At 53.8% G+C, this 70,213-nt stretch overlaps 3 protein-coding genes across 16 annotated transcripts; 1 reads left to right on the top strand and 2 right to left on the bottom strand.

The window, feature by feature from the left end:
- Positions 1 to 9,945: 9,945 nt before the first annotated feature.
- On the bottom strand, positions 9,946 to 29,328 carry fdps (farnesyl diphosphate synthase). 7 transcript variants are annotated; one of them, XM_031890430.1, is made up of 11 exons: positions 16,524 to 16,654; positions 16,474 to 16,493; positions 15,257 to 15,394; positions 15,041 to 15,181; positions 14,878 to 14,958; positions 14,430 to 14,552; positions 14,252 to 14,340; positions 14,051 to 14,123; positions 11,461 to 11,538; positions 11,244 to 11,378; positions 10,621 to 11,123 (listed from the first exon to the last, which is right to left on the bottom strand). In XM_031890430.1, exons 1-11 carry the CDS (start codon positions 16,612 to 16,614, stop codon positions 10,923 to 10,925), a joined length of 1,170 nt encoding a protein of 389 aa, XP_031746290.1. In that variant the 5' UTR covers positions 16,615 to 16,654; the 3' UTR covers positions 10,621 to 10,922.
- pklr (pyruvate kinase L/R) lies at positions 29,282 to 40,895 on the top strand. 7 transcript variants are annotated; one of them, XM_031891140.1, is made up of 11 exons: positions 29,282 to 29,330; positions 34,439 to 34,612; positions 35,461 to 35,552; positions 35,877 to 36,008; positions 37,153 to 37,339; positions 38,676 to 38,946; positions 39,143 to 39,293; positions 39,456 to 39,608; positions 40,146 to 40,312; positions 40,394 to 40,575; positions 40,666 to 40,895. In XM_031891140.1, the coding sequence occupies exons 1-11, from the start codon at positions 29,297 to 29,299 to the stop codon at positions 40,770 to 40,772; spliced, it is 1,650 nt and encodes a 549-aa protein (XP_031747000.1). In that variant the 5' UTR covers positions 29,282 to 29,296; the 3' UTR covers positions 40,773 to 40,895. The 7 variants fall into 7 exon arrangements, with proteins under 7 accessions (XP_031747000.1, XP_031747005.1, XP_031747001.1 ...); XM_031891145.1 differs by having other exon boundaries at positions 29,295 to 29,317; XM_031891141.1 differs by lacking the exon at positions 29,282 to 29,330 and adding an exon at positions 29,381 to 29,414.
- Positions 40,896 to 43,405: 2,510 nt separating this feature from the next.
- hcn4 (hyperpolarization activated cyclic nucleotide gated potassium channel 4) lies at positions 43,406 to 67,600 on the bottom strand. Of its 2 annotated transcripts, XM_031891418.1 has the most exons (9): positions 65,131 to 67,599; positions 63,518 to 64,839; positions 59,945 to 60,374; positions 56,435 to 56,596; positions 50,717 to 50,935; positions 48,042 to 48,188; positions 47,682 to 47,922; positions 47,292 to 47,456; positions 43,406 to 47,091 (listed from the first exon to the last, which is right to left on the bottom strand). In XM_031891418.1, the coding sequence occupies exons 1-9, from the start codon at positions 67,237 to 67,239 to the stop codon at positions 45,992 to 45,994; spliced, it is 5,895 nt and encodes a 1,964-aa protein (XP_031747278.1). In that variant the 5' UTR covers positions 67,240 to 67,599; the 3' UTR covers positions 43,406 to 45,991. The 2 variants fall into 2 exon arrangements, with proteins under 2 accessions (XP_031747278.1, XP_002944030.2); XM_002943984.3 differs by having other exon boundaries at positions 63,518 to 67,600.
- Between the last annotated feature and the right edge of the window lie 2,613 nt (positions 67,601 to 70,213).

The following is a 70,213-nucleotide window of genomic DNA, read 5'->3' as shown; positions in this document are numbered from 1 at the left end:
GCCGATTCCATGTATAATACCCCAGAACCCACAGCAGATAAATACAGTGCCAATTCGATGTATAATACCCCAGAACCACAGCAGGATAAATACAGTGCCAATTCCATGTATAATACCCCAGAACCACAGCAGGATAAATACAGTGCCAATTCCATGTATAATACCCCAGAACCCCACAGCAGATAAATACAGTACCAATTCCATGTATAATACCCCAGAACCCACAGCAGATAAATACAGTACCAATTCCATGTATAATACCCCAGAACCCACAGCAGGATAAATACAGTGCCAATTCCATGTATAATACCCCAGAACCCACAGCAGATAAATACAGTGCCAATTCGATGTATAATACCCCAGAACCCACAGCGGGATAAATACAGTGCCAATTCCATGTATAATACCCCAGAACCCACAGCGGGATAGATACAGTGCCAATTCCATGTATAATACCCAGAACCCACAGCGGGATAAATACAGTGCCAATTCCATGTATAATACCCCAGAACCCACAGCAGATAAATACAGTGCCAATTCCATGTATAATACCCCAGAACCCACAGCAGATAAATACAGTGCCAATTCCATGTATAATACCCCAGAACCCACAGCAGATAAATACAGTGCCAATTCCATGTATAATACCCCAGAACCCACAGCGGGATAAATACAGTGCCAATTCCATGTATAATACCCCAGAACCCACAGCAGGATAAATACAGTGCCAATTCCATGCATAATACTCCAGAACCCACAGCGGATAAATACAGTGCCAATTCCATGTATAATACCCCAGAACCCACAGCAGGATAAATACAGTGCCAATTCCATGTATAATACCCCAGAACCCACAGCAGATAAATACAGTGCCAATTCCATGTATAATACCCCAGAACCCACAGCGGATAAATACAGTGCCAATTCCATGTATAATACCCAGAACCCAAGCGGGATAAATACAGTGCCATTCCATGTAAATACCCCAGAACCCACAGCAGATAAATACAGTGCCAATTCCATGTATAATACCCCAGAACCCACAGCAGATAAATACAGTGCCAATTCCATGTATAATACCCCAGAACCCACAGCAGATAAATACAGTGCCAATTCCATGTATAATACCCAGAACCCACAGCAGGATAAATACAGTGCCCATCCATGTATAATACCCCAGAACCCACAGCAGATAAATACAGCGCCAATTCCATGTATAATACCCCAGAACCCACAGCAGGTTAAATACAGTTGCCAATTCCATGTATAATACCCAGAACCCACAGCAGATAAATACAGTGCCAATTCCATGTATAATACCCCAGAACCCACAGCGGATAAATACAGTGCCAATTCCATGTATAATACCCCAGAACCCACAGGCAGGATAAATACAGTACCAATTCCATGTATAATACCCCAGAACCCACAGCAGGATAAATACAGTGCCGGATTCCATGTATATACCCAGAACCCACAGCAGGATAAAATACAGTGCCGATTCCATGTATAATACCCCAGAACCCACAGCAGATAAATACAGTGCCAATTCGATGTATAATACCCCAGAACCCACAGCAGGATAAATACAGTGCCAATTCCATGTATAATACCCCAGAACCCACAGCAGGATAAATACAGTGCCAATTCCATGTATAATTACCCCAGAACCCACAGCAGATAAATACAGTACCAATTCCATGTATAATACCCCAGAACCCACAGCAGGATAAATACAGTGCCAATTCCATGTATAATACCCCAGAACCCACAGCAGATAAAATACAGTGCCAATTCCATGTATAATACCCCAGAACCACAGCAGATAAATACAGTGCCAATTCGATGTATAATACCCCAGAACCCACAGCGGGATAAATACAGTGCCAATTCCATGTATAATACCCCAGAACCCACAGCGGGATAGATACAGTGCCAATTCCATGTATAATACCCCAGAACCCACAGCGGGATAAATACAGTGCCAATTCCATGTATAATACCCCAGAACCCACAGCAGGATAAATACAGTGCCAATTCCATGTATAATACCCCAGAACCCACAGCAGATAAATACAGTGCCAATTCCATGTATAATACCCCAGAACCCACAGCGGGATAAATACAGTGCCAATTCCATGTATAATACCCCAGAACCCACAGCGGGATAAATACAGTGCCAATTCCATGTATAATACCCCAGAACCCACAGCAGGATAAATACAGTGCCAATTCCATGTATAATACCCCAGAACCCACAGTAGATAAATACAGTGCCAATTCCATGTATAATACCCCAGAACCCACAGCGGGATAAATACAGTGCCAATTCCATGTATAATACCCCAGAACCCACAGCAGGATAAATACAGTGCCAATTCCATGTATAATACCCCAGAACCCACAGCGGGATAAATACAGTGCCAATTCCATGTATAATACCCAGAACCCACAGCGGGATAAATTACAGTGCCAATTCCATGTATAATACCCAGAACCCACAGCAGATAAATACAGTGTCAATTCCATGTATAATACCCCAGAACCCACAGCAGATAAATACAGTGCCAATTCCATGTATAATACCCCAGAACCCACAGCAGATAAATACAGTGCCAATTCCATGTATAATACCCCAGAACCCACAGCAGGATAAATACAGTGCCAATTCCATGTATAATACCCCAGAACCCACAGCGGGATAAATACAGTGCCAATTCCATGTATAATACCCCAGAACCCACAGCGGGATAAATACAGTGCCAATTCCATGTATAATACCCCAGAACCCACAGCGGGATAAATACAGTGCCAATTCCATGTATAATACCCCAGAACCCACAGCGGGATAAATACAGTGCCAATTCCATGTATAATACCCCAGAACCCACAGCGGGATAAATACAGTGCCAATTCCATGTATAATACCCCAGAACCCACAGCGGGATAAATACAGTGCCAATTCCATGTATAATACCCCAGAACCCACAGCGGGATAAATACAGTGCCAATTCCATGTATAATACCCCAGAAACCCACAGCAGGATAAATACAGTGCCAATTCCATGTATAATACCCCAGAACCCACAGCAGGATAAATACAGTGCCAATTCCATGTATAATACCCCAGAACCCACAGCAGATAAATACAGTGCCAATTCCATGTATAATACCCCAGAACCCACAGCAGATAAATACAGTGCCAATTCCATGTATAATACCCCAGAACCCACAGCAGGATAAATACAGTGCCAATTCCATGTATAATACCCCAGAACCCACAGCAGATAAATACAGGGCCAATTCCATGTATAATACCCCAGAACCCACAGCAGGATAAATACAGTGCCAATTCCATGTATAATACCCCAGAACCCACAGCAGATAAATACAGTGCCAATTCCATGTATAATACCCTAGAACCCACAGCGGGATAAATACAGTGCCAATTCCATGTATAATACCCCAGAACCCACAGCGGGATAAATACAGTGCCAATTCCATGTATAATACCCCAGAACCCACAGCGGGATAAATACAGTGCCAATTCCATGTATAATACCCAGAACCCACAGCGGGATAAATACAGTGCCAATTCCATGTATAATACCCCAGAACCCACAGCAGATAAATACAGTGCCAATTGCATGTATAATACCCCAGAACCCACAGCGGGATAAATACAGTGCCAATTCCATGTATAATACCCTAGAACCCACAGCGGGATAAATACAGTGCCAATTCCATGTATAATACCCCAGAACCCACAGCAGATAAATACAGTGCCAATTCCATGTATAATACCCTAGAACCCACAGCGGGATAAATACAGTGCCAATTCCATGTATAATACCCCAGAACCCACAGCAGATAAATACAGTGCCAATTCCCTGTATAATACCCCAGAACCCACAGCAGGATAAATACAGTGCCAATTCCATGTATAATACCCCAGAACCCACAGCGGGATAAATACAGTGCCAATTCCATGTATAATACCCCAGAACCCACAGCAGGATAAATACAGTGCCAATTCCATGTATAATACCCCAGAACCCACAGCGGGATAAATACAGTGCCAATTCCATGTATAATACCCCAGAACCCACAGCGGGATAAATACAGTGCCAATTCCATGTATAATACCCCAGAACCCACAGCGGGATAAATACAGTGCCAATTCCATGTATAATACCCCAGAACCCACAGCGGGATAAATACAGTGCCAATTCCATGTATAATACCCCAGAACCCACAGCAGATAAATACAGTGCCAATTCCCTGTATAATACCCCAGAACCCACAGCAGGATAAATACAGTGCCAATTCCATGTATAATACCCCAGAACCCACAGCGGGATAAATACAGTGCCAATTCCATGTATAATACCCCAGAACCCACAGCAGGATAAATACAGTGCCAATTCCATGTATAATACCCCAGAACCCACAGCAGATAAATACAGTGCCAATTCCATGTATAATACCCCAGAACCCACAGCAGGATAAATACAGTGCCAATTCCATGTATAATACCCCAGAACCCACAGCAGGTAAATACAGTGCCAATTCCATGTATAATACCCAGAACCCACAGCAGGGATAAATACAGTGCCAATTCCATGTATAATACCCCAGAACCCACAGCAGGATAAATACAGTGCCAATTCCATGTATAATACCCCAGAACCCACAGCAGGATAAATACAGTGCCAATTCCATGTATAATACCCCAGAACCCACAGCAGGATAAATACAGTGCCAATTCCATGTATAATACCCCAGAACCCACAGCGGGATAAATACAGTGCCAATTCCATGTATAATACCCCAGAACCCACAGCAGGATAAATACAGTGCCAATTCCATGTTTAATACCCCAGAACCCACAGCAGGATAAATACAGTGCCAATTCCATGTATAATACCCCAGAACCCACAGCAGGATAAATACAGTGCCAATTCCATGTATAATACCCCAGAACCCACAGCAGGATAAATACAGTGCCAATTCCATGTTTAATACCCCAGAACCCACAGCGGGATAGTAACACAGTGAGGGACACGGGGTAGTAGTGATACCACCCAGGTGGCACAGGATATGGTACGAGACTACCCACTAGATGCCCCTACTCCATGGCTACTGCCTCCACAGGGATAATAGGGAAACTGCACTCAAAATCATTTTATTGTCCGCGGATAAGAATTTGGGTCGGGATTCAAGGTAAGTTCTCAGAGCCCCAAATAGGTTTCACCGCTGGGGCAATTAAATGGTTGACCCCCATGGTATTAACAGTGGCAGTCAGACCCCCAGCTGCTTGAGTTAGTCTGTAACAAACACATTTACTCCCATGGGGAGACCCTTGTTGGGGGGGCATCTGCCAATTACTGTTCCTCAGATGGTGATTTACTTAGTACATCTCTCCCACATCTCAGGGCGTAAGACTGAATTACATTTCAGGGCGGCCTGGCAGACTGGACACATGGAATACATGCGGGTCAGAACCATCCCTATAAGAGAATTGGACCCAATCCCTAGGGAAAAAAGCACCATCTTTCTGGTGGGTATATTACTATAAGCCCATTCCTGCGGCAGAGAATCCATGCCATGCTGATGCCCTCCTTAGCTGCCCCATCACTTTCATGCATTGCCTGCGGGGGGGCACTAACATTATACTGCAGAACAGACCCCCCACATCTTTTACACAGGAAATGACATGCCCTGAGGGTAACTGGGGCCCAAGCACCCTCACCAGTCTCACCACCAGTTAGAAATTTCCCATCACCACACACCAAACCCCCCCAGAGTCCTTCCCATAATTCCCTCCCAGGAAACAGATGCCGGCAAAGTCCTTCCTTTGTCCATGAAAAGATCATTCCCTCCCCAACCACCACCTTTATACAGTATACCCGGCCACAAAGTCCAAAGTTTGGCTTTCCAATTGGGCCATCACACCACCCCCTACCTCTCCCTGAACCCCAAACGTTTCAATCTGCCACCCAGAAATGGTTGGAATATGGAGCTGAAGGAACTTGGCAAGCTGATTGGCTGATAAGCTCCAACTGGTGGTGGCATTGTGTTGGTCGCTTCCCCATAGAACATGGTTCCCTTGACTGATCTTAAGAAGTAAAAAGAAAACAGGATCAGGAAACCCAAATCGGCCACCACAGACTTCACTATAAGGTCAATAGCCTCTTGGCCAAGAGATCTCCTACAGCGGGACTGCCATAGGTGGTACCTGATCACTGATATTATCATGTACACCGTTCCTCTATCCAGGGGGTGTGGGACCGACAAAACGCCATAAGCCGCATCTGCATAGGAAAGTCGCTTGATACACGGCACTTTGAGGGCCTCTTCCAGCTGACACTGCACAGTTTTTGCTACGGGACAATCCACCGAAAAATGTTCCTGGGTCTCATCACCAGGTCAGCCCCAAAGGCAATTCCTGTCCATAGTATTCAAGTAACGCAGATTGCCCCGGACAAAAAGCTTTCCCTGAAGGGCGAGCCAGTTTAGATCAAAGTACCTGGAAGGCACCATTCTGTCATTGAGCCACCAGAGGCTCTGGGAAAGAATGTCCCCCACGCAGTCCTTCAAGACCAAAGGGACAATGAAATAGGTTCCCAGGATCCTCTGATAGATCTGTTTCCTCGGGACAGAACCCAGTTCCCCAATTCTACCATCCCACTTCCTCAGGAGGAAAAATCTTCCTGGAGCCTCCTTTTTAGCAAGGCAATCAATGGCAGCTCTGACCTTGTCCTCCGTGGCTCAAAGTCCACATTGGTTACATCAGGCCCTGGGGTTGCCTCCAGGAAGGGTGAAATGCTCCCCTTTATCCAAAGCCTTAGCCCTAGGGTTGCTTCCAGGAAGGATGAAGTCCTCCCCTTATCCAAAGCCTTGGCCCTGGGGTTGCCTCCAGGAAGGATAAAGTCCTCCCCTTATCCAAAGCCTTGGCTCTGGGGTTGCCTCCAGGAAGGATGAAGTCCTCCCCTTTATCCAAAGCCTTAGCCCTGGGGTTGCTTCCAGGAAGGATGAAGTCCTCCCCTTTATCCAAAGCCTTAGCCCTGGGGTTGCCTCCAGGAAGGATGAAGTCCTCCCCTTATCCAAAGCCTTAGCTCTTGGGTTGCCTTCAGGAAGGATGAAGTCCTCCCTTATCCAAAGCCTTGGCCCTGGGGTTGCCTCCAGGAAGGATAAAGCCCTCCCCTTATCCAAAGCCTTGGCCCTGGGGTTGCCTCCAGGAAGGATAAAGCCCTCCCCTTATCCAAAGCCTTAGCCCTGGGGTTGCCTCCGGGAAGGATGAAGTCCTCCCCTTTATCCAAAGCCTTAGCCTGGGGTTGCTTCCAGGAAGGATTAAGTCCTCCCCTTTATCCAAAGCCTTAGCCCTGAGGGTTGCCTCCAGGAAGAATGAAGTCCTCCCCTTTATCCAAAGCCTTAGCCCTGGGGTTGCCTCCAGGAAGGATAAAGCCCTCCCCTTATCCAAAGCCTTGGCCCTGGGGTCGCTTCCAGGAAGGATGAAGCCCTCCCCTTTATCCAAAGCCTTAGCCCTGGGGTTGCTTCCAGGAAGGATGAAGTCCTCCCCTTTATCCAAAGCCTTAGCCCTGGGGTTGCCTCCAGGAAGGATGAAGTCCTCCCCTTATCCAAAGCCTTAGCTCTTGGGTTGCCTTCAGGAAGGATGAAGTCCTCCCCTTATCCAAAGCCTTGGCCCTGGGGTTGCCTCCAGGAAGGATGAAGTCCTCCCCTTATCCAAAGCCTTGGCCCTGGGGTTGCCTCCAGGAAGGATGAAGTCCTCCCCTTATCCAAAGCCTTGGCCCTGGGGTTGCCTCCAGGAAGGATGAAGCCCTCCCCTTATCCAAAGCCTTGGCCCTGGGGTTGCCTCCAGAAAGGATGAAGTCCTCCCCTTTATCCAAAGCCTTAGCCCTGGGGTTGCTTCCAGGAAGGATGAAGTCCTCCCTTTATCCAAAGCCTTAGCTCTGGGGTTGCCTCCAGGAAGGATGAAGTCCTCCCCTTATCCAAAGCCTTGGCTCTTGGGTTGTCTCCAGGAAGGATGAAGTCCTCCCCTTATCCAAAGCCTTGGCCCTGGGGTCGCTTCCAGGAAGGATGAAGCCCTCCCCTTATCCAAAGCCTTGGCCCTGGGGTCGCTTCCAGGAAGGATCAAGCCCTCCCCTTTATCCAAAGCCTTAGCCCTGGGGTTGCTTCCAGGAAGGATGAAGTCCTCCCCTTATCCAAAGCCTTGGCCCTGAGGTTGCTTCCAGGAAGGATGAAGTCCTCCCCTTATCCAAAGCCTTGGCCCAGAACAGAGAAGCGTAGAAGTCCCTCACAACCTCAAGGATGTCCTCCTTGGATGTCTATAACTTACCCTTGGGATCGATCAGACCGGGGATAAGCTGCCGCCCAACATTCTCTCTGCAAGAGGGGTCCGGAGAGTGAAAACTCCCATAATCCCTTTCCTGCACCAGAGATTTGTAGCGGCTGTACTGACATTCTCTGATCTGGGCTTTCAGCCGGGTGATTTTTGACCCTTCCACCCCACCCGAAATAGAGGACTCCAGCTTCTTTAAGAGAGTCAGGTAGTCCTTATATCTTCTGATCTTCTGGTCTAAGAACCTGGTTGAGATCCCCGGCCAGGATAACCGGGAGGGCCATAGACTGTGGCCGTAAGAGACATCGGCCTACTTGGATCTCCAGGAGACAGTTCACTCTAATATTGAGACCACCCCTAAAAAGTATCGCTACTCCCCCACATGGCTCCTCTGCTATGGCCCAGAAGGAAGGCCCATGTGGCCAGTCAGCCCTTTATCCGCCAGGGTAGTGAGTCACACTGTTTGCTTTCCCATCCTCCCCTCCTACCTGAAAAGACTCTACCTCAACACTTTACTGCACCTGATCTGATTGGCTCTCTGTATTACCACCTTGCTCCCCCTGTAACTCCGCCTCCTGACTCACAGACTCCTCCCCTGTGTTCTGCTGTCCAGGCTGCTGAGCCTCACTCACTCTTGCTTTTGTCTGCTCAGCCTCACTCACTTCTGCCTGCTCAGCCTCACTCACCCTCTCCTCCGCCTGCTCGGCCTCACTCACTCTCACTTCTGCCTGCTCAGCCTCACTCACCCTCTCCTCCGCCTGCTCGGCCTCACTTACTCTCACTTCTGCCTGCTCAGCCTCACTCACCCTCTCCTCCACCTGCTCAGCCTCACTCACCCTCTCCTCCGCCTGCTCGGCCTCACTCACTCTCACTTCTGCCTGCTCTGCCTCACTCACTCTCTCCTCCGCCTGCTCGGCCTCACTCACTTCTGCCTGCTCAGCCTCACTCACCCTCTCCTCCGCCTGCTCGGCCTCACTCACTTCTGCCTGCTCAGCCTCACTCACCCTCACTTCTGCCCCCGCCTCCCATACCCCGTCGGTACAGGTGCCCTTCGTGCCCCACTAACTGTATTGGGAATAGTGTTTATTTACCCAGTGTCATTGTTACAGGATTGGTCGATAAGTAGAAGCACTAATTATTAGTAGCTAACGAGGTAACGATTATTGGTTTAGCCCCACGGGGGTCGCACTTACCGGACTTTCCCATTGGGATCCCGGGGGTGTTGTGATTCCTTTGCATTGTACTGATTAGTGAATAAGCTAACTCTGTACCTATATAGGGTCTCACACTGGATTGGTCAGTATGTCTGAGGGATCCGCCCCCCCCCCCCCCCCAAACGTTGCTCCACTAGCAATAAACACATGGGGGTTAAGGCCCCTCCCATTGTTCCTGTTGTGCCGGCCCTCTGGGTCGTTACAATAAGGGGTACAGGGGTTGGACCCCCCTACATCAATCACAAGCGCCAGGAAGGCATCGGGTACAAACGGGTCCCCCACCCTCAAGGGCCCTAAATCCCCGCAGGGCTTGGCCAACAGGTCTCCCACACAAACACCACACGATGCTCATCCCCCATACGGGGGCAATTGGGGCAGATTGACATTTATTTCTGTGGGAGGGGCAATGCCAGGGCTCCAGTCTGTACTTAGCTCTGTCCAAAGTAATAAAAGTCTGATGCAGATAAAACACATGCCCCTCCCGGTGCCAGCGGGCCCAGAACCCCCTCCCGGTGCCAGCGGGCCCAGAACCCCCTCCCGGTGCCAGCGGGCCCAGAACCCCCTCCCGGTGCCAGCGGGCCCAGAACCCCCTCCCAGAGGGCCCCAGAACCCCCCTCCCAGCGGGGCCCAGAACCCCCCTCCCAGCGGGGCCCAGAACCCCCCTCCCAGCGGGGCCCAGAACCCCCTCCCAGCGGGGCCCAGAACCCCCCTCCCAGCGGGGCCCAGAACCCCCCTCCCAGCGGGGCCCAGAACCCCCCTCCCAGCGGGGCCCAGAACCCCCCTCTCAGCGGGGCCCAGAACCCCCTCCCAGCGGGGCCCAGAACCCCCCTCTCAGCGGGGCCCAGAACCCCCTCCCAGCGGGGCCCAGAACCCCCTCCCAGCGGGGCCCAGAACCCCCCTCCCGGTGCCAGCGGGTCCAGAACCCCCCTCCCGGTGCCAGCGGGCCCAGAACCCCCCTCCCGGTGCCAGCGGGCCCAGAACCCCCTCCCAGAAGGCCCCAGAACCCCCTCCCGGTGCCAGCGGGCCCAGAACCCCCTCCCGGTGCCAGCATGGGCCCAGAACCCCCTCCCGGTGCCAGCGGGGCCTAGAACCCCCTCCCGGTGCCAGCGTGGGCCCAGAACCCCCTCCCGGTGCCAGCGGGGCCCAGAACCCCCTCCCAGAGGGCCCCAGAACCCCCTCCCGGTGCCAGCGAGGCCCAGAACCCCCTCCCAGAGGGCCCCAGAACCCCCTCCCAGAAGGCCCAAGAACCCCCTCCAGGTGCCAGTGGGTCCAGTCACTTTGTCTCTTTCACACAGGGCCTAGGGAAATTGCCCCAGGGAGGGCATTAGGCGGTATCCCAGCATCCTTCACTTCTGCCTCTTGTAGATCTTGCGTGCCAGGGCGAGGAAGATTTCGCGGGACAGGCTGTGGGCATGCTGGGAAATGAGCAGCTGTAGGCGCTGGTAACTCTCCTCCTCGTGCCGCGCGTATACGGCCGCCATGTCCAGCTCCTCGTACAACTGCTTCACCCGCTGCACTCGCTCCGGCTCCTCCCGCCCGTAGTTCTCCTGCAACGAGACCGGGGGGGGTTACAGCACCGACCAACCAGCATTGGGAATATGGGGGAGGGGTGTCTCGGGCAGAGGATGCTGGGAGCTGTAGTTCTCCCCAGACAGCAGGGCCATTACCTGTAGGAGGCGCCGCTGCTCAGGGCTGACTCTCTTTAGCGCCTCCACCACCAGCCAACCGCACTTATTGTCCTGAATGTCGGTGCCAATCTTGCCCGTCACACTGGGGTCCCCGTAACAGTCCAGATAATCATCCTGTAGGGGGCGACACAGAGTAACGTGGCACTAACTGCTGCTCCAGTCTGGCACCCCCCCACCCCAAAACCAACCCACCCACCTGAATCTGGAAGAACTCGCCCATCTCCAGCAGGATGGTCCTGGCATTCGTATGCTCCGCCTCCCCGGCTATTCCAGCCTATCAGAGAGAGAAAGGACTCAGCTCTGCCCATTCCCTGAGGAACCCACGGGGCTTCAGCACCCCATTCTCCCGGGGATCCCGCCCAACGGTACCAGGCCCCCCCCCAATTCCCCGCCCAACAGTACCGGCGCCCAATTAACCGGGGATCCCGCCCACCAATTCCCCGCCCAACAGTACCGGCCCCCAATTAACCGGGGATCCCGCCCAACAGTACCGGCCCCCAATTAACCGGGGATCCCGCCCACCAATTCCCCGCCCAACAGTACCGGCCCCCAATTAACCGCCCGCGCCCAACAGTACCGGCCCCAATTAACCGGGGATCCCGCCCAACAGTACCGGCGCCCAATTAACCGGGGATCCCGCCCAACAGTACCGGCGCCCAATTAACCGGGGATCCCGCCCAACAGTACCGGCGCCCAATTAACCGGGGATCCCGCCAATACCGGCGCCAACAGTACCGGCGCCCAATTAACCGGGATCCGCCCACCAAATCCCCGCCCAACAGTACCGGCGCCCAATTAACCGGGGATCCCGCCCAACAGTACCGGCGCCCAATTAACCGGGGATCCCGCCCACCAAATCCCCGCCCAACAGTACCGGCGCCCAATTAACCGGGGCCCAACAGTACCGGCGCCCAATTAACACAGTAATTAACCGGGGATCCGCGTTTAATCAAAATCCCCGCCCAACAGTACCGGCGCCCAATTAACCGGGGATCCCGCCCAACAGTACCGGCGCCCAATTAACCGGGGATCCCGCCCACCAAATCCCCGCCCAACAGTACCGGCGCCCAATTAACCGGGGATCCCGCCCACCAAATCCCCGCCCAACAGTACCGGCGCCCAATTAACCGGGGATCCCGCCCAACAGTACCGGCGCCCAATTAACCGGGGATCCCGCCCACCAAATCCCCGCCCAACAGTACCGGCGCCCGCCCAACAGTACCGGCGCCCAATTAACCGGGGATCCCGCCCAGCAGTACCGGCGCCCAATTAACCGGGGATCCCGCCCAACAGTACCGGCGCCCAATTAACCGGGGATCCCGCCCAACAGTACCGGCGCCCAACAGTACCGGCGCCCAATAACCGGAGATCCCGCCCAACAGTACCGGTGCCCAATTAACCGGGGATCCCGCCCAACAGTACCGGCGCCAAATAAACGGGGATCCCCAGCCCACTGCCCAATTAACCGGGGACCCGCCCTGCAGTACCGGCGCCCAATTAACCGGGGATCCCGCCCAACAGTACCGGCGCCCAATTAACCGGGGATCCCGCCCACTCAATTCCCCGCCCAACAGTACGGCGCCCATTAACCGGGGATCCCGCCCAACAGTACGGCGCCCAATTAACCGGGATCCCGCCCCAATTCCCCGCCCAACAGTACCGGCGCCCATTACCGGGGATCCCGCCCAACAGTACCGGCGCCCAATTAACCGGGGATCCCGCCCAGCAGTACCGGGCCCCAATTAACCGGGGGTCCCGCCCAACAGTACCGCGCCCAATAACCGGGGAATCCCGCCCAACAGTACCGGTGCCCAATTAACCGGGGATCCCGCCCAACAGTACCGGCGCCAAATAAACCGGGGATCCCGCCCAACAGTACCGGCGCCCAATTAACCGGGGATCCCGCCCTGCAGTACCGGCGCCCAATTAACCGGGGATCCCGCCCAACAGTACCGGCGCCCAATTAACCGGGGATCCCGCCCAACAGTACCGGCGCCCAATTAACCGGGGATCCCGCCCACCAATTCCCCGCCCAACAGTACCGGCGCCCAATTAACCGGGGATCCCGCCCAACAGTACCGGCGCCCAATTAACCGGGGATCCCGCCCAGCAGTACCGGCGCCCAATTAACCAGGGGTCCCGCCCAACAGTACCGGCGCCCAATTAACCGGGGATCCCGCCCAACAGTACCGGCGCCCAATTAACCGGAGATCCCGCCCAACAGTACCGGTGCCCAATTAACCGGGGATCCCGCCTAACAGTACCGGTGCCCAATTAACCGGAGATCCCGCCTAACAGTACCGGCGCCAAATAAACCGGGGATCCCGCCCAACAGTACCGGCGCCCAATTAACCGGGGATCCCGCCCAACAGTACCGGCGCCCAATTAATCGGGGATCCCGCCCAGCAGTACCGGCGCCCAATTAACCGGGGGTCCCGCCCAACAGTACCGGCGCCCAATTAACCGGGGATCCCGCCCAACAGTACCGGTGCCCAATTAACCGGGGATCCCGCCCAACAGTACCGGCGCCAAATAAACCGGGGATCCCGCCCTGCAGTACCAGGCCCCCCAATTCCCCGCCCAACAGTACCGGCGCCCAATTAACCGGGGATCCCGCCCTGCAGTACCAGGCCCCCCAATTCCCCGCCCAACAGTACCGGCGCCCGATTCCCCACCGGGCGGTACCGGCCAAAATTTCCCAGGGATCCCCCCCACGGTACCGGCCCCCAATTAACCGGGGATCCCGCCCAACAGTACCGGCGCCCAATGCCCTGTAAGGCACTCACCATGTACATGGCGGCAGCGACGGGGAGGTAGAAGGAATAGAACGCCGTCTTGTACTTGACAATTGCTTTATACCTGCAAGATAGGGGGGCACCATGGGGGGCACCATGGGGGGCACAGGTCATTACAGCAATCAGGCAGCCCCTAGTATAATAATTACCCCCCCTCAGGGTTATTCCAAGAGAATGACCCTCCTGTATCACCTCTTCTCTGTGTATCTGTTTAAATCCACCTTCCCCGGCTGCGCGGTGATGAGATCGAGGGCCTGCCCCAGCTCCGTCTGATAGGAGGTCTGCAAGGGGGAGGAGACAGTGAGCAAGATGGCCGCTCCCTGCGACACCACTTGGCAGCCGCCATATTGGGGTACCTGTACGGACTCACCTCCAGGAAGAGCTCGAGCAGGCTGAGGTAGTAGGGCTTGCCCCGGCAGTACTTGCGCAGGATCCGGTAGATGCTCGCCTCCAACAGGAAGGAGTCATTCACGGCATCCAATCCGACGCCCTCCTGCGGGAAGGCACAGAAAGATAAGCCCCTCCCAACAGGGCAAAACCAACATATTACCCATGATCCACTGCTGATGAAGAGAATGACAATGTAGTACCTGCCCAAAGGGGTCACTCCCACCGAGCTTCATTAATTATGTGCAGGGTAACAGGGCCCAATAGGAGCCTACGCACAGTGAGTTGCCCTCTCCCATTGGCTGGAGATACCAGATACCCTGGCAAGGGCCAATATCTATGGGAGTTTTATCTCTTCTCTGGTGATTGGCCCAGTGTTCCCCCTGTGGCCAACTTACCCTTGCCCCACCCCTAGACTCTGGCACACCCACCTTTCTGTACCAACATGGCTGCCCCCGACGTGTCACCGAGTTATCCATGATGTCATCGGCCACCAGAAAGAAGGCTTGTAGCTAAGGGGCACAGAGAGGGTTATAGTGAGACTGATTGGCCCCTGTGGCCCCCATGCCCCCCCCCAGGTACCCCCAGACCTACCAGCTCCACACACCAGCCCACGGCCAGCGCCCTCTGTAGGTTCCCATCCTTGTGCAGCTCGGGGCCCACCAACTCCTTGTATGAGGCCAACACCGTGACCCCCCGATTGCACTTGCCCCCGGGGGTGTTGTACTCCAGTACCTGCCAGGGCAAAGGAGAAGAATGAGCTCCCAGAAGGTTTGGGGCAATAGGGCAGATCCCAGGGCCCCCCCTTACCTCCTTCAGCCGCGTGATGGCATCTCCCACCTCAGGGTGCCCCGAGTCCTCGGCCGTCAGATCCTGAACAATCTGCTCAAAGTAGGAGCTGAATTCCTGCCGCTCGCTGCCAGCGTGGGAGTTCATGGTGGGGCAAACCTGCGGGCACAGGGGCAATTACACTATTAACCACATGGTCTCGCCCACCCCATTACCAGTAACTCACAAGCCCCGCCTCCATAACCCCCTCATAACCCAGCCCCCTTAATTCCTAGGTCACCTCCCCTTACTGGGACTCCTCCCACACCTGCCTCCTAATGAACACGCCCCTCTCAAAACCCTACAGTATTGCACTGCCCCTCCCCTAGGGCTCCTGTCCCCCCCAGTCCTGTCCCTACTTATACACCTGCCCCAAACCTTCTGCCCCTCCCCCATACTGGGACTCACATGCCCCTCCCCCTGCCCTTACTCATACACCAGCCCCTCCCCCCCTGCCCTTACTCATACACCTGCCCCAAACCTTCCTGCCCCTCCCCCCATACTGGGACTCACACCCCCCCCCCTCCCCCCATACTGGGACTCACCCCCCCCTTCCCCCATACTGGGACTCACCCCCCCCCCTCCCCCCATACTGGGACTCACCCCCCCCCTCCCCCATACTGGGACTCACCCCCCCCTCCCAACTGGGACTCACCCCCCCCTCCCCCCATACTGGGACTCACCCCCCCCCTCCCCCCCATACTGGGACTCACCCCCCCCCCCCTCCCCCATACTGGGACTCACCCCCCCCCCTCCCCCCATACTGGGACTCACCCCCCCCCCTACTGGGACTCACCCCCCCTCTCCCCCATACTGGGACTCACCCCCCCCCCTCCCCCATACTGGACTCACCCCCCCCCCCCCCCATACTGGACTCACCCCCCCCTCCCCCATACTGGGACTCACCCCCCCCCCCCCCCCCCATACTGGGACTCACCCCCCCCCCCCCCCCATACTGGGACTCACCCCCCCCTCCCCCCATACTGGGACTCACCCCCCCCCGCTCCCCCATACTGGGACTTCACCCCCCCCCCCTACTGGGACTCACCCCCCCCCTCTCCCCCCATACTGGGACTCACCCCCCCCTCCCCCATACTGGGACTCACCCCCCCTCTCCCCCATACTGGGACTCACCCCCCCTCCCCCCATACTGGGACTCACCCCCCCTCCCCCATACTGGGACTCACACCCGGACCCACCCGCAGGTTTCTCACAGACCATTGGGTCCGGCGGTTCCGCCCATGGGGCCCGGGTGCGGAGTTAGCGGGGCCAATAGAGACAGTGAAGCCCCGGTGGGGGCGGAGCTTGCAGACCGCGGCCCTGAGTTGGCGGAGCCACATCCTTCCCTCCAGCCCCGCCCCCTGTCTGCCGCCACTGAGCCCGGAAACGGCGTGAGGAGATTCCTATTGGGCAACTGAGTCACATGATAACAACATCCGCCTCAGGTCCCGCCCCCTCAGCTCTGTATCTGCCCCCGGCACCCCTACCTGCCCCCCCCACCGCACCCCTACCTGCCCCCCCCCCCGGCACCCCTACCTGCCCCCCAGTCTGTACCCCCCGCACCCCTACCTGCCCCCCCGGCACCCCTACCTGCCCCCCCGGCACCCCTACCTGCCCCCCAGTCTGTACCCCCGGCACCCCTACCTGCCCCCCCGGCACCCCTACCTGCCCCCCGGCACCCCTACCTGCCCCCCAGTCTGTACCCCCGGCACCCCTACCTGCCCCCCTACCTGTACCCCCGGCACCCCTACCTGCCCCCCGGCACCCCTACCTGCCCCCAGTCTGTACCCCGGCACCCTACCTGCCCCCCCGGCACCCCTACCTGCCCCCAGTCTGTACCCCGGCACCCCTACCTGCCCCCCCGGCACCCCTACCTGCCCCCCGTCTCGGCACCCCTACCTGCCCCCTCCGCAGTCTGTACCCCCGGCACCCCCTACCCCCCACCCCTAGCCCCACCCCGGCACCCCTACCTGCCCCCCAGTCTGTACTCCCCGGCACCCCTACCTGCCCCCCCCGGTCACCCCTACCTGCCCCCCAGTCTGTACCCGGCACCCCTACCTGCCCCCCCCCACCCCTACTGCCCCCCAGTCTGCCCCCCGGCACCCCTACTGCCCCCCCGGCACCCCTACCTTGCCCCCAGTCTGTAGGCAACCCCTACCTGTCTCCCCACCCCTACCTGCCCCCAGTCACCCCATGCACCTCCTTTCTCCCGGCACCCCTACCTGCCCCCCAGTCTGCCCCCGGCACCCCTACCTGCCCCCCCCCGGCACCCTCACCTACCCGTCTGCCCCCAGTCTGTAACCCCGGCACCCCTACCTGCCCCCCCGGCACCCCTACCTGCCCCCCAGTCTGTACTACCCGGCACCCCTACCTGCCCCCCAGTCTGTACCCCCCGGCACCCCTACCTGCCCCCGTACCCCGGCAACCCCTACCTGCCCCCCAGTCTGTACTCCCGGCACCCCTACCTGCCCCCAGTCTGTAACCCGCCCCCACCCGCCCCCTCAGTCTGTACTCCCGGCACCCCTACCTGCCCCCCCCGGCCCCCTACCTGCCCCCAGTCTGTACTCCCGCACCCCTACCTGCCCCCCAGTCTGTACCCCCGGCACCCCTACCTGCCCCCAGTCTGTACCCCCGGCACCCCTACCTGCCCCCAGTCCACCCCTACCTGCCCCCCAGTCTGTACCCCCGGCACCCTACTGCCCCCAGTCTGCCCCCCCGCACCCCTACCTGCCCCCCAGTCTGTACTCCCGGCACCCCTACCTGCCCCCAGTCTGTACCCCCGGCACCCCTACCTGCCCCCCAGTCTGTACCCGGCACCCCTACCTGCCCCCCGGCACCCCTACCTTGCCCCCAGTCTGTACCCCCGGCACCCTACCTGCCCCCCCGCCACCCTACCTGCCCCCCGCCCCCCGGCACCCTACCTGCCCCCCCCGGCACCCCTACCTGCCCCCCAGTCTGTACTCCCGGCACCCCTACCTGCCCCCCCGCACCCCTACCTGCCCCCAGTCTGTACCCCCGGCACCCCTACCTGCCCCCCCCGGCACCCCTACCTGCCCCCAGTCTGTACTCCCGGCACCCCTACCTGCCCCCAGTCTGTACCCCGGCACCCCTACCTGCCCCCCAGTCTGTACTCCCGGCACCCCTACCTGCCCCCCAGTCTGTACTCCCGGCACCCCTACCTGCCCCCCAGTCTGTACCCCGGCACTCCCCCCTACCTGCCCCCGCCCCTACCCCGGCACCCCTACCTGCCCCCAGTCTGTACTCCCGGCACCCCTACCTGCCCCTAGTCAAACCCCCCCCCGGCACCCCTACCTGCCCCCAGTCTGTACCCCCGGCACCCCTACCTGCCCCCCGGCACCCACTACCTGCCCCCGGCACCCCTACCTGCCCCCCAGGTCTGTACCCCGGCACCCCTACCTGCCCCCCGGCACCCCTACCTGCCCCCCAGTCTGCCCCGCACCCCTACCCCCGGCACCCCTACCTGCCCGTCTGTACCCCCGGCACCCCTACCTGCCCCCCAGTCTGTCACCTACCTGCCCCCCACCCCTACCTGCCCCCCAGTCTGTACCCCCGGCACCCCTACCTGCCCCCCCGGCACCCCTCTGCCCCCCAGTCTGTACTCCCGGCACCCCTACCTGCCCCCCAGTCTGTACCCCCGCACCCCTACCTGCCCCCCAGTCTGTACCCTCACCGCACCCCTACCTGCCCCCCAGTCTGTACTCCCGGCACCCCTACCTGCCCCCCAGTCTGTACTCCCGGCACCCCTACCTGCCCATCTGTACCCCGGGCACCCCTACCTGCCCCCCCCGGCACCCCTACCTGCCCCCCGTCTGTACTCCCGGCACCCCTACCTGCCCCCCAGTCTGTACCCCCGGCACCCCTACCTGCCCCCCAGTCTGTACTCCCGGCACCCCTACCTGCCCCCCAGCTGTACTCCCGGCACCCCTACCTCCCCCAGGTCTGTACTCCCGGCACCCCTACCTGCCCCCAGTCTGTACTTCCCGGCACCCTTACCCGCCCTCCAGTCTGTACTCCCGGCCTACCTGGCCCCCCCCCCCCCCCCGGCACCCCTACCTGGCCCCCCAGTCTGTACTCCCGGCACCCCTACCTGCCCCCCAGTCTGTACCCCCGGCACCCCTACCTGCCCCCAGTCTGTACCCCCGGCACCCCTACCTGCCCCCCGGCACCCCTACCTGCCCCCCAGTCTGTACCCCCGGCACCCCTACCTGCCCCCCCGGCACCCTACCTGCCCCCCAGTCTGCCCCCCCGGCACCCCTACCTGCCCCCCCCGGCACCCCTACCTGCCCCCCAGTCTGTACTCCCGGCACCCCTACCTGCCCCCCATCTGTACTCCCGGCACCCCTACCTGCCCCCCCGGCACCCTACTGCCCCCCCGCACCCCACCTGCCCCCCCAGTCTGTACCCCCGGCACCCTACCTGCCCCCCCGGCACCCCTACCTGGCCCCCCAGTCTGTACTCCCGGCACCCCTACCTGCCCCCCAGTCTGTACCCCCGGCACCCCTACCTGCCCCCCAGTCTGTACTCCCGGCACCCCTACCTGCCCCCCAGTCTGTACTCCCGGCACCCCTACCTGCCCCCGTCTGTACTCCCGGCACCCCTACCCGCCCCCCAGTCTGTACTCCCGGCACCCCTACCTGCCCCCCCCCCCCCCCCCCGGACCCTACCTGCCCCCCAGTCTGTATCCGGCACCCCTACCTGCCCCCCAGTCTGCTACCCCCGGCACCCCTACCTGCCCCCCAGTCTGTACCCCGGGCACCCCTACCTGCCCCCCCGGCACCCTACCTGCCCCCAGTCTGTACCCCCGGGCACCCTACCTGCCCCCCGGCACCCCTACCTGCCCCCAGTCTGCCCCCCGGCACCCCTACCTTGCCCCCCCGGCACCCCTACCTGCCCCCCAGTCTGTACTCCCGGCACCCCTACCTGCCCCCCAGTCTGTACTCCCGGCACCCCTACCTGCCCCCCGGGCAACCCCTACCTGCCCCCCAGTCTGTTACCCCGGCACCCCTACCTGCCCCCCGGCACCCCTACCTGCCCCCAGTCTGTACTCCCGGCACCCCTCCTCCCCCAGTCTGTACCCCCGGCACCCCTACCTGCCCCAGTCTGTACTCCGGCACCCCTACCTGCCCCCCAGTCTGTACTCCCGGCACCCACCTGCCCCCCAGTCTGTACTCCCGGCACCCCTACCCGCCCCCCCCAGTCTGTACTCCCGGCACCCCTACCTGTCCCCCCCCCCCCCCCCGGCCCCCCTACCTGCCCCCCAGTCTGTACCCCCGGCACCCCTACCTTGCCCCCCCAGTCTGTACTCCCGGCACCCCTACCCGCCCCCAGTCTGTACTCCCGGCACCCCTACCCGCCCCCGTTCTGTACCCCGGCCACCCCTACCTGCCCCCCCCCCGGCACCCCTACCTGCCCCCCAGTCTGTACCCCCGCACCCCTACCTGCCCCCCAGTCTGTACTCCCGGCACCCCTACCTGGCCCCCCCGGCACCCCTACCTGCCCCCCCGGCACCCCTACTGCCCCCCAGTCTGTACCCCGGCACCCCTACCTGCCCCCAGTCGTACCCGGCACCCCTACCTGCCCCCCCCCCCCCCGGCACCCCTACCTGCCCCAGTCTGTACCCCCGCCACCCTACCTGCCCCCAGTCTGTACCCCGGCACCCCTACCCTTGTCCCCCCCCCCCCCCCCGGCACCCCTACCTGCCCCCCAGTCTGTACCCCGGCACCCTACCTGCCCCAGTCTGTACCCCGGCACCCCTACTGGCCCCCCAGTCTGTACCCCCGCACCCCTACCTGCCCCCCAGTCTGTACCCCCGGCACCCCTACCTGCCCCCCAGTCTGTACCCCCGCACCCCTACCTGCCCCCAGTCTGTACCCCCGGCACCCCTACCTTGCCCCCCCCCCCCCGGCACCCTACCTGCCCCCCAGTCTGTACCCGGCACCCCTACCTGCCCCCCCCGGCACCCCTACCTGCCCCCATCTTGTACCCCGCACCCCTACCTGCCCCCCCGGCACCCCTACCTGGCCCCCCAGTCTGTACCCCGGCACCCCTACCTTGCCCCCCGGCACCCCTACCTGCCCCCCAGTCTGTACTCCCGGCACCCCTACCTGCCCCCCCCGGCACCCCTACCGCCCCCCCGGCACCCTACCCGCCCCCCAGTTCGTACCCCCGGCACCCCTACCCGCCCCCCAGTCTGTACCCCGCGCACCCCTACCTGCAGCCCGGTACAGACTATTGCCCCCCAGCCCGCGTTAAACTATTGCCCCGCAGCCCCGGTTACAGACTATTGCCCCCAGCCCCGGTACAGACTATTGCCCCCAGCCCCGGTACAGACTATTGCCCCCCAGCCCCGGTACAGACTATTGCCCCGCAGCCCCCGGTACAGACTATTGCCCCGCAGCCCCGGTACAGACTATGCCCCCCAGCCCCGGTACAGACTATTGCCCCCAGCCCCGGTACAGACTATGCCCCAGCCCCGGTACAGACTATTGCCCCCCAGCCCCGGTACAGACTATTGCCCCCAGCCCCGGTACAGACTATTGCCCCGCAGCCCCGGTACAGACTATTGCCCCCAGCCCCGGTACAGACTATTGCCCCCCAGGCCCCGGGTACAGACTATTGCCCCCAGCCCCGGTACAGACTATTGCCCCCCAGCCCCGGTACAGACTATTGCCCCGCAGCCCCGGTACAGACTATTGCCCCCCAGCCCGGTACAGACTATTGCCCCCCAGCCCCGGTACAGACTATTGCCCCGCAGCCCCGGTACAGACTATTGCCCCCAGCCCCGGTTACAGACTATTGCCCCGCAGCCCCGGTACAGACTATTGCCCCGCAGCCCCGGTACAGACTATGCCCCCAGCCCCGGTACAGATATTTGCCCCCAGCCCCGGTACAGACTATTAGCCCCCAGCCCGGTACAGACTATTGCCCCAGCCCCGGTACAGGACTATTGCCCCCAGCCCCGGTACAGACTATTGCCCCCCAGCCCCGGTACAGACTATTGCCCCCCAGCCCCGGTACAGACTATTGCCCCGCAGCCCCGGTACAGACTATTGCCCCCAGCCGGTACTTACACTGATTCGGTCCCTGACACAAGAGGCGATGCTGTTGGGAACCAGCCCTCCAGGCTTAAGACTTTAAACCGGTGTGTGTCGCGGTGCCGTGTGGGAAATGTAGTTTATTAACGCATTGATCTTATACAGTGAGGGGAGCCGAGACACTGCTATCCCAAGAGCCTTTGCGCCATAAGCAATGACAGATCCCGGGCCATGTGAAGTTCGGCGAGCTGATTGGGCACCACCATCGTATGAGGATGGGCTCCGGTTACCAGAGCCAATCACATGGTAGCGTGCCATTCTGTCTGCCCGCCCACTGCCACCCATTATGCGCTGAATCACAGCAGGGCTGGTCTGTGTTAATACAATGTGCCCCATGACCTGCAGCTTCCAATCCCTGTCTGCTGTGTAGCGTCAGCTCTGTGGCCTAGGGGCTTTCTTATCATTGGCTTTTGTATTATGGTGGGATACAGTCCCCGCCCCCTTGTGTCCCCCATAAACAACTGTAATACTGTCACTTGCCTGTGCCCCCTTACAGTAAGGAACCCCTTCCTATGCTGATGGTGAGATCCCCTTTCCTCCCCACCCCCAATGTATCACTCATTCCCCCTCTCTGGGTAGGGAATCCCATAACCTGACTGCCCGTACAGTAAGGAACCCCTTCCTATGCTGATGGTGAGATCCCCTTTCCTCCCCACCCCAATGTATCACTCTTCCCCTCTCTGGTAGGGAATCCTAACCTGACTGCCCTTACAGTAAGGAACTCCTTCCTATGCTGATGGTGAGATCCCCTTTCCTCCCCACCCCCAATGTATCACTCATTCCCCCTCTCTGGGTAGGGAAACCCATAACCTGACTGCCCTTACAGTAAGGAACCCCTTCCTATGCTGATGGTGAGATCCTTTCCCCCCCACCCCCAATGTATCACTCATTCCCCTCTCTGGGTAGGGAACCCCATAACTGACTGCTCTTACAGTAAGGAACCCCTTCCTATACTGATGGTGAGATCCCCTTTCCTCCCCACCCCCAATGTATCACTCATTCCCCCTCCCTGGGTAGGGAACCCATAACCTGACTGCCCTTTAACAGTAAGGAACCCCTTCCTATGCTGATTGTTGAGATCCCCTTTCCCCCCCACCCCCAATGTATCACTCATTCCCCCTCTCTGGGTAGGGAACCCCATAACCTGACTGCCCTTACAGTAAGGAACCCTTCCTATGCTGATGGTGAGATTCCCCTTTCCTCCCCACCCCCAATGAATCACTCATTTCCCCCTCTCTGGGTAGGGAATCCCATAACCTGACTGCCCTTACAGTAAGGAACCCCTTCCTATGCTGATGGTGAGATCCCCTTTCCTCCCCACCCCCAATGTATCACACATTCCCCCTCTCTTGGTAGGGAACACCATAACCTGACTGCCCTTACAGTAAGGAACCCCTTCCTATGCTGATGGTGAGATCCCCTTCCCTCCCCACCCCCAATGTATCACTCATTCCCCCTCTCTGGGTAGGGAACCCCATAACCTGACTGCCCTTACAGTTAAGGGTGAACCCCTTCCTATGCTGATGGTGAGATCCCCTTTCCCCCCAACCCCCAAGTATCACTCATCCCCCTCTACTGGTAGGAATCCCCATAACCTGACTGCCCTTACAGTAAGGAACCCCTTCCTATGCTGATGGTTGAACTTTTCCACATTTTGTCACATTACAGCCACAAACATGAATCCATTTTATTGGAATTCCACGGGAAAGCCCAATACAAAGTGGGGTACACGGGAGAGCCCAATACAAAGTGGGGTACACGGGAAAGCCCAATACAAAGTGGGGTACATGGGAGAGACCAATACAAAGTGGGGTACATGGGAGAGACCAATACAAAGTGGGGTACACGGGAGAGACCAATACAAAGTGGGGTACACGGGAAAGCCCAATACAAAGTGGGGTACACGGGAAAAGCCAATACAAAGTGGGGTACACGGGAGAGACCAATACAAAGTGGGGTACACGGGAAAGCCCAATACAAAGTGGCAGGTACACGGGAAAGCCCAATACAAGTGGGGTACACGGGAAAGCCCAATACAAAGTGGGGTACACGGGAGAGACCAATACAAAGTGGGGTACACGGGAAAGCCCAATACAAAGTGGGGTACACGGGAGAGACCAATACAAAGTGGGGTACACGGGAAAGCCCAATACAAAGTGGGGTACATGGGAAAGCCCAATACAAAGTGGGGTACACGGGAAAGCCCAATACAAAGTGGGGTACACGGGAAAGCCCAACAAAGTGGGGTACACGTGAAAGACCAATACAAAGTGGGGTACACGGGAAAGCCCAATACAAAGTGGTACACGGGAGAGACCAATACAAAGTGGGGACCGGAAAGCCCAATACAAAGTGGGGTACACGGGAAAGCCCAATACAAAGTGGGGTACACGGGAAAGCCCAATACAAAGTGGGGTGTGCGTAATTATTCAGCCCCCTTGGGTCTGAGTGCAGTCAGTTGCCCATAGACATTGCCTGATGAGTGCTAATGACTAAATAGAGTGCCCCTGTGTGTAATCTAATGTCAGTACAAATACAGCTGCTCTGTGACGGCCTCAGAGGTTGCTAAGGGAATATTGGGAGCAACAACACCATGAAGCCCAAAGAACCCACCATCCCCACTGTCACATATGGGGGGCAGCATCATGCTCTGGGGGGGCTTCAGCAGGGACAGGGAAGCTGCTCAGAGTTGATGGGAAGATGGATGGAGCCAAATACAGGGCAATCTTGGAAGAAAACCTCTTGGAGTCTGCAAAAGACTTGAGACTGGGGCGGAGGTTCCCCTTCCAGCAGGGCAACGACCCTAAACATAAAGCCAGGGCAACAATGGGTTAAACTGGGGCGTACCCAGTTGGGGAGGGACAAAGATTTGGGGTTCCCCTGGGTCGGTACCGGTTGGGGAGGGATTTGGGGTTCCCCTGGGTCGGTACCAGTTGGGGTGGGGTTGGGTCCCCGGGTCCCGGTACCGGTTGGGGAGGGATTTGGGGTTCCCCTGGCGTCTCGGGGTACGGTTGGGAGGGTTTGGGGTTCCCCATGGGTCGGTACCGGTTGGGGAGGGGTTTGGGGTTCCCCTGGGTCGGGTACGTTGGGAGGGATTTTGGGGTCCCCTGGTCGGTACCGGTTGGGGGAGGCGGATTTGGGGTTCCCCTGGGTCGGGGTACCGGTTGGGGAGGGGTTTGGGGTTCCCTGGGTCCGTACCGTTGGGTGGGGTTTGGGTGACATCAAGGGTTCCCCCTGGGTCGGTACCGGTGGGGAGGGGTTTGAGTATCCCCTGTCGAAAGGTCCGGTGGGGGAAGGGGTTGTGGGTTCCCCTGGTCGTACCGGTTGGGGGAGGGTTTGGGTTCCCCTGGTCGGTACCGGTTGGGGAGGGGTTTGGGGTTCCCCCTGGGTCGGTACCGGTTGGGAGGGTTTGGGGGTCCCCTGGGTCAGGTACGGTGGAGGGGTTGTGGTTTCCCCTGGGTCGGTACCGGTTGGGAGGGGTTTGGGGTTCCCCTGGTCGGTACCGGTTGGGGAGGGGTGGGGGTCCCCTGGGTCGGTTACCGGTTGGGAGGATTTGGGGTTCCCTTGGGTCTGGTTACCGGTTGGGGGGGTTTGGGGTTCCCCTGGTCGGTACCGGTTTGGGGAGGGGTTTGGGGTCCCCTGGTCGCGTACCGGTTGGGGAGGGATTTTGGTTCCCCTGGGTCGGGTACGGTTGGGAGGGTTTGGGGTTCCCCTGGTGTCGATGAGGTACCGGTTGGGGAGCGGATTTGGGGTTTCCCCTGGGTCGTACCGCGTTGGGGAGGATTTGGGGTTTCCCCTGGGTCACTAGGTACCGGTTGAGGGAGGGATTTGGGGTTCCCCTGGGTTCTGGCAATCGGGCGCAGTACGTGATACCGGTTGGGGAGGGGTTCCCCTGGGTCTAGTACGGTCGGGGAGGATTTGGGGTTCCCCTGTGGGTCGGTACCGGTAGGGGAGCGGTTTGGGTTCCCTGGGTCTTGGTACCGGTCGGGGAGGGGTTTGGGGTCACCCTGGGTCGACGCGTCGGGGAGGGTTTGGGGTTCCCTGGCGTCTGGTACCGTCGGGGAGGGGTTGGGGTCTCCCCTGTGGTCGGTACCGCGTCGGGAGGGGTTCCCTGGGTCGGTACCAAGTCGGGAGGGTTTGGGTTTCCCCTGGGTCGGGACCGGTCGGGAGGGGTTCCCCTGGTCGTACCGGTCGGGGAGGGGTGGGGTTCCCTGGGTCGGGTACCGTCGGGAGGGGTTTGGGTTTCCCCTGGGCTTCGGTACCGGTCGGGAGGGTTTGGTGTTCCCCGGGTCGGTACCGGTCGGGAGGGTTTGGGGTTCCCTGGGTCGGGTTACCGGTCGGGGAGGTGTGGGGTTCCCCTGGGTCGGTAACCGGTCGGGATGAGGGGTTTGGGGTTTCCCCTGGGTCAAAGGTACCGGTCGGAGGGTTTGGGGTTCCCTGGGTCGGTACCGGTCGGAGGGGTTGGGGTTCCCCCCTGGGTCGGTACCGGCGGGGAGGGGTTGGGGTTCCCTGGGCGGTACCGGTCGGGGAGGGGTTTGGGGTTCCCCTGGGTCGGTACCGGTCGGGGAGGGGTTTGGGGTTCCCCTGGGTCGGTACCGGTTGGGGAGGGGTTTGGGGTTCCCCTGGGTCGGTACCGGTTGGGGAGGGGTTTGGGGTTCCCCTGGGTCGGTACCGGTCGGGGAGGGGTTGGGTTCCCCTGGGTCAGTACCGTCGGTGAGGTTTGGGTTCCCCTGGGTCGCTGTTACCGGTCGAGGGGTTTGGTTCCCTGGCGTCAGGGTACCGGTCGGGGAGGGTTTGGGGTTCCCTGGGTCGGTAACCGGTCGCGGTGGGGTTTGGGGTTCCCCTGGGTCGGTTACCGGTCGGGTCGGGGGGGTTTGGGGTTCCCCTGGGTCGGTACCGGTTGGGGAGGGGTTTGGGGTTCCCCTGGGTCGGTACCGGTTGGGGAGGGGTTTGGGGTTCCCCTGGGTCGGTACCGGTTGGGGAGGGGTTTGGGGTTCCCCTGGGTCGGTACCGGTTGGGGAGGGGTTTGGGGTTCCCCTGGGTCGGTACCGGTTGGGGAGGGATTTGGGGTTCCCCTGGGTCGGTACCGGTTGAGGAGGGATTTGGGGTTCCCTGGGTCGCGGTCCGGTTGGGGCAGGACAGATTTGGTCGCGGTACCGGTTGGGGAGGGATTTGGGGTTCCCCTGGTCGGTTACCGGTTGGGAGGGGTTGGGGTCCCTGGGTCATGGGTACCGGTTCCCCTGGGTCGGTACCGGTGGGGAGGGGTTTGGGGTTCCCCTGGGTCGCCGGTACCGGTTGGGAGGGATTGGGGTTCCCCTGGGTCGGTGTACCGGTTGAGAGGGATTTGGGGTTCCCCTGGTCCGGTACCGGTTGGGGAGGGACAGGATTTTGGCGCTGGGTACCGGTTGGGGAGGGGTTTGGGGTTCCCCTGGGTCGGTACCGGTTGGCGGAGGGTTTGGGGTTCCCCTGGGTCACGGTCCCTGGTCGGTTACCGGTTGGGGAGGGGTTTGGGGTTCCCCTGGGTCGGTACCGGTTGGGGAGGGGTTTGGGGTTCCCCTGGGTCGGTACCGGTTGGGGAGGGGTTTGGGGTTCCCCTGGGTCGGTACCGGTCGGGGAGGGGTTCCCCTGGTCGTACCGGTCGGGAGGGGTTTGGGGTTCCCCTGGTCGGATACCGGTCGGGGAGGGGTTTGGGGTTCCCCTGGGGTCCGGTACGGTCGGGGAGGGTTTTGGGGTTCCCTGGTCAGGTACCGGTCGGGTGGGGGTTTGGGGTCCCCTGGGTCGGTTACCGGTCGGGAGGGGTTTGGGTTCCCCTGGGTCGGTACCGTTCGGGAGGGGTTTGGGGTTCCCCTGGGTCGGTACCGGTTGGGAGGCGGTTTGGGGTCCCTGGGTCGGGTACCGGTTGGGAGGGGTTTGGGGTTCCCCTGGGTCGGTACCGGTTGGGGAGGGGTTTGGGGTTCCCTGGGTCAGGGTACGGTTGGGAGGATTTTGGGGTTCCCCTGGGTCAGGGTACCGGTTGGGAGGGATTTGGGGTTCCCCTGGGTCGGAAGGGTACGTTTGAGGGATTTGGGGTTCCCCTGGGTCGTACCCGGTTGGGAGGGACAGGATTTGGGTCGGTACCGGTTGGGGGAGGGATTTGGGTTCCCCTGGGTCGGTACGGTTGGGGAGGGGTTGGGGGTTCCCCTGGGTCGGTACCGGTTGGGGAGGGGTTTGGGTTCCCCTGGTCGGTACGGTTGGGAGGGGTTTGGGGTTCCCCTGGGTCGGTACCGCGTTGGGAGGGATTTGGGTTCCCTGGGTAAGCGGGGTACCGGTTGAGGAGGGATTTGGGGTTCCCCTGGGTCGGTACCGGTTGGGGAGGGACAGGGATTTGGGTCGGTACCGGTTGGGGAGGGGTTTGGGGTTCCCCTGGGTCGGTACCGGTTGGGGAGGGGTTTGGGGTTCCCCTGGGTCGGTACCGGTTGGGGAGGGATTTGGGGTTAATAAGAAATGACAGCAGACTATAGTGCCAGGGGCGGGGCCTAAAGCTTGTCCATTCATTGGTTCCATACTGTCATTTAAGAAAACTTTAACCAATCAGAATGTACTGAGATTGTTGCATTCAGTCTCGCATTTCCCATCAGCCCCAGCTAGCGCTTCCGGTTAGGGATTACTTTACTACTTTACCGGGCAGAACCCCAGTTTCCTTCAGGGGAGTCTCTAAACACACAAATTACTTACCAAAAATCCCGCCTCCAGCCAATCACCGTCCTGCCTCATTAGCCCCACCCCCTGTATCTGGGGCACAGGAGCGAATGGGAACTGACGGCGTGAAACACGTGATTGGGGCAGGGGCGGGACTGCGGTAGGCCTTCCGATGTGAACGGGTCGAAATTTACGCTGATTGGCTGAATTGATGGGTGCGGCCAGGCCTATGGTGACGTCATACATAGAGGTGCGGCCTAAGAGTAAGAAATACCAGAGTTGGGCGGGACAATATGAAGGACTGGCGGCTCCGTGGGATGTGACAGAAATGTGGGAGGGGCCGAAAGGTGAGGGAACAAAATACGTGTGATAAAGTGGGCGGGGCATTTTGTAGAAAGGAAGGGTGGGGGGGAAGTGGCGCCATTAGGGCGTGGCTAGGCGATACTCAGGTAACGGGTTCGGTGTTCCCTTGCGTGTCCTGCTGGGAGGGGCCCTCGCAATGCATTCTGGGGCTACTGTATAGGCGGGACTGTTCTGTCAGGTACCGGGGGCATCTCTGTGTATGTATAACTTTATTTATAAAGCGCCACAAGGGGACACAGCGCTGTACAAACCTACAATATACACAGTTACACACAGGGAGTAAGTGCCATGGGGTATGGGGTACAGTGGGAGGTCCCTGCCCCTAGAGCTTACAGTCTGAGTGGGTAACATACAGGCACAAACTGCAAGGAAAGAGGCACCGGCATTTGCCCGACCCCCCAGATTGCCCGACCCCCCCAGATTGCCGTAACTCCCAGATTGCCCTTACCCCCAGATTGCCCTTACCCCCAGATTGCCCGACCCCCCCGATTGCCCCGACCCCCCCGATTGCCCGACCCCCCCAGATTGCCCTTACCCCCCCCAGATTGGCCCGACCCCCCCCAGATTGCCCGACCCCCCAGATTGCCAGAACCCTCCGATTGCCCTTACCATATCTGGTTACTTTATGGCCTGTAGGAGATCAGATTCTATAGACTGGAAGCTTTGAAGCCATTTTTCAAAAAATTCACAAATTGTGATAAAACCCAATAAGTTTAGGAAAGCATTGCGACTTGGTAGTTTGGAGCAGACAGACAGTTCTACCTATTCTGGATTCCCCACAATCTGTTCTTTCCAAAAATGTATCATTTTCTGGGATAAACTTTCTGTTAGTGGGAGTTTTGGCCTTGAAATCTAAAGTCTGCAGCTTTCTGGCCGGGAGTTTGTGGCCTATACACGTGGCCTATACACGTGGGAATTCCCCATAAACCTATATGTGTTTGGTATTGGCACCATCAGCAGGGATAGGACTTATCCAATCAGTTGGATTTTTGTTTCTAGTACAGGTATAGGACCCGTTATCCACAATGCTTGGGGCCAAGGGTATTCCGGATAAGGGGTCTTTCTGTAATTTGGCTCTCCATACCTTAAGTCTACTAAAATATCTATAAAACATGAAATAAACCCAATAGGGCTGTTCTGCCCCAATAAGGGGTAATTATATCTTAGTTGGGATCAAGTACAGGTACTGTTTTATTATTACAGAGAAAAGGGAATCATTTAACCATTAAATAAACCCAATAGGGCTGTTCTGCCCCCAATAAGGGGCAATTATATCTTAGTTGGGATCAAGTACAGGTACTGTTTTATTATTACAGAGAAAAGGGAAATCCATTTTAAAATTCTGAATTATTTGATTAAAATTGAGTGTATGGGAGATGGGCATTCCATAATTCGGAGCTTTCTGGATAACAGGTTTCCGGATAAGGGATCCCATACCTGTATATGTGTTTATATTATGGAAATTTAGATTTTTTTTTTTTAATGTTTAGACATTTAGAAGCCTATATCTTGTTACAGAATTGGAATTACAGAAAAATTCTACCATATTATGAAAGCTTAGGTTGTCCTGAAAAAAACAATGTATAGTTTTCCTGGGTAAACTAAAAGTCCCCCCCCAAGGAAAGGCCCCTAAATGGAAAGAGCGCAAAATGTTCACAAACTGTCTGGCAATACACGTTCCGCTTTGACCAAAATGGCTGGCAGTAACAGGGTTAAACAGCCCCCCTAGTTATATAGGGCTTGGGGCAAGCAGCAGGCTGTACCCCTGAGTGTTTCAGTTCAGTCGGTAGATACACCAACCGCCAATATGTAGAAGACAAGATTACGAAAAAACATACTACAAGTGGGAGGAGGAAGGATAGCGCATCGGTAAGGTGCCTGCCTCACACCGATGGGCCCCACCGATGGGCCCTGAGTTCGATTGCCGCCTGGGAGCCTTGCTTCCATCAAATTGCACCAATGAGTCTCAGTGCTGATACCTACCCACTGGGCCCCCTTACCTTGTGACCCTGGACAGAGTCACTTAACCTCATAATGTCCCGGCAATGATGGCGTCTAGAAATGGCAAAACATTGCTGTCCTTTTAATTACTGGCTACATTCACATTTCCCCACAAATCCTCTTTTTTTTGCATTTCAAGGGCGGCTCATGATTTATGATGCCGGCTATTAAATTGTCCCTGTCACAGTGTCTATGGCAGCTGGAAGCAAACAGCCCCCCCCCAGCCCAATAAATAGTGACTGTCTGTGGCACCTTACAGCCCCCCTGGCATTCCCAGTACCCAGAGGCACAAACAGCCCCCCCCCCCAGCCCAATAAATAGTGACTGTCTGTGCACCTTACAGCCCCCCCGGCATTCCCAGTACCAGAGGCACAAACAGCCCCCCCCCCAGCCCAATAAATAGTGACTGTCTGTGGCACCTTACAGCCCCCCCCTGGCATTCCAGTACCCAGAGGCACAAACAGCCCCCCCCCAGCCCAATAAATAGTGACTGTCTGTGGCACCTTACAGCCCCCCCGGCATTCCCAGTACCCAGAGGCACAAACAGCCCCCCAGCCCAATAAATAGTGACTGTCTGTGGCACCTTACAGCCCCCCTGCATTCCCAGTACCCAGAGGCACAAAACAGCCCCCCCCAGCCCAATAAATAGTGACTGTCTGTGGCACCTTACAGCCCCCCTGGCATTCCCAGTACCCAGAGGCACAAACAGCCCCCCCAGCCCAATAAATAGTGGACTGTCTGTGGCACCTTACAGCCCCCCTGGCATTCCCAGTACCCAGAGGCACAAACAGCCCCCCCCCCCAGCCCAATAAAATAGTGACTGTCTGTGGCACCTTACAGCCCCCCCTGGCATTCCCAGTACCCAGAGGCACAAAACAGCCCCCCCAGCCCAATAAATAGTGACTGTCTGTGGCACCTTACAGCCCCCCCCTCCCAGTGCCCTGAGTGCCTCAGTGTTACCCATGGTGAATTCTCATTCTCCCCCCTCCCATGTATAGTGAGCAGCTCGTGGCCCTCCTCCCCTCAGCTTGTCACTGTTTAACCAGGCCAGGAACTGTCCTACACAGCAGTCCGTCACGTACAGTCACACCCAGCAGCACCATGGAGGCACCGGCAGGTACTAGGGAACTGGGACAGGCTCCGCCAGGGCCTGTTTGGATCTAATCATTGGGAACCAATGGCTGCACAATATCAGGACAGGCTCAGGCAGGGGTGGGTTTGGATCTAATGATGGGGAACCAATGGCTGCACAGTATCAGGGACAGGCTCAGGCAGGGGGGGTTGTACCTAATGATGGGGAACCAATGGCTGCACAGTATCAGGGACAGGCTCAGGCAGGGGGGGTTGTACCTAATGATGGGGAACCAATGGCTGCACAGTATCAGGACAGGCTTCAGGCAGGGGGGGGGGGGGTTGTACCCAATGTAGGGGAACCAATGGCTGCACAGTATCAGGGACAGGCTCAGGCAGGGGGGTTTTGTACCTAATGTAGGGGAACCAATGGCTGCACAGTATCAGGGACAGGCTCAGGCAGGGGGGGGTTTGTACCTTATGTAGGGGAAGCAATGGCTGCACAGTATCAGGGGCAGGCTCAGGCAGGGGGGGTTTGTACCTTATGTAGGGAAGCAATGGCTGCACAGTATCAGGGGGCAGGCTCAGGCAGGGGGGGGTCTGTACCTAATGTAGGGGAACAGATGGCTGCACAGTATCAGGGGCAGGCTCAGCAGGGCGGGTTGTACTAAATGTAGGGGAAGCAATGCTGCACAGTATCAGGGACAGGCTCAGGCAGGGGGGGGGGTTGTACCTAATGTAGGGAACCAATGGCTGCACAGTATCAGGGACAGGCTCAGGCAGGGCGGGGTTTGTACCTAATGTAGGGGAACCAATGGCTTGCACAGTATCAGGAACAGGCTCAGGCAGGGCGGGGTTGTACCTAATGTAGGGGAAGCAATGGGCTGCACAGTATCAGGACAGGCTCAGGCAGGGGGGGGTTGTACCTAATGTAGGGGAAGCAATGGCTGCACAGTATCAGGACAGGCTCAGGCAGGGCGGGGTTTGTACCTAATGTAGGGGAACCAATGGCTGCACAGTATCAGGGACAGGCTCAGGCAGGGGGTGGTCTGTACCTAATGTAGGGGAACCAATGGCTGCACAGTATCAGGGGACAGGCTCAGGCAGGGGGTGGTCTGTACCCTAATGTAGGGGAAACCAATGGCTGCACAGTATCAGGGGGCAGGCTCAGGCAGGGGGTGGTCTGTACCTTAATGTAGGGGAACCAATGGCTGCACAGTATCAGGGGCAGGCTCAGGCAGGGGGGGTCTGTACTAATGTAGGGGAACCAATGGGCTGCACAGTATTCAGGGACAGGCTCAGGCAGGGCTGGGTCTGTACCTAATGTAGGGGAACCAATGGCTGCACAGTATCAGGACAGGCTCAGGCAGGGGGGTTTGTACCTAATGTAGGGGAACCAATGGCTGCACAGTATCAGGGACAGGCTCAGGCAGGGCTGGGTCTGTACCTAATGTAGGGGAACCAATGGGCTGCACAGTATCAGGGACAGGCTCAGGCAGGGGGGGTTTGTACCTAATGTAGGGGAACCAATGGCTGCACAGTATCAGGGACAGGCTCAGGCAGGGGTGGGTCTGTACCTAATGTAGGGGAACCAATGGCTGCACAGTATCAGGGACAGGCTCAGGCAGGGGGGGGTTTGTACCTAATGTTGGGGAAGCAATGGCTGCACAGTATCAGGGACAGGCTCAGGCAGGGGGGGGTTTGTACCTAATGTTGGGGAAGCAATGGCTGCACAGTATCAGGGACAGGCTCAGGCAGGGGGGGGGTTGTACCTAATGTAGGGGAACCAATGGCTGCACAGTATCAGGGACAGGCTCAGGCAGGGGGGTTTGTACCTAATGTAGGGGAAGCAATGGCTGCACAGTATCAGGACAGGCTCGGGCAGGGGGGGTTTGTATCTTGTGATGGGAACCAATGAGCTGTGCCCTACACACAGTGAGACGCCCATCAGCCAACATGGCGCAGCTGGCACAAGACCTGGGACCGGCCTTCTTCCAGCGGCAGCAGCTGAACGCTTCAATGGCCGACACCTTCCTGGAACATATGTGCCTGTTGGACATCGACTCCGAGCCCATAACGGCCAGGAACACCAGCATTGTCTGCACCATAGGTAAGCGGCCCGCTGGGGGCTCATCATGGGGCCCTTGGGGGGGCTGCACTGTTTGATATATCCGGTCATGTGACGGATGGGTACTGTTCAGGCTTGATCTATCTTGGCGATCTGCTGCCATCTTGCCCTACTCTCCCTACTTTATGCTATCTCCATTTGCCCCTCCTGCCACCATTTTGTCTTTCGCTCACCATCTTGGTCATCTGCTGCCATCTTGCCCTACTCTCCCTACTTTGTGCTATCTCCATTTGCCCCTCCTGTCACCATTTTGTCTTTCGCTCACCATCTTGGTCATCTGCTGCCATCTTGCCCTACTCTCCCTACTTTATGCTATCTCCATTTGCCCCTCCTGCCACCATTTTGTCTTTCTCTCACCATCTTGGTCATCTGCTGCCATCTTGCCCTACTCTCCCTACTTTATGCTATCTCCATTTGCCCCTCCTGCCACCATTTTGTCTTTCTCTCACCATCTTGGTCATCTGCTGCCATCTTGCCCTACTCTCCCTACTTTGTGCTATCTCCATTTGCCCCTTCTGCCACCATTTTGTCTTTCGCTCACCATCTTGGTCATCTGCTGCCATCTTGCCCTACTCTCCCTACTTTATGCTATCTCCATTTGCCCCTCCTGCCACCCTTTTGTCTTTCTCTCACCATCTTGGCCAGTTGGTGCCATCTTGCCTTATGCTCCATCTTGGTGTTACTGTTGCCCTTTAAACATGCTATAATGACAACCCCCCAGCTCTCCAACCCTTACATACAACCTCTGCTCTGTGTGATGTCTCTGTGATCTGGGCCTTGGGCAGTTGGCGTATGTGCGCCCCCTACAGACCACTTTGTGTGTAACCCAGGCCCTGCCTCGCGCTCTGTGGAGATGCTGAAGGAGATGATAAAGGCTGGAATGAACATCGCTCGGCTGAACTTCTCTCACGGGAGCCACGAGGTGAATCCTGGAAGAAAAAAGGGCAATAGGGAGGGCTCTTGGGGGCTGTATTTGCAGTAGGAAGGAGTTTCGGGGGTTGATTATCAATATGGCCGGGGATTATTAGTGGTCTCCGTGGTAGCTGGGAGGTATGCTAGAGGGTTATGTGGGGATTATGGAATGCTGGAGGCTTACTTGAGGGACCTGTAATGGAAAGGAAGGGTTTCGATGGAGGCAAGGGCATCTTGGGCCGGGAACCTAAGGATGGGGCTGGGGGGCAGACTTTGTAGGAAAGAATTGTATTTAAGTTGGGCATGTAACCCTGGCCCTCTGTCCCTTCCACAGTACCACGCTGGGTCTATTCAGAATATCCGGGATGCCACCGAGAGCTTTGCCTCTAATCCCACGCACTACCGGCCTGTGGCTATCGCTCTAGACACCAAGGGGCCAGAAATCCGCACTGGGGTCATCAAGACGGTGAGTGTGGGGGGGTCTAAATGCCGAACAGAAGGAAAGGCTAATCCATGAGTGATGTGGTGGAAATATGCTGTTTGCTTTAAAGGGTAACCCACCCTGCCATTCCTGCATGAGGTTTCCCTTTCTCTACTGTGGTGTTATGCTGGAGGAACATGGTGGGATCATGTAACCCCCCAACACCTCACTGTGCAGTTGGCCTAGACCTTGTTTAGCACAGGAACTAATACAGCTTGGGCCTGTCAACAGCCAAAAGGAAGAGTTGGCATTTTTGGTTATGGTTCAAAAAGGGGAAGGGTTGTTAGTGTTTGAAAGTGTATGGATAGACCTGTTTTGGTGGGTTTTGGAGAAGATGAAGGGTTGGGCCTAAATGTATGGGATTCTGAGAAGATAATGGGCCATACTTTGGTGGGGTTTGGAGAAAGTAAACGGTTGGGCATGTTTGGATGGGATTCTGAGAAGTTGATGGGCTGTACTTTGGTGGGGTTTGGAGAAAGTAAACGGTTGGGCATGTTTGGATGGGGTTCTGAGAAGTTGATGGGCTATGCTTTGGTGGGGTGTGGAGAAAGTAAAGGGTTAGGCATGTTTGGATGGGGTTCCGAGAAGCTGATGGGCTATACTTTGTATGGTTTGGCTATACTTTTGGACAGGGTTGAGCATGCTTGGATGGGGTTCCGAGAAGATGATGGGCCATACTTTGGTGGGGTTTAGAGAAGTTGAAGGGATGGGTGTATTTTTGTAGGGTGCATAGATCCAGAAGGGTTGCACATACTTGTGCGGTATCTGTAGAAGCTTAAGGGTCGGACATGCTTGTGTGACTGTTAGAGAAGTGAAAGGTTTGGGTAGAGCAGAAGGTAGTAGTGTTTAGAAAAGGTGAATAGTTAGCAATAACTAATTATAACCATGGTTAGAATGTAGAAACCCCAGAATCCTTGTGGCTAGCAGTCAGGGCTAATGAGCAAGTTGTATTAGTCCTTTTGCTAACTAGTCTAAGGGGTCCTAACTAACCCAAAAAGAATTCTGTGCATCAGAATGTCACCCATAACCTGAATGTATAGGGTCAGGGCCACCCTAAACCCTTCTTCCCCCAGTGTATTCTCTCACTTCCCAGAATTCTATGAGCTTCTGTTTCTTCTCTGTCTCTCAGGGAGAGAATGCAGAGGTGGAGTTGGCTAAAGGCTCAGTCGTGAAAGTGACTACTGATGAGTCCTTCAAGGATAAGTGTGATGAGCAGACCCTGTGGGTGGACTATAAGAACATCAGTAAAGTTGTGAAGGTCGGGGGCAGGATTTTTGTGGACGATGGACTGATTTCTCTGCTGGTCAAAGAGATTGGTGAGTCTGGAGGGAAAGGCATTGGGATTTGGAGATGATGATTTGGATTCCAAGAAGAAGATGATGGGCTGTACTTGTGTGGTATTTAGCCAAGATGTAGTCGGAAGCAATTTTGGGTACCTTGGAGTCAGTCGACTCCAACTCCGGATACATTTACATTGTAATGAAAAAATATGTTCCAGTGTCCTCTTTCCCAAATAATGAAGTGCCTCTCTGCTGTAAGGTTAAAGCCCGGTGTGTAGTTGTGTCACTAGTGTCCAACAGAGCTGTCGGAACCCAAACTTGAGCAGTGTCCTCAGTCGTGACTATGAGGGTTTTCATTCATCCAGGTCATGGTGTTTGTAGTAGAAGTAAATCTAGAGCAACTGGACTTGCTGAGAAATCACTGAGACGTTTCTCTCCTCATCCGAGCAGCTTCTTCAGTTCAGTACGGGAAGTCCTCTCCATATAAACTCTTCCACCCATCCAGTCACAGTGGGGCAATGTCACTATGCAAGGAGGTGACAACTGACTGGTACGGGAAGTCCTCTCCATATAAACTCTTCCACCCATCCAGTCACAGTGGGACAATGTCACTATGCAGGGAGGTGACAACTGACTGGTATCGGAAGTCCTCTCCGTATAAACGTTTATATGCCAAGGACTTCCCATACCAGTTGGTTGAAATGAAGAAGCTGCTCGGATGAGGAGCAAAACGTCTTCAGTGATTACTCTGCAAGTCCAGTTGCTCTAGATTTACTTCTTTCATATTGGCAGCGCCAGGCTTGGGTGGCCAATAGGGTAGCGCGCCTGATTCCTAGGCAAGTAGTTCTTTGGTTTGTTCCCAAAAGCACCAAACACTTTATATAGCATTTAATATTGCTGGGCTTTGGTGGAATTATAAGATGATGGTGGGCAATAATTAGGTAGTGCTTGGGGGAGATTTAGGGTTGGGCATAGTGTTGGTAGGGTTTGGAGGGGTTGCATAGACAAGCATGTGTTGGGTGGGGTTACAAGAAGATGAGGGAGGGCAATAATTACATAGTGCTTGGGGGAGTTTTAGGGTTGGGCATAGTGTTGGTAGGGTTTGGATAAATTGAAGGGATGGTTGTTTTGGATGATATTCCAAGAAGAAGATGGTGGGTCAGTACTCGGAGCAGATAAATACTTGGCCGTTTGCAGACAGGGTTTAGCAACAATGAAGGGTTGGCCATGGACGTTTTTTCCATTTTGAACAGTTGGGAGGGATCTGGAATGGATTTTGAAGGATGATGTAGGAATGTGTGGGCGGGACTTAGAGAGGTTGAGTATCTAGGTCTCTCTAGAAATGATAGCAACCATTTTATTTCATGAGCAGGGCCTGACTACTGCATGACTGAAGTGGAGAATGGGGGTAACCTGTGCAGTAAGAAAGGGGTGAACTTGCCCGGGGCCCAGGTGGACCTTCCTGCCCTGTCGGAGAGGGATTGCCTGGACTTGCAGTTTGGCATTGAGCAGGGCGTAGACATGGTGTTTGCCTCGTTCATTCGCAAGGCGCAGGACGTACACGCCATTCGCCAGAAACTGGGAGAGAAGGGTGGCAATATTCGCATCATCAGCAAGATAGAGAATCATGAGGGGGTCAAGAGGTAACGGCCTCCATGCTCTTTTCTGCGGCCTACTGACTAGACTCCACTTTGGCCTGGGCTCCCTGCAAGGTTTCTATCTTCTGGGTGGTGCTCTTCCATGCCCCTCCCTCTGGCTATTCCTTTGCTTGTGCGTCGCTCTCTCTCGCTACCCCTCGCCCCTTCCTCCCTTGGTTCCTCACATGACCTCCCTCTGCAGGTTCGATGAGATTCTGGAGGCCAGTGATGGCATCATGGTGGCCCGGGGGGACCTTGGCATCGAAATCCCAGCAGAGAAAGTTTTCTTGGCCCAGAAAATGATGATTGGTCGTTGCAACAGAGCAGGGAAGCCAGTCATCTGTGCCACACAGGTGACTCCTCCTCCATTTTTACTTCTGCTCCCAACATGCATCACTTATTCTCTGTACCCGACTCATCTCAGACTTGCCCCATATCTGGGGTTACACCCTCACCCCCTGTTCACTACACAAGCCTCCAGTGTGCATGACCCTTGTGTTCAATTACTGCTGTAGATGTTGGAGAGTATGATCAAGAAGCCCCGCCCCACCCGTGCCGAGAGCAGTGACGTAGCCAACGCTGTGCTGGATGGAGCCGACTGTATCATGTTGTCTGGAGAGACCGCCAAGGGCCTGTACCCGCTGGAGTCTGTACACATGCAGCACGCGGTGAGGGGGCCCAACTGGTTTGACTGGTCTGGGCTATGGGGATCTGGCCTCTCGTTTCCCAGCATTGCAGTGGGACACTGTTCCTTTAAATTGGGCTCTGGCCTGCGTGGCCCTTGCCTTTTGGCTCTAGTCTCGTGCCCTGCTCCATCGGGGCAAATCTCATTGCTGAATGCTATCCCAATGCTAGACCACGCCATAGGACCTTTATTGGCCATAGGACCTTTATTGGCCATAGGACCTTTATTGGCCATAGGACCTTTATTGGCCATAGGACCTTTATTGGCCATAGGACCTTTATTGGCCATAGGACCTTTGTGGCCATTGTGAGAGTGGTGCCAAAAGACAAGGGCCACACAGGCTAGAGCCATTCTAAAGGAACAGTGTGCAACACTCTCTGCCTCTGTAACCTAGGAGCACCCTAAATGCCCTAGTGCATTAAGCCAGTATGGGGGTGCTGGAAGAGTAGGGAGTTGTTCTAGGAATGAGCCCTGGGGCATTTAGGTAAGAGCCGTGGGGTGACAGTCTGTCTCCTTGCAGATTGCCCGAGAAGCCGAGGCGGCTATCTACAACCAGCAGCTGTTTGAGGAGCTGCGACGGGTGACCCCGCTGACCCAGGACCCCACGGAGGTGACTGCCATCGGGGCTGTAGAGGCCTCGTTTAAATGCTGTGCCGGAGCCATCATCGTCCTGACCACATCTGGCCGGTAAGTGTCCCTCAGGGCATTGCCATCTTGCCCCGTTGGTACTTCTGAGATTAACCCCTCCCTCTTTTTTTTCTCTGTAAGGTCGGCTCAGCACCTTTCTCGTTACCGCCCTCGCGCTCCCATCATTGCGGTGACGCGTAACGCCCAGGTGGCGCGCCAGGCTCATCTCAACCGTGGGGTCTTTCCCGTCCTGTACCGCGAGGCGCAGCAGGAAGCCTGGGCCGACGACGTGGATCGCAGGGTGCAGTTTGGCATTTCAATCGGTGAGTGTAGTAGCCCGAGGGCCGCCCTTGTGGAGCTGCCAGTTGCCCCTGCCTTCATTTATGCGCATGTTTTGGCTCCTCCCCCTGCAGGGAAAGTCCGCGGGTTCCTGAGCAAAGATGACATTGTGATCATTGTGACCGGCTGGAGGCCCGGCTCTGGCTTCACCAATATCATGCAGGTGGTGAGAGTGCCGTAGGGGTCATAGCCCACCTACCCATGGGGGGGTATTCCCTGTACGAGGGGGGGCTTCCCTGCCCCCCATACCCAGAATTCCCTTTCTCTGCTTCACATTCCATATTAAACATCTGCCAAAGCTTCATTCCGTCTCCTCCGCTTTCCTGGGGGGCCCTTGGGGTGCTGCCTTGGGGTGGGGAGCACAGTTTTAATAGAGGGGGGGCTCCCTATCTGTGTTGCTAGGTGTCTGATCTCTGTGCCCCCCCCAGCCCACTTTCCCCCTTTGCCTGCAGACAGAGCCGGCTTAGCAGGGAAATGAGGAGTTGATTACATTGGATTTAGAGAAGAGATTAATCAGATTATTGGCCAATCAGCTTCCCCCCCCCCCCCCCCCGTGTATGGGGGCAGTTTTAGGGGAAGGGTGCAGCCGAACATTTCAAACATTCCCTCTTAAACCTACCTGGAGGGCAATTCCTGATGGGAGGGGTGTCGGGGTATTTAGGAAGCCGGGGGGGTTGGGGTTGAAGCTGCCCCCATGTGTGGCTTTGCTCCTGACCTTGCACAAAGGTTTAATAGGGAGGAGCAGCTGTGAACATCGCACCGTGCCAAGCGCCCACTGAGATTAAGGGTAATCCCCCCCCCCCCGTCTTACTGCCCCCTGAACAGCTGCTCACTGGCTCTATCCTAATATCCCCCCCCCCCAGCATGGGAAAGGGATCACACGCTGGGTCTCGGCCCCGGCAGCCTTTAGTAAGGAGATAGCCGAGTGCAATGTTACTGGGTCTCACCTGGGCATGTTCTTCTGCCCAACCCTATTGTCATTCTCCCCCCCCCCCATAAACTCTAACTGCCCAACACTGGGTCTCTGAAGGTGGCCATACCCGATAAGATCCGCCAAGGCCTCCCCATATGAGCAGATGTTCTCCTGATATGCCCACCTAAGGGCAATATGGGGCTACTTCCGTTGTTTGGTCCTAAGGCATTGTCAGACCACAGCAACAATCCGATGCGGCCCCTGATCCAACATAAAATGAAATCTGCCAAATCAATATGTGGCCAACTTTATGCCAATTGTCAGTCATGTAGACCAGTTGGGGGTGCCCATACACGGGCAGATAAGCTGCCGAATCAGTCTGAAGGGCTCAAGTTGGGCGTTAAAATCTTCCAGTGTATGGGCACCTTAACTGCCTCTTCCCATCCCTCCTCTCTGCCCCCCCAATAAGCACTTTCCTGTCTCCTACCCTCCCATACCCCTCTCTCCCCTCCCTTCCTCTCCCCTCACCCCCAATAAGCACTTTCCTGTCTCCCTACCCTCCCATACCCCTCTCTCCCTCCCTTCCTCTCCCCTCACCCCCAATAAGCACTTTCCTGTCTCCTACCCTCCCATACCCCTCTCTCCCCTCCCTTCCTCTCCCCTCACCCCCAATAAGCACTTTCCTGTCTCCTACCCTCCCATACCCCTCCCTTCCTCTCCCCTCACCCCCAATAAGCACTCTCCTGTCTCCTACCCTCCCATACCCCTCCCTTCCTCTCCCCTCACCCCCAATAAGCACTCTCCCTGTCTCCTACCCTCCCATACCCCTCCCTTCCTCTCCCCTCACCCCCAATAAGCACTCTCCTGTCTCCTACCCTCCCATACCCCTCTCTCCCCTCCCTTCCTCTCCCCTCACCCCCAATAAGCACTTGCCTGTCTCCTACCCTCCCATACCCCTCTCTCCCCTCCCTTCCTCTCCCCTCACCCCCAATAAGCACTCTCCTGTCTCCTACCCTTCCCATACCCCTCTCTCCCCTCCCTTCCTCTCCCCTCACCCCCAATAAGCACTTGCCTGTCTCCTACCCTCCCATACCCCTCTCTCTCCTCCCTTCTTCTACCCTCACCCCCAATAAGCACTCGCCCGTCTCCTACCCTCCCATACCCCTCTCTCTCCCTCCCTTCTTCTACCCTCACCCCCAATAAGCACTCTCCTGTCTCCTACCCTCCCATACCCCTCTCTCCTCTCCCCTCCCTTCCTCTCCCCTCACCCCAATAAGCACTCTCCTGTCTCCTACCCTCCCATACCCCTCTCTCCCCTCCCTTCCTCTCCCCTCACCCCCAATAAGCACTTGCCTGTCTCCTACCCTCCTGTACCCCTCTCTCTCCTCCCTTCTTCTACCCTCACCCCAATAAGCACTCGCCCGTCTCCTACCCTCCTGTACCCCTCTCTCTCCTCCCTTCTTCTACCCTCACCCCCAATAAGCACTCGCCCGTCTCCTACCCTCCTGTACCCCTCTCTCTCCTCCCTTCTTCTACCCTCACCCCCAATAAGCACTCGCCCGTCTCCTACCCTCCTGTACCCCTCTCTCTCCTCCCTTCTTCTACCCTCACCCCCAATAAGCACTCTCCTGTCTCCTACCCTCCCATACCCCTCCCTTCCTCTCCCCTCACCCCCAATAAGCACTCTCCTGTCTCCTACCCTCCCATACCCCTCTCTCTCCTCCCTTCTACCCTCACCCCCAATAAGCACTTGCCTGTCTCCTACCCTCCCATACCCCTCTCTCTCCTCCCTTCTTCTACCCTCACCCCCAATAAGCACTCGCCCGTCTCCTACCCCCCCCATGCCCCAGTGCAACCCATTCCGGCCGCGCAGGGAGATACTCGGCACCATCACACACAGACACTGTTCAACTTCTCTTTATTTACACATTTAGGCTCAGACTAATTATATTTACATCACAAGTTATAAAAAGAAAAGTTGATGTTCCTGCAATTTGTCTACTTTCTCTCTACCCTACAGAGTACACTGCCAGCCCTGCACCCCCCTATGTATAACTCGCTGCCTCCCCTGCAGCATTCTGTTACCCCCTTCCTCCCATTCCCACAATATGGAGCCCTGGAGCTTTTGCTCTAATGCTAGTGGGAGCTCCCAAGCTCTCTGTTATGTTAGTGCGGGATGTCAGCTCTCTGGCTCAGTACCAGGAGGCGCTGTGTTCTGTGGTACCACCAGTAACTGGACCAGACTGTACCTATCGGAGAATGGCACCATTTGGGTTAAACTGGGCAGTATGACTAGGGGGTCTTTATAATGTGCAAAGTGGGTTTCATGTTGCTGGTTTGATGGGGTGCAGTTTAGTAGTCAGTCTGGGGGGGGGTATATAGTAAAGCAGTTAAGGAATAATGCCCCTGGGGAGTCACCCCGGGTATGTGAGACTAGCACTCTAGGGTTATATCCACCCCCTGTGTCATAATACTGATAAATACTATAGCATTTACCTAATGAGAAGGTGGGGTTCTCATTTCCATAGTAACAGCTACGACCAATGTGGAAGCTACTATTACAGATCCCCCCCCCCCCCTCTGTGCAGATTCCATTCCCGTGCTGACTTTGTGCCTTGCTCCCAGTATGGATTCTCAGCTTGGGACGTTCTTTATCCAACCGTCCATATGTTGGCTCTGAGTATAGGGAGAGGGGCTTGGGTTTAGAGGGGTTTAATGACGCCTAGTCAAGGAGAGGTTTATGTTGCCACCATAGAAGGTCTCTGGTAGGCTGAATGTTTGATGGAGTGAGGAGAGGCCGCCTCGTCTGGAAGCTGACTATATTCTGATGCGCTTTCATGGAGTGTGGCTCCAGGCATGGCGAGACCTGCAATTGTAAGAATGGAAGGACTCATGAAAAACCAACGACTCTCTGGCCCACAAGGCCAACATGAAGAGAGTCCAGCCAGGAAAGCTCAAGGAGAACCTGGAAGCGAACATAGAGGCATAGGCGGGAATGGTGTAAGCTGGGTAGGAGTTGGGAGACCCAAGACAATGTTGTCATCAAGGAAAAAGGAACTGAAAGTTCATGGGGAGACCAAGCAGAGTCTGGGGGTGCAAAGAAAGCCAACGTAGGATTCCTGGTGGAACCTCTAGAGGAATAGGAGTTTGACTGAAGAACATTTTGATTCAAATGCTCCTTTTGGAAATCAAGACGCTTAGGACAGAGAACTCAACACAGGAAAGCCAGAAAGCTCCCCCAGATTGTGTGTACTGTGGGGCGGGGACTTGGTGATGAGAAGGACGGTGTGGGCAAGAGCAGGGGGTACAGAGGGGGCCTATGGGTAGGGGACCTGCACAGGGGGCAAATCTGGGAGTGGATAGTGCTTGGCGGGGAGTTACAGGTGAGAGGGCCAGCCTATCCCAATCCTTCCTTGGAAATAGGAGCCCCAGGAAGACATCACAAGAGCCGTTTGGACTGTATGATATGGAGAGGTTGGGTTGGGTTGGGTGTCTTCGCTACTTGTTGCTCATTCTCTATCTGTTTGTTTATTGCACAAAATGATCAAGGAAAATCACTAATCAGAACAATTAATTTATAACAGAAATATCTCCGCTATCAGAGGAATACCGGCTGCACCCAAGGAAGGCTCGGTGGTGGATAGGGTAAGGGTACACTATTGGGAATATCCATCTCATCCGACTTGGTATTATAAATCCATCTTGGCACAAATTACTTTTAGTAGCTCAGCCCTTGCCCCTCCCCTCTTCTGGCTAATGGTTCTCCCAACCACTTCTGCAAGATGACTCTACCAGCGTGCTTGATAGACGGCCACAGTGGCCAATAGAGTGGTGGTTCTACAGCCATTTGTGATTGTTTTGCTTACGTCTCCCAGGCTACGGCTCTTACAGCCTCTCTATAGTGCTGGTACTGCCAGCCATTCATGACTAATGGTTCCTCCACTGATTGCGTGATGGTACTGGCGGCCAATCCTGGATCTTCCTTTCCGCACCCTCTCCTGGGGTTCCAACCTTATCATTTATTGGACAGAAGGTCTTTTTGCTACTAGACATAATGGTGTAATTAACGTACATTGGTTTGATCTCATCCCTTGGGAAACCTCTCCATTCCAAAGAGCTTTATCTTTGCTGGTTGTCTTATACTCGGTGCCTCCCAGCTAGTGCTCCTTTGTGCTGTGGTTGGGTTAGAAGACATTGTAGGCCATCTTTGGTTACTCTTCCATTGGAATTTCAACCTCCAGAAACACAACGGACATCAGATTATAATAAGATGCACTCCTGAACCTGCAGAACTAGACCCAATGGGTTTGCTTGGGGTGGACACCATGGTGCCATTCCCATAAGCACCTATAGTATGAAACCACGACCCACGCCACCTCTGGTTGTGTCCGTATGTAGAATTTCCTGCTTCGAGATAGGGAATGTTTAGGTTAGGTCCTACACGGGAATACACCTGATTTTATTTCCTGCCTGGTTCGGGTCTCATCTCACATATTGGATGGTAATTTTGGTTTATTGACTTCCACATCTGAGCTAAACACGACAGAGCCCTTGCGTGATTGCCCAGCCGGCCTTGGGGCAGATACAGGGGACTGTGGAGTAGCTGAGCCACTGACTGGTCGTCCAGAAAAGACCAGGGGCCCTGAAGGCTGCTGCTGTGGGTGAGCTGAGGGCGATGGCAAGGATGGCCTGACTAACATTGCCGATACAGTGGGGGAGGATTTATTACTGGCAATCTGGAGCATAGAACCATCCTGCTGGTGGGTGACCTTGTTGGGCAAAGAAGGCTGAGAAGCTGACATGAGTCGGACATCTTGTGAAAGTCTTCCAATAGGAAGTCCCTGTATGCTCCTGTATTTCACCAACTGCTGGGGGGAACTGGCTGCCTGCTGCATCAGCAGGGAAATGTGGGAGCCGCTGGCTCTAGATAAGCTGTAGTGCAGAGTCCTACCAGAAAGTGATCCTGGGACCACAGGGGAGCCGGCGGGCCCCATGCCCTGCTGCAGAACCGAGGTGGATGCCGACGTTCCCCGTGAACGAGACAACTGCACCTGCGATGGGAGAATAGGTGGCTTGGCCGCAGTTTGGGGTTCCCCTCTCTGTGATTGGCTCAGCCGTATGGGAATTTGAGGACACTGACCATTGATGCTCTGTTTCTGGACCCCAGAAGGGGAAGATGGAGAAATTCCAAGTGGGGTTTGCAGGTGAGACTGAGTGCCTGATGGAGAACTGACAGAGGAGGGATGGGACCCTCGTAGGCTGGGCTGAGACCGCCTGGCTTGGCGACTCACGTAGGCTGTCTCTGGGAGCGACAATGGTGGCAAAAACACATTGGCTTGAAGGTTCTGTTGGTGAGTCAGAGCGATGGCCACGTTGGTGGTGGCGGCTGCGGTTTGTAGTGGAGCGTGAACAAGAGGCTCCCAAATAAAAGGCTTGTTGGGGTCCCGTGTGGCCGCCAAGCACTGAATATCCTGGATATTGTGAGCCGTGTCCCGGTCGTGCTTCACTATCTGCTGAATGATCTCGTTGTTCACTGATCCCGAGCTGTTCTCTGCCCTCTTACGTAAAAGGATGGAGTTCTTCTTGCCTGGGAGGGAAAAGCAACAAAGAAAGGAGGGTGATGGGGAGGGTGGAGCAAACTGGGCAAGAATGGGTTACAGAGACCCAGGAATGGGTGGGGCTTGTAGAGTGGGACTGGGGAACAGAGAGGAGGCAACAGGAACAGTAAGGAATGGTGGAAGGGGTGGAAGAATCTTATTGCTGCAAAACATAAAGGCAGAGACCCACCGATCCTGTCTAGGCGATCCATGGCCACGGTTTCGAAAGCGCGCCTCATCATGGGATATTCCTCTAGGACCTCGTTGAAATTATCCACAGAGAGCGAGTACAAGCGGCAGTAGGTGTCTGCTCTCACACTCGCCGTCCGGCGCCCCCGCGTCAGTAGGCAGATCTCTGGGGAAAGTGGGGAAATTTGGGTGGAGTCAGGTTGGAGACCACTGGTGTAGGTAACTATTTGTCTGTGACCAGTACTAACCCATGATATTGGGTACCAAGCAACCAGATCCAAGTGCCACTCAAGGACATATGGAGATATGGGGGCATAAACAGGGGGATGAAGTCTGGACCCAATATACATTCAACTATATTGTACCCGCACCCTCTTTCTAGGCTTCTCACCTCCAAAGTAGGAGCCGTCAGATAGTTTGGTCTCTTTGCTGCCCCTGGTGAGAATGCTGACCACTCCATGTTGTATGAAATACATCTTTTTACCCACAGTGCCCTCACGTATGATGTAATCCCCAGGCTGGAAGACCTCGAAGCGCAGCTTGGTTAACATGGCCGTCACAAAATTGGGGTCTGCGTTGGCGAAGAGGGGCATGTTTGCAACAAGGTTCCGGCAGTTGAAGTTGACAATCTCCTGTGGAGAGAACATAGAGCCTGATTAGACTTGTTGTAGGAAACCATAACGGTCACAGGCCGTGGGGTCTCTTATGGGCTCAGTAGGCAAGGGGCAGTATGTATTTGTACATAACTCACTTCTTTCAGGGGTTCACTCAGCTCCCCCAGGATGTTTTCCTCATCAAACATCTTCCCCTGGTAGCGATGCTCGTAATACTCATGGATCCTCTGCCGCGTGTCGGGGGGGAGCTTATGGAAGGACATGTACTGCTCCACTTGTTTGTACTGCGGTAAAGAGAGACATGGGGCTCAAGTACAAGAGACTTTTCCCAACCTCCAGACCTGGCACTGACCCCCCCCCCCCAATATCTACAAAACTTCCACCTCACGCCTTCCTCCTTCAGAAATGGGAACTGGACTCTACAGAAGAATTGTATTCTCTCACTCCACCAGATGTGGCACTGAGCCCTGTGTTTCCTTCAGACCTGCCATTGTCTCTCAGTAGGACCTGGCCCCAGACCTTCTCCTTTAGACCCATCACTGCCCCATCTTGCAGCTGAACTTCGTAGTGTTGTGTCTTTTCATTTTGGTCCCCCATTTTTTCACAAGACCTACTTTAGATCTAGTATTGTCCTCTCTTTCCACCAAACCTAGTATTGACTACTTTAGATCTAGGGGCTGATTTACTTACCCATGAACGGGTCGAATGGAGTCCGATTGCGTTTTTTTCGTAATGATCGGTATTTTGCGATTTTTTCGTATGTTTTGCGATTTTTTCGGATTCTTTACGAATTTTTCGTTACCAATACGATTTTTGCGTAAAAACGCGAGTTTTCCTATCCATTACGAAAGTTGCGTAAAAAGTTGCGCATTTTTCGTAGCGTTAAAACTTACGCGAAAAGTTGCGCATTTTTCGTAGCGTTAAGTTTTAACGCTACGAAAAATGCGCAACTTTTCGCGTAAGTTTTAACGCTACGAAAAATGCGCAACTTTTCGCGTAAGTTTTAACGCTACGAAAAATGCGCAACTTTTCGCGTAAGTTTTAACGCTACGAAAAATGCGCAACTTTTCGCGTAAGTTTTAACGCTACGAAAAATGCGCAACTTTTCGCGTAAGTTTTAACGCTACGAAAAATGCGCAACTTTTTACGCAACTTTCGTAATGGATACGAAAAACTCGCGTTTTTACGCAAAAATCGTATTGGTAACGAAAAATTCGTACAGAATCCGAAAAAATCGCAAAACATACGAAAAAGTCGCAAAATGTTCGTTTTCAAGTCGGAACTTTTCCAATTCGGGTCGGATTCGTGGGTTAGTAAATCAGCCCCCTAGTATTGTCCTCTCTTTCCACCCAACCTGATATTGACTACTTTAGATCTAGTATTGTCCCCTCTCTTTCCATCAAACCTGATATTGACTACTTTAGATCTAATATTGTCCCCTCTCTTTCCACCAAACCTGATATTGACTACTTTAGATCTAGTATTGTCCCCTCTCTTTCCATCAAACCTGATATTGACTACTTTAGATCTAGTATTGTCCCCTCTCTTTCCACCAAACCTGATATTGACTACTTTAGATCTAGTATTGTCCCCTCTCTTTCCATCAAACCTGATATTGACTACTTTAGATCTAATATTGTCCTCTCTTTCCACCAAACCTGATATTGACTACTTTAGATCTAGTATTGTCCTCTCTTTCCACCAAACCTGATATTGACTACTTTAGATCTAATATTGTCCCCTCTCTTTCCATCAAACCTGATATTGACTACTTTAGATCTAATATTGTCCCCTCTCTTTCCATCAAACCTGATATTGACTACTTTAGATCTAATATTGTCCCCTCTCTTTCCACCAAACCTGATATTGACTACTTTAGATCTAATATTGTCCCCTCTCTTTCCATCAAACCTGATATTGACTACTTTAGATCTAATATTGTCCCCTCTCTTTCCACCAAACCTGATATTGACTACTTTAGATCTAGTATTGTCCCCTCTCTTTCCACCAAACCTGATATTGACTACTTTAGATCTAGTATTGTCCTCTCTTTCCACCAAACCTGATATTGACTACTTTAGATCTAGTATTGTCCTCTCTTTCCACCAAACCTGATATTGACTACTTTAGATCTAATATTGTCCCCTCTCTTTCCATCAAACCTGATATTGACTACTTTAGATCTAATATTGTCCCCTCTCTTTCCATCAAACCTGATATTGACTACTTTAGATCTAATATTGTCCCCTCTCTTTCCACCAAACCTGATATTGACTACTTTAGATCTAGTATTGTCCCCTCTCTTTCCACCAAACCTGATATTGACTACTTTAGATCTAGTATTGTCCTCTCTTTCCACCAAACCTGATATTGACTACTTTAGATCTAGTATTGTCCTCTCTTTCCACCAAACCTGATATTGACTACTTTAGATCTAGTATTGTCCTCTCTTTCCACCAAACCTGATATTGACTACTTTAGATCTAGTATTGTCCCCTCTCTTTCCACCAAACCTGATATTGACTACTTTAGATCTAGTATTGTCCTCTCTTTCCACCCAACCTGATATTGACTACTTTAGATCTAGTATTGTCCTCTCTTTCCATCAAACCTGATATTGACTACTTTAGATCTAGTATTGTCCTCTCTTTCCATCAAACCTGATATTGACTACTTTAGATCTAATTTTGTCCCCTCTCTTTCCACCAAACCTGATATTGACTACTTTAGATCTAGTATTGTCCCTTCTCTTTCCACCAAACCTGATATTGACTACTTTAGATGTAGTATTGTCCCCTCTCTTTCCACCCACCTTCTCCTGGTACTGCCGTCGAGAAGAATCCAGAGATTGTATGAGCGCTGTGGCATGGCCGATAAACATGGCGTAGCATGTTGCCCCAACGATCATACTGAGCATGGTGAGCCAAACGTCGGTCATTCCTTCGGGCGCCTGTTGGCCATACCCAATGCACAGCATGTGACTCATGGCCTTGAATATAGCATGAGAGTATTGCTTTCCCCAGGACTCATTCTGAAGAGGGAGAGAGGCAGTTCGTGAGCAATGCATTGTGGATCTGTGCATACCCTGCAGTATATGGGGGCTAAGCTCCCCCGGGTTTTGGGCCCTCACTAGAGGATATAAACCTCACCCATTAGCCCCACTAAGCCCTGTCTATTCTTGGAGCAAAAGAGAAGAGATGAAATAATGACTGTTCAGCCAGATTGCCAGCTCCCAGTGCACTATGGGAGTATGGCCTCTCTCTGCATAATGTGTGCATATAAGCAGCTCAGTGCATTGTGGGAAGGGGCTTGGATCCTACGGCTGCAGGTTCTGCACCCCATACCCCTAGTTACCACTTCATACATGGGCAGCAAGTACGACTCCAGCAGCTGATCTACAGGGATCCTACAGGCAAAAGGAGCAGCCCTATTGGGTCAGTAACGCCCCCATTTCTAACCCAAATCTCCTTAGTAACCCAATCCCAGCTCCGCACACAGGCAGTGGGCAGTCCCTTGGTATTGGGGATAAAGTGGAAATGTAAAACTCTGTTTCACAAATGAATGGAAAAGCAAATATGTGATGGGTCAGAACTGGACGAGTTGCACCATCATGGAACCAGTCACATTCCCAGTAGCACTGGGCAGGCTTCCGTACATGGTACCTGGGGGCCACGGAGAGTCCAGCAGGCACGTGTACAGGGAACATTCTATAAAGGTATCAAGGCTTATTTACTAATGTACGTGCCAAATTGCACTAGAACAGTTACCATTAGCAACCAGTCAGCAATTCACAACCGTCTTCTACAATTTAGAAAATGAAAGCAACGATATGATTGGTTGTTGTAACTGCGCTACTGCAAGTTAGTAATTGTATTTGTAAATCAACCCATGCATGTAACATACAGTAAGTGGTTTCCAGCACACATTACATATAATTGTATGTTCCTGCACGTGGGGCGTAATGTGAGGGCTTCCCCTGCCAGGGGCGTAACGTAAGGGCTTCCCCCGCCCTGGGGCGTAATGTGAGGGCTTCCCCCGCCCTGGGGCGTAATGTGAGGGCTTCCCCCGCCCTGGGGCGTAATGTGAGGGCTTCCCCCGCCCTGGGGCGTAATGTGAGGGCTCCACCGCCCTGGGGCGTAATGTGAGGGCTCCACCGCCCTGGGGCGTAATGTGAGGGCTTAGCCCGCCCTGGGGCGTAACGTAAGGGCTCCCACGCATGGTGCATTCCCGTGCATGCGGCATACAGAAGGGAGGTTCCTGCGCCGTTGCATGCAGAAGACACCTCCCACACATGCAGTTGACATGCAGCAAGTCTGCTTCTCCTATTGGCGTGCTATTAATGAGGGAGGGCTGTGGGCGGGGCCACACAATCCAGGGGCCACAGAACATACGGTGCCCATGCGTTACTGTGGGCTCCATACACGCATGCCGGATGCGGTGCAACCATACCTACGGCCGACATGGAATGGCACAAACCTGGCACCGGCTGAGTCTGAAAAATTCATGGAGTCGGTTATCCACTGAGTCGTAACTACATCATCAGCCAATCTCTGTCTCCCTCTTACAGGTGGGAGGAGTTACACAGAGACATAGAGCTGAAGGTCAGCAGGGTACACAGATAGGAGGGGCCAGAGGTAAGTGGGATTTACAGAGCAGTGGGAGGACCTTCAGGGAGAAACAGGAGGTGTTATAGGTAAGTTGGTCGGACAGCTATAAAGCATGTGGGAGGAGTCATAGCTAGATGGGTTATACAGAGAAATAGGTGGAGCTATAAGCAGCAATATGAGGAGTTATAGGAAGGGGGTATAGAGCAGTAGGTGGAGCTATATGGGGCAGTAGGAGGAGTCATAGCTAGATGGGTTATACAGAGCAATAGGTAAAGCTATAAGGGGGAATATGAGGGGTTATAGGAAGGGGGTAAAGAGCAGTAGGTGGAGCTGTATGGGGCAGTAGGAGGATTTATAGAGCAATAGGTGGAGTGTTATGGGGCAGTGGGAGGAGTTATAGGTAGGCGGGTATACAGAGAAATAGGTGGAGCTATAAGGAGTGATATGAGGATTTACAGTATAGGAAGGGGGTAGAGAGCAGTAGGTGGAGCTATATGGAGTAGTGGGAGGAGTTATAGGTACAGTGGAGGAAATAATGATTTGACCCCTCACTGATTTTGTAAGTTTGTCCAATGACAAAGAAATGAAAAGTCTCAGAACAGTATCATTTCAATGGTAGGTTTAACAGTGGCAGATAGCACATCAAAAGGAAAATGGAAAAAAGAACTTGAAATAAAAGATAGCAACTGATTTGCATTTCATTGAGTGAAATAAGTTTTTGAACCCCTACCAACCATTAAGAGTTCTGGCTCCCACAGAGTGGTTAGACACTTCTACTCAATTAGTCAACCTCATTAAGGCACCTGTCTTAACTAGTCACCTGTATAAAAGACACCTGTCCACAGAATCAATCAATCAAGCAGACTCCAAACTCTCCAACATGGGAAAGACCAAAGAGCTGCCCAAGGATGTCAGAGACAAAATTGTAGACCTGCACAAGGCTGGAATGGGCTACAAAACCATTAGCAAGAAGCTGGGAGAGAAGGTGACAACTGTTGGTGCGATTGTTGGAAAATGGAAGGAGCACAAAATGACCATCAATCGACCTCGCTCTGGGGCTCCACGCAAGATCTCACCTCGTGGGGTGTCAATGATTCTGAGAAAGGTGAAAAAGCATCCTAGAACTACACGGGAGGAGTTAGTTACTGACCTCAAATTAGCAGGGACCACAGTCACCAAGAAAACCATTGGAAACACATTACAACCGCAATGGATTAAAATCCTGCAGGGCTCGCAAGGTCCCCCTGCTCAAGAAGGCACATGTGCAGGCCTGAAGTTTGCCAATGAACACCTGAATGATTCTGTGAGTGACTGGGAGAAGGTGCTGTGGTCTGATGAGACCAAAATAGAGCTCTTTGGCATTAACTCAACTCGCTGTGTTTGGAGGAAGAAAAATGCTGCCTATGACCCCCAAAACACCGTCCCCACCGTCAAGCATGGGGGTGGAAACATTTTGCTTTGGGGGTGTTTTTCTGCTAAGGGCACAGGACAACTTATTCGCATTAACGGGAAAATGGACGGAGCCATGTATCGTGAAATCCTGAACGACAACCTCCTTCCCTCTGCCAGGAAACTGAAAATGGGTGGTGGATGGGTGTTCCAGCACGACAATGACCCAAAACATACAGCAAAGGCAACAAAGGAGTGGCTCAAGAAGAAGCACATTAAGGTCATGGAGTGGCCTAGTCAGTCTCCGGACCTTAATCCAATAGAAAACCTATGGAGGGAGCTCAAGCTCAGAGTTGCACAGAGACAGAAACCTTAGGGATTTAGAGATGATCTGCAAAGAGGAGTGGGACCAACATTCCTCCTAAAATGGGCGCAAACTTGCTCATCAATTACAAGAAACGTTTGGCCTCTGTGCTTGCAAACAAGGGCTTTTCCACTAAGTATTAAGTCTTTTTTTGTTAGAGGGTTCAAAAACTTATTTCACTCAATGAAATGCAAATCAGTTGCTATCTTTTATTTCAAGTTCTTTTTTCCATTTTCCTTTTGATGTGCTATCTGCCACTGTTACACCTACCATTGAAATGATACTGTTCTGAGACTTTTCATTTCTTTGTCATTGGACAAACTTACAAAATCAGTGAGGGGTCAAATCATTATTTCCTCCACTGTAGGTGTGTATAAAGAGCAATAGCTTGAGCTGTATGGAGCAATGGGAGGAGTTATAGGAAGGGGGTACAGAGCAGTAGGTGGAGCTATATGGGGCAGTGGGAGGAGTTATAGGTAGGTGGGTATAAAGAGCAATAGCTTGAGCTGTATGGAGCAATGGGAGGAGTTATAGGAAGGGGGTACAGAGCAGTAGGTGGAGCTATATGGGGCAGTGGGAGGAGTTATAGGTAGGTGGGTATACAGAGAAATAGGTGGAGCTGTATGGGGCAGTGGGAGGAGTTATAGGAAGGGTAGAGAGCAGTAGGTGGAGCTATATGGATCAATGGGAGGAGTTATAGGAAGGGGTACAAAAGCAGTAGGTGGAGCTATATGAAGCAGTGGGAGGAGTTATAGGAAGGGGTAGAGAATAGTAGGTGGGGCTATATGGAGTACATTGGGTAAATGGAGGAAGGGGTAACATGGATGAGTTATACAGACAAATAGAAGTTATCAGTATGTAGGAGGAGCTACAGGCAGGCAGGGTTATATAGGCTGATACACATATGGGGGCATTTATACGAATTGGAGGGGTAATGTTACAATGGAGCCCATTACAGAGAGTATATTGTAGGGTTACCGACAGTGACCCATTAATGGCTGCCGGAATCCCATAATAACCCTTCAGCTCCATATTACCTGCCTCATGTGGGCAGGCACTGCCTTATATCCCATCAGTGCCCCCATTAGTGCCCTATATCCCATCAGTGCCCCCATTAGTGCCCTATATCCCATCATTGCCTCCATTAGTGCCCTATATCCCATCAGTGCCCCCATTAGTGCCCTATATCCCATCAGTGCCCCCATTTGTGCCCTATATGCCACTAGTGCCCCCATTAGTGCCCTATATGCCACTAGTGCCCCCATTAGTGCCCCATCAGTACTGTGACTGGGAAGCCCCCCTGTGGGATGGAGCTGGCTCCGTTACATCCCCAGGGGCCCCTCACTGCTAACTGCCCCTCCCCCATGTGCAAATTCAGTGATACCATGTGACAAACAGACTGACCAATGAGAATTGGGCCAGTACCAGGTACTGCTTACTCTCTCTGATTAATCTTGGCTCAGTAGCCGCTCGTCTCTGCTAATGAATCACTAATGAGCGCAGGTTTGTGGGCGGGGATCAGGCCGCTAATGTGGGAGGATCCAGTTTCAGAAGCTTCACACTGTTCCCTGAGTCCAGAACCCCTTTATACAACAAGTAAAAGGGGGGGCACAGTGCTCAGGCTACTCTTGAAAATCTGCTTGTACTAAAGGGTTAATGGACCTTGGCTTTGCACTGTATAATAAGCCCCTCCCCTGAAGTCAGTGAGATAATGAGCGCTGTATAATAAGCTCCTCCCCCTGGGAATCAGCCGAGTCAGTGTAAGGAGAGATAATGAGCTCTGTATAATAAGCCCCTCCCCCTGGGAATCAGCCAGTCAGTGTAAGGAGAGATAATGAGCTCTGTATAATAAGCCCCTCCCCCTGGGAATCAGCTGACTTGATCAAATTGAACCATGAGAAAAAACTTGAATGCATCAAATTCGTATTCGGGTCCAGAAACCCTCAAAAAATTTAAAAAACAGAAAATGTGAAGTTAAGAAAGTGCTCTGATTGGCCCAGGGCTCCTATTGGCTCCTGTTGGCTCCTGTTGGATCCTGTTGGCTCCTATTGGCTCAACTTGCAAACTTTTAGAGATCAAATTTTTCTTTACCTAATAAATATGGAACATTGGGGTTTGGGAGAACGGGGAAAAGAACTCGGGGCCGTGGGGGCGGAGACTTGGAACTTACTGCCATGTGGTTGATGGAGACCCAACAGTCCTCTGGGAAATCCTGCAGCATCGGCACCAGGAACTGCAGGCAACCGTCCCAGTGGCACAGCAAGAGCATCATTCCAATCAGGTTGAAGATCCGCACCACCGCGCTGGCCAGGTCGTACGTCATGTGGAAGATCTGACCAATCAGACAGCAGGAGAACCTCATGGAACTGCTTCTTAATGCTGAAGGTCCCACAGAACCCAATGTCCCACCCTGTAGGGAACTACAATAAAGGGGAAATTGCCCTGCCCAGAAGCCTTAATTATTTTCTCATTATTACTATGGGACCTACCAAACTGATGAAATGAGATGTGTCAGTGATGGACTCTGATGGATACCATTGGGCCCAGATACTTCACTCAAATTCTGCCCGGACTTTGGTACTACCCTAAGCTGCCTGCCCCAACCTCACTCCGGACTCTCTGGGCTTTTGTTGACCTGTCTCATCCTCGGGTTCCTTGGTCCCTACTTGTGACCGCTTATTCCCTACTCTCTTACTTTTGTTCTAGAACTTGTTCCACAGCTTCAAAGTCTTCTCTAAATTGCATCTTTGTGGCACCTACCATCTTGGAAGGATCTGTGAGGGGCAGGTGGAAACCTTGAGTACTTATCGATTATACGTTCAGCTGGAGAAAGACTCGTAGAACTCTTAGGCTTCATCGTTTCTTCTAAGGGCATCCAAAGTTCTGCCACCATAGACTGTCCTTCTCTGACTGATCATAGAGACCTTTAGAGTTTCACTGGTTTCTCTCATTTCTACTGGAAATTCATGAAAAGTTGAAGCTCCAGAGTCAGCAGTAGGGGCTGTTATGTCTCAGAACAACAGTAAAGGGTAACTTGCACCTTTTTGCTCTTTCCTCTCTTACTGAGACCTACTGGCAATCAAACTCAGCTTGGAGGAGTGGAGATATCTTCTAGAAGGTTCTAACGATCCAATTCCTGTATATACTAACCATCAAAATCTTAAATATCTTCATATCTTCTGGGCTTAGGCCTAGACAAGCTCACTGGACAATGTTCTTCAGGAGGTTCTGCTACCACATGACCTATCACCCCGGCAGCAGAAATGCTAAATGATCCCACAAATATTCTTCTGATTCAGGTTCAAAGTCATCACCTGAAACGGATCTAAAGTCAAGTACGTTTTTTCTTCTTGATTGATCTTCTAAGAAGCCTCATCTTCTGTCTTTTTAGACCTTTCACTTCAGACTTGTCTTTCTCATAAGAAGGACCTTCTGCTCTTTGGATCTTTGGTTCTTTTGGTGGCCAGCTCTGGTTTAGGACTGTGCTACATTTGTGTTATGCTGTGAAACCTGTGCTAGGTCCTAAGCCTATGGAGTTGCTTCAACTCCTTCCTGTGCCCTCTAGACCAGGGGTCTCCAACCTTTCTTACTCGTGAGCCACAGTCAAATCTAAAAAGACTTGAGGAGCAACACAAGCACCATAAAAGTTCATGGAGGAGCCAAATAAGGGCTGTGATTGGCTATTAGGGGCCTCTACGCACAGAAGTCGGGAATTCCAAAATAACTCCCTGGTTTCCAAGGGTTGCCCCCGAGCCACTGGTTGGGGATCACTGCTCTAGAGCGTTGGGGTCAGTTTCAGTAGATTCCGTTCCAGAGCTGCCTCCCTCTCCAGGTCAGATCACCTTTCTGTCTGTGTTGATAGACGTACTAAACGGACTAGATGTTTTACTATATTTATTTATTAAAGAGGTGATTGGATTACACGGAGTTCCAGATGAGACCGTGTCTGACCGAGGTGTCTGTTCTCTAAAGGAAATCCCTTTGTAAAACTCTTCAGGTTAAAGTCTCCTTGTGCTCTGCTCCCACCATATAATGGACAAATCCAACGTTGGTGTGACCAAAAAACCCTTATACTGGCCCCATGTTTAGCCAGTGCATGATCTAGCCAAGATGGTGGCAGCCCATTGTTCTGTTTTCCCGCCGAAAGGGTTTTAAACAAAGACGCTCCCAGAAGTCCCCTCCAGAGGAGCTGGGCAAGTCCCTCCTAGGTTAAACCCCTCCCCTAATGATGCTGCAGGGGACCCTGCCAATTGGAGCTGCTAGGGTTGGGTTAAGCAGAAGCAGGGTCAGCCTCCTAACCAATCAATCCTAGGGGGTGTGGAAAAGAGGGGAGGTACCAGCAGCAGGGTAGAAAACCCAGAGGTTGTGGGTGGAGAAGGAGCTTTTTGTTCATCTGGGTGTAACCTCGCTACGGCAGGACACCCTCCCCTGCGGTTCCTTGGGATCCATCCTAGCTCAGGCAGGAAGATTCCCTCCAACTGGATTACCCTAACCCCTGTGGAAGGACTGTTTGCCCTGGAACCAAGGTAGTGCATTTTCTGTGGAACTACCCAAAAAGGAACTTTGTTTATTTCCATTGGAACTGCCTGGGGAGGCTACCCAGGTAATTGTGGACTGTCTGGGTGGGACACCTTTGTGTATTGGGGGTTGGGCTGGGAGACTCTGCCTTTGTTCCCTGGAGACTGTGCAGAGGGGGGTTGCCCTGAAGACTCCCTGTAGGAGGATTGATGTGATTGGGACTTGTGGACCTTCCATGCGTATTGCCCTTTCCCTGTTTATCTACGTTTGGTTGTAATAAACCCCTGTGAAACAACCCCTGTGGCACGTGTGGTATTTCCCTGATTGTGCTAGCGGCTCATACATCATACGTTGTGTGACAGTTGGGACCATACCTACAATGTTTTTCTTCTTTTTCTTAGGATGAGCGGGTAATTTTATTACCCCTGGAGGAATTTGCCTACAACAATACCCAAAATCCTTCAGTCCAGCAGTCACCGTTCTTTGCTCATTTTGGTCTTCATCCCATGGAAGTGTCTGCAGGATCTCATTGCCTTTCCAACCTCAAACTTCAAACTCTTCAGGAAACAATGTCTAAGGCACAGAGATCTTCCAAGACGTGTGCTACCCATAGCGGTGCGGCTGGCCCAGATTGAATAGTTGGAGGCAAGGTATGCCCGTCATTGGCCGATCTCAAACTTGCCTGCCCAAGTAAGACGTTAGTCTGAAGATTTTTTGGGCTACTTTTTGACTTCACTCTTGCGTTACTTGTTATTCCTAACACATTTCAAGGCCGCGTTTCTCCTCTTCTGCCTTCGGTTTTGGTTGATGACCAGGAAGAACTTGAGGTGAAAGTTTGGACTCTGGATTTGGGGTCGGCAAGTTCAGTATTTAGTTTAGCGGAAGGGATTGGGTCATGAGGAGAATTCCTGGGAATCTGTATCCAGTTTTCTCCAATTTACTCCCTGCCTTCCCACCAGCTCCTCTCCATGTCCTTATTCTACCCTTGAGTCTAATGGCAAAATGTTGGCTTGACTCTACCATGCAACAACTTCTCAACTGAGCTTCTCTAAGGGATGGGGGTCCTCTTGTTCTATTTAAAAGAAAAGATCTACACAACCTCTATTAACCTGTAGATACACGATCCCTATAATGATGTACTGATCCTAGGTACGTGACTTACCTCCTCCCACTGGTGGATGTAGCGAATCAGCCGAGAAAGACGCAGGAGTCTAAGGAGGCTGAGAATCTTAGTGAACCTCACGATCCGTAGGGCTCGAGCCGTCTTGTAAACCTCTGTGTCTACATTTGTCTCTAAATCCACTATGAGAAAAATATAATCCACTGGGATAGAGGACACGAAATCCACCAGAAACCAGCTCTTGAGATACTTCATCTTGATGGTGTGAGGGTCCAAAATAATCTCTGTGTTGTCCTCCACCACTATCCCAGTACGGAAATTCAGCACCAGGTCAGCCAGGAAGAAAGTGTCCGACAGAACGTTGAACACGATCCACGGAGGGGTGTTCTCATCCTTGAAAAAGGTGATTCCCACAGGAAGGATAATCAGGTTGGCCACCATGAGGAGAAGCATGATCAGGTCCCAGTAGAACCTTCAGGGAGACAAGTAATGAAAGGAAACAAGGCCTAGTAAGGATCTGTCGCCTGAAAATACCATTGAAGAAAGGAAGATTGGGAGAGAGAGAAGAGATGGAGAGATAGAAAAAGTAAATGAGAAATGAGAGGATGGGGGGGTGGGGGCAACTGGAAACTGAGGGAAAAGGCAAAGAGTCATTGACCAGACAAAAATCACCAAAGCCAACAAAGCTATTGGTTGTCAGCACAGGCGGTTCTATACAGCAGAGACATGTGACATTACCATTAAAGGTACAGCAACCCCAGACCAACACTATCAAAAGTACAACATACAAATTGGGTGTAATAAAGTCTGTGGGCGGGGGGGGGGTTAGTGTATGGGTAGTGCTGCTGTAAGGGGCTGGGAAATACTCGCTTTGGGTGCTCAGCAGGGACTGAGTCACAACTGGACTGGGGAGTCTATAATCCTTCTAAGCAAGACCTTTACCCCACCTACAGAGAATTAAAGGGGAAATAAGAGCACAAACCTTTGGCTATTGTAAGGAGATATTGTCCTATTCCCTTGATATTTCCCTATTCATTTCATATTGTCCTACTAGCTCCATCTTCTCCAACTGTCTCCATATTGCCCTACTGTCTCCATCTTCTCCAACTGTCTCCATCTTGCCCTACTGTCTCCATCTTGCCCTACTGTCTCCATCTTGCCCTACTGTCTCCATCTTGCCCTACTGTCTCCCTCTTGCCCTACTGTCTCCATCTTCTCCAACTGTCTCCATATTGCCCTACTGTCTCCATCTTGCCCTACTGTCTCCATCTTGCCCTACTGTCTCCATCTTGCCCTACTGTCTCCATCTTCTCCAACTGTCTCCATCTTGCCCTACTGTCTCCATCTTGCCCTACTGTCTCCATCTTCTCCAACTGTCTCCATATTGCCCTACTGTCTCCATCTTACCCTACTGTCTCCATCTTGCCCTACTGGCTCCATCTTCTCCAACTGTCTCCATATTGCCCTACTGTCTCCATATTGCCCTACTGTCTCCATCTTGCCCTACTGTCTCCATCTTGCCCTACTGTCTCCATCTTGTCCTACTGTCTCCATCTTGCCCTACTGTCTCCATCTTGTCCTACTGTCTCCATCTTGCCCTACTGTCTCCATCTTGCCCTACTGTCTCCATCTTGCCCTACTGTCTCCATCTTGTCCTACTGTCTCCATCTTGTCCTACTGTCCCCATCTTGTCCTACTGTCTCCATCTTGCCCTACTGTCTCCATCTTGCTCTACTGTCTCCATCTTGCTCTACTGTCTCCATCTTGTCCTACTGTCCCCATCTTGCCCTACTGTCTCCATCTTGCCCTACTGTCCCCATCTTGTCCTACTGTCTCCATCTTGCCCTACTGTCTCCATCTTGCCCTACTGTCTCCATCTTGCCCTACTGTCTCCATTTTGTTCTGTCTCCATCTTGCCCTAATCCATCATATTGCCCTTCAGTCTCCATCTTGACCAGCTGTCGCTACCATGCCCTACTAAACCTACTGTAGGTACCTACAAGTTGTGCTTTGGGGGTCTCTATGCAGTTCCCCCCTTCCCTGTGAATGCCCCAAGGCAGGGCAGTTGATGTTGCACAGATCCTGTTATGGTCTCGCTGCTGCTCGATACTCCCCTGGGGTTATAGACTCTCTGGTTTCCCAGAATCTCCCTCCCCACGTGCAGCAGGTGGATTGTGCGTGGTTCCCCCCCCCGGGGGCATTATACTCCCCCATCTCCAGGGAGTCAGAGATTCCAGATGGCCCAGAACTAATAACATAATGAAGGAGTCGCCTAGGGATTATCAGCCCCCATTCCGGCTCTGTATCTCGGCCTTGTGGGGCAAACGTATGGGGGGGCCCTGTACCCCCTGGAATGGCCCATTGCACCGAGGATGTGTGGGGGGGAGACCTTCCCTTGGTCGCATTACTTAGCCCCATATCCGCTCACTTTTCTTTTTAAAGGGGAAATAACGGCTCCATAAACTCTCCCACAGCGCCGCCTAGGGGCCGAGCCAGAGCTGGATGGCACTTAGTCCACTACCTGCCCCAGTTTCCCAGGAAAGTGACTGCTAATATCCTTATCATTTACAGTAGGGGGTACATTATCCCGTATAATACATGAGTGATACTCAGAGTTCCCTGTATAACTCAGCCTGCAGCCTTGTGCCTTTATATGGGGGGCACAGAACCCCTCAGTGACTGCTAATATCCTTATCATTTACAGTAGGGGGTACATTATCCCTTATAATACATGAGTGATACTCAGAGTTCCCTGTATAACTCAGCCTGCAGCCTTGTGCCTTTATATGGGGGGCACAGAACCCCTCAGTGACTGCTAATATCCTTATCATTTACAGTAGGGGGTACATTATCCCTTATAATACATGAGTGATACTCAGAGTTCCCTGTATAACTCAGCCTGCAGCCTTGTGCCTTTATATGGGGGGCACAGAACCCCTCAGTGACTGCTAATATCCTTATCACTTACAGTAGGGGGTACATTATCCCTTATAATACATGAGTGATACTCAGAGTTCCCTGTATAACTCAGCCTGCAGCCTTGTGCCTTTATATGGGGGGCACAGAACCCCTCAGTGACTGCTAATATCCTTATCATTTACAGTAGGGGGTACATTATCCCTTATAATACATGAGTGATACTCAGAGTTCCCTGTATAACTCAGCCTGCAGCCTTGTGCCTTTATATGGGGGGCACAGAACCCCTCAGTGACTGCTAATATCCTTATCATTTACAGTAGGGGGTACATTATCCCTTATAATACATGAGTGATACTCAGAGTTCCCTGTATAACTCAGCCTGCAGCCTTGTGCCTTTATATGGGGGGCACAGAACCCCTCAGTGACTGCTAATATCCTTATCATTTACAGTAGGGGGTACATTACCCCGTATAATACATGAGTGATACTGTACAGATCAGCTGCAGCCCATTAGGGATATACATGTATTAACATGTCGGTTACAATCACATGACCATCGCAGTTAGTCACCTGACCGTCCCAGTTACAGTTACCAGAACATCCCAGTTAAAGTTACAGTACAGGTTTATGTAGCCCCTCCCCCGCACCCAGGGTACATTTGCCCCCCCACCACCAGTTTTGCCTCTGAGCACTGACCTGAAGTCGCTGTAAGGGTGAATAATCCAAGATCCGGCTGATTTAACCCTTTGCTGTTCAATCTCTACAGCCTTATGGCTTCCAAACATGCGCAGAGAGAACTTGTTCACTGCCGGCTGCAGGAGGGCCCCAAACTGGCGCTGAATGAAGCCTCCTGGGTCCCCCACCTCAGTCTGTTCCGAGCCCTCTAGTTTAGGGATGAGGGAACTGAGTTCCTGGGCAGGTGATTGGCTGGATATTTGGGCAGGGGAGTGGCTGGATATTTGGGCAGGAGATTGACTGGGTGCTTGGGCAGTCAATGGGCAGGAATCTTGGGCAGTAGCCTGAGTGGGAACTCGCACAGGGCACTGACTGGGCACATGGAGAGGGCACTGACTGGGTACTTTAGCAGGAGACTGGCTTGGTTCCTGGGCAGGAGACTGGATGGATCCTTGGGTAGGAACGTGGCAGGAACCTTGAAAAGGAGATTGACTGGGGCCTTGGGCAGGAGACTCACTAGATATTACAGCAGCAGGCTGGGTGGGTACTAGAGCAGGAGATTGGCTGGGTGCTAGAGCAGGAGATTGGCTGGGTGCTAGAGCAGGAGATTGGCTAGATGCCAGAGCAGAAGATTGGCTGGGTACTACAGAAGGAGACTGGCAGGGTGCTAGAGCAGGAGACTGGCTACATGCTACAGTAGGAGACTGGCTGGGTGCTAGAGCAGGAGACTGGCTAGGTACTAGAGCAGGAGACTGGCTAGGTACTAGAGCAGGAGACTGGCTACATGCTACAGTAGGAGACTGGCTGGGTGCTAGAGCAGGAGACTGGCTGGATCCTAGTGCAGAATATTGGGTGGGTACTAGAGCAGGAGACTGGCTGGGTACTAGAACAAGAGACTGGTTGGATGATAGAGCAGGAGACTGGCTAGGTACTAGAGCAGGAGACTTTCTGGATGCTAGAGCAGAAGACTGACTAGGTACTAAAGCAGAAGACTGGCTGGGTACTAGAGCATTAGACTGGCTAGATGCTAGAGCAGAAGACTTGCTGGGTACTAGAGCAGGAGACTGAATAGATTCTAGAGCAGGAGACTGGCTGTTCCCATGAGTATTGGGCTGATGATTGGGTGCTTGAGTAGGAGACTTTATGACGCTTGGGTAAATTGGCTGGTTGGCGCCTGGGACAGGGGATGGTTTGGGGCCTTCCAAAGCACAATGGCTTGGTACTTGGGCAGGAGAATGGCTGGGTACTTGGGCAGGAGAATGGCTGGGTACTTGGGCAGGAGAATGGCTGGGTACTTGGGAAGGAGAATGGCTGGCTACTTGGGCAGGAGAATGGCTGGGTACTTGACTGGGACACTGGCTCAGCCCCTGAACAGGAGGCTGGTTGAGCAGTTGCACAGGAGCCTGGATTGACCCCTCAGAAGAGGGACTGGGTCCTTGAGCACAAAACTGAGAGGGGCCATGGGGAGAAGGTTGGCTGAGTCCATGGACAGAAGCATGGGGCCAACTGGGCATTTGATCGGAAGGCAAGCTGGATAAAGGGGCAGAATGCTGGTTGAGTCCTTGGGCGGAAGCCTTCCTCGATATTTGGACAGGAGATTGGTTGAGTCCTTGGGTAGAAAACTGACTGGATACTTGGGCAGGAGAATGGCTGGGTACTTGGGCAGGAGAATGGCTGGGTACTTGGGCAGGAGAATGGCTGGGTACTTGGGCAGGAGAATGGCTGGGTACTTGGGCAGGAGAATGGCTGGGTACTTGGACAGTATGCTGACTGGGTACTTGAGCAGTAGGCTGGCTAAGTTCTTGGGTGAGAGATGGACTGAGTCTTTTGAAAGAAGGCTGGTTGGCTTCTTGGGCAGGAGAAGGCTGGTTGGCTTCTTGGGCAGGAGAAGGCTGGTTGGCTTCTTGGTCTAGTCCCTGGGCAGTTTTCCTGAGTCCTTGAGTATAAGTCTGGCCAGACACTTGGGCAGAAGACCGATCATACCCTGGGGTATAAGGATGGTTGTATCCAATAGATTTTGGGGCAACATGTTGACTGATTTCATAGGCTGGTGGCTGACTTTCATGTAAAGCAAAAGACTGAGTAGGTCCTAAAGCCAGAGCTTCACTATTCTGGGGGGCAGGAGCGAAAAGCTGGATATTCCCTGGGACAGGAGCTGGGTTCAGTTCTGGAGAAGGTGCTGAGAGCTGCTTTGCCCCTTTGATGGGTAAGTTGCCATGTGGCCGGTCATAAGGCTGATTAATGTCTAGGGCCAAGGGCTGCCTAACCCCAGGGGCAGCAGGCTGGCAGAGTCTTGGAGTAATAGGCTGAGCAGGTACTGGGGCAGCAGGCTGGCTGTTTCCATTGGTCAGAGGCTGGTTTTGTCCAGAAGGTAGGTGCTGCCTACATGCTGCCTGCTGAGGAGGTCCAGGGACCATGGCTTGTTGACCAGTGGCCCCTACTTCAGGAAGGATCTTCTCATTGGATGAGTTTTCCTTGCTGGGTGCCGAGGAGTGAGGGTGTTGGTTGGGTGCCAAATCTGGAGAGTTCTGAATGGATCTCGCTGAAGAAGAATGGTGTTGGTCTGGGGCAGGAGGGTTCTGAATGGATCTCGCTGAAGAAGAATGGTGTTGGTCTGGGGCAGGAGGGTTCTGAATGGATCTCACTGAAGAAGAATGGTGTTGGTCTGGGGCAGGAGCGTTCTGAATGGATCGCGCTGAAGAAGAATGGTGTTGGTCTGGGGCAGGAGGGTTCTGAATGGATCTCACTGAAGATGAATGGTGTTGGTCTGGGGCAGAAGGGTTCTGAATGGATCTCGCTGAAGAAGAATGGTGTTGGTCTGGGGCAGGAGGGTTCTGAATGGTTCTCACTGAAGAAGAATGGTGTTGGTCTGGGGCAGGAGGATTCTGAATGGTTCTCGCTGAAGAAGAATGGTGTTGGTCTGGGGCAGGAGGGTTCTGAATGGATCTCAGTGAAGAAGAATGGTGTTGGTCTGGGGCAGGAGGGTTCTGAATGGATCTCGCTGAAGAAGAATGGTGTTGGTCTGGGGCAGGAGGGTTCTGAATGGATCTCAGTGAAGAAGAATGGTGTTGGTCTGGGGCAGGAGGGTTCTGAATGGATCTCGCTGAAGAAGAATGGTGTTGGTCTGGGGCAGGAGGGTTCTGAATGGATCTCGCTGAAGAAGAATGGTGTTGGTCTGGGGCAGGAGGGTTCTGAATGGATCTCGCTGAAGAAGAATGGTGTTGGTCTGGGGCAGGAGGGTTCTGAATGGATCTCGCTGAAGAAGAATGGTGTTGGTCTGGGGCAGGAGGGTTCTGAATGGACCTCGCTGAAGAAGAATGGTGTTGGTCTGGGGCAGGAGGGTTCTGAATGGATCTCGCTGAAGAAGAATGGTGTTGGTCTGGGGCAGGAGGGTTCTGAATGGACCTCGCTGAAGAAGAATGGTGTTGGTCTGGGGCAGGAGGGTTCTGAATGGACCTCGCTGAAGAAGAATGGTGTTGGTTTGGGGCAGGAGAGTCCTGAATGGACCTCACTGTAGGGTCACGTGACTCATCTGAAGGATGATGGTGCTGAACAGGTCCCAGAGGGTTCTGGTTGGACCTCACTGTCGGGTCAGGGGGGGCTGCTGAAGGTTTGTGCCTGGGACTCGCAAGTGAGAGCTGTTGGCTTGTTCTTGCCCCCGTGCCCTGTGCCCCGGGTAGAGATGGTGCCCGTTCCCTGCCCATGTCGCTGCTGGGCAAGTCTGCTCCATGTCTGGGCTCCATGCTGCTCAGGGGCTGTTCCTTTCCGATCCACTTGCCTGGGTCCCCATGCTCTGGGCCTTCCTCACAGCGTGCCGTGCATCCTCCCCATCATTCTATCCGTGACATCCTATACCCGCAGCTGAGACAGCCGAGACAGCTGAGAGCACACACCCAGGTGAGGAGACGGGAGGGAGGAGGATTCTAGTGAGAGGGGGAGGGAGAGCAGAGAGGAAGGCGAGAGCGAGAGAGAGATGGGGGGGAAGAGATGGCACAGTAGAAGGTAAGAGACAGAGCAGGGATGGCGAGAGAGACAGACAGGAGTGAGCACTGGTGCCTGGGTAACAGCCTCTCCTGCTGGTACCTGCTAAGGAGGATGAGACGGCTGCCAGGGAGAGTGCCAGCCTTGGCCAGTAGCGCCCTCTAGTGGCTGCCTCTGTCCCCGCAGTAAGGTGACCTCTAGGATTTGGGAATGTCCTTCCGAGAGCGCAGGGGCTTCCAGTCTCTAGTGGCAGCGTTACCCTGGGAATTGCCCACAGTCTTATTGAGTGTAATGGGGCTGTTACCCTGGGAATTGCCCCCAGTGTTATTGAGTACAGCGGGGCTGTTACCCTGGGAATTGCCCCCAGTTGTACTGAGTTTAGTGGGGCTGTTACCCTGGGAATTGCCCCCACTTGTAATGAGTGCAGCGGGGCTGTTACCCTGGGAATTGCCCCCAGTTGTATTGAGTGTAGTGGGGCTGTTACCATGGGAATTGCCCCAGTCTTATTGAGTGCAGCGGGGCTGTTAACCTGGGAATTGCCCCCATTTGTATATATTGGATATAATATTGGGGATACAATAATATTGGGGGGCTCACAGTAGGGTAAGATGGCTGGATACTAGGGATATAATATTGGGGATACAATAATATTAGGGGGCTCACAGTAGGGTAAGATGGCTGAATACTGGGGATATAATATTGGGGATACAATAATATTGGGGGGCTCACAGTGGGGTAAGATGGCTGAATACTGGGGATATAATATTGGGGATACAATAATATTGGGGAGGCTCACAGTAGGGTAAGATGGCTGGATACTAGGGATATAATATTGGGGATACAATAATATTGGGGGGGCTCACAATAGGGTAATATGGCTGGATACTGGGGATATAATATTGGGGATACAATAATATTGGGGGGCTCACAGTAGGGTAAGATGGCTGGATACTGGGGATATAATATTGGGGATACAATAATATTGGGGGGCTCACAGTAGGATAAGATGGTTGGATACTAGGGATATAATATTGGGGATACAATAATATTGGGGGGCTCACAGTAGGGTAAGATGGCTGGATACTAGGGATATAATATTGGGGATACAATAATATTGGGGGGCTCACAGTAGGGTAAGATGGCTGGATACTAGGGATATCATATTGGGGATACAATAATATTGGGGGGGCTCACAGTAGGGTAAGATGGCTGGATACTGGGGATATAATATTGGGGATACAATAATATTGGGGGGGGCTCACAGTAGGGTAAGATGGCTGGATACTAGGGATATAATATTGGGGATACAATAATATTGGGGGGCTCACAGTAAGGTAAGATGGCTGGAAACTGGGGATATAATATTGGGGATACAATAATAGTGGGGGGGGGGCTAACAGTAGGGTAAGATGGCTGGATACTGGGGATATAATATTGGGGATACAATAATATTGGGGGGGGCTCACAGTAGGGTAAGATGGCTGGATACTGGGGATATAATATTGGGGATACAATAATATTGGGGGGCTCACAGTAGGGTAAGATGGCTGGATACTGGGGATATAATATTGGGGATACAATAATATTGGGGGGGGGCTCACAGTAGGGTAAGATGGCTGGATACTGGGGATATAATATTGGGGATACAATAATATTGGGGGGCTCACAGTAGGGTAAGATGGCTGGATACTGGGGATATAATATTGGGGATACAATAATATTGGGGGGGGGGGCTCACAGTAGGGTAAGATGGCTGGATACTAGAGATATAATATTGGGGATACAATAATATTGGGGGGCTCACAGTAAGGTAAGATGGCTGGACACTGGGGATATAATATTGGGGATACAATAATAGTGGGGGGGGCTCACAGTAGGGTAAGATGGCTGGATACTGGGGAAATAATATTGGGGATACAATAATATTGGGGTGGGCTCACAGTAGGGTAAGATGGCTGGATACTAGGGATATAATATTGGGGATACAATAATATTGGGGGGGCTCACAGTAGGGTAAGATGGCTGGACACTGGGGATATAATACTGGGGATACAATAATATTGGGGGGCTCACAGTAGGGTAAGATGGCTGGATACTAGGGATATAATATTGGGGATACAATAATATTGGGGGGCTCACAGTAGGGTAAGATGGCTGGACACTGGGGATATAATATTGGGGGATACAATAATATTGGGGGGGCTCACAGTAGGGTAAGATGGCTGGATACTGGGGATATAATATTGGGGATACAATAATATTGGGGGGGGCTCACAGTAGGGTAAGATGGCTGGATACTGGGGATATAATATTGGGGATACAATAATATTGGGGGGCTCACAGTAGGGTAAGATGGCTGGATACTGGGGATATAATATTGGGGATACAATAATATTGGGGGGGCTCACAGTAGGGTAAGATGGCTGGATACTGGGGATATAATATTGGGGATACAATAATAGTGGGGGGGCTCACAGTAGGGTAAGATGGCTGGATACTGGGGATATAATATTGGGGATACAATAATATTGGGGGGCTCACAGTAGGGTAAGATGGCTGGATACTGGGGAAATAATAATGGGGATACAATAATATTGGGGGGGCTCACAGTAGGATAAGATGGCTGGATACTAGGGATATCATATTGGGGATACAATAATATTGGGGGGCTCACAGTAGGGTAAGATGGCTGGATACTGGGGATATAATATTGGGGATACAATAATATTGGGGGGG

This window comes from Xenopus tropicalis, chromosome 8 (genome assembly GCF_000004195.4).
Source record: "Xenopus tropicalis strain Nigerian chromosome 8, UCB_Xtro_10.0, whole genome shotgun sequence".
Lineage (NCBI taxonomy): Eukaryota > Metazoa > Chordata > Amphibia > Anura > Pipidae > Xenopus > Xenopus tropicalis.
This window is presented reverse-complemented; position numbering and strand designations above follow the sequence as displayed.

Excerpts from the sequence above, each read along its gene's own strand:
- pklr (XM_031891140.1), top strand. The coding sequence starts at position 29,297 with ATGGTGACGTCATACATAGAGGTGCGGCCTAAGA. Across the intron at positions 36,009-37,152 it reads GCACTGGGGTCATCAAGACG|GGAGAGAATGCAGAGGTGGA; the intron begins GTGAGTGTGGGG and ends TCTGTCTCTCAG. Across the intron at positions 39,609-40,145 it reads CTGTACACATGCAGCACGCG|ATTGCCCGAGAAGCCGAGGC; the intron begins GTGAGGGGGCCC and ends GTCTCCTTGCAG.
- hcn4 (XM_002943984.3), bottom strand. The coding sequence starts at position 67,239 with ATGGAGCCCAGACATGGAGCAGACTTGCCCAGCAGCGACATGGGCAGG. Across the intron at positions 60,375-63,517 it reads CACCCTTACAGCGACTTCAG|GTTCTACTGGGACCTGATCA; the intron begins GTCAGTGCTCAG and ends GTCTCCCTGAAG. Across the intron at positions 47,923-48,041 it reads TGAGTGAACCCCTGAAAGAA|GAGATTGTCAACTTCAACTG; the intron begins GTGAGTTATGTA and ends TTCTCTCCACAG.
- fdps (XM_031890428.1), bottom strand. The coding sequence starts at position 29,313 with ATGTATGACGTCACCATAGGCCTGGCCGCACCCATCAATTCAGCCAAT. Across the intron at positions 14,124-14,251 it reads AACAGATACACAGAGAAGAG|GTATAAAGCAATTGTCAAGT; the intron begins GTGATACAGGAG and ends CCTATCTTGCAG. Across the intron at positions 11,379-11,460 it reads GCGAGTTCTTCCAGATTCAG|GATGATTATCTGGACTGTTA; the intron begins GTGGGTGGGTTG and ends CGCCCCCTACAG.